Source organism: Grampus griseus, assembly GCF_964374135.1.
Source record: "Grampus griseus genome assembly, chromosome: 16".
Taxonomy (NCBI): domain Eukaryota; kingdom Metazoa; phylum Chordata; class Mammalia; order Artiodactyla; family Delphinidae; genus Grampus; species Grampus griseus.
Genome location: NC_139010.1, coordinates 4834915 through 4892679, shown reverse-complemented (window position 1 = coordinate 4892679; position 57765 = coordinate 4834915). Strand labels below are relative to the sequence as shown.

Below are 57765 nucleotides of genomic sequence, written 5' to 3'. Positions count from 1 at the left end.
TGTTCTGTATACTTATGAGCTTGGTGTGTTTTCTTTTGTTTGTCTTTTTCTTAATAGGGGTGTTATCAGGACCTAGGTGCTAACGCGCTTACAGCACGCAGATCTTCTTAGATGAAAGTTTCTATTAAACAGATGAGCTCAGCTTCAGAAAATTCCTTGACTTTGCCCCCAAATATATGACACACAGCAAGCTTGGCTTTTGTGTTTCTGACCCTGGTTTAGAGGAGGGTGCAGAGATTGCGCAATAGTGGGTTCCATCTAGCTCTTGGTTATTGATATAAAAACATAACTAATATTTCTGCAATGTAGTTTTCTCGACCTCTCTCTGGCCTCTGTTGTATGATGTTTTCAAAACAGCTTAATCAGACTCTCCATATTTCTGGGGTTTTAGCCTAACAGTTCTAGGGACTGAGGGAGGTCACTGAAGGGTGACAGCCTGTAGGCGCTGGACCAGCAGGGAGAGGGGCGGGGCTGGGGGCGGCTGTGTGGAGGTGGGCAGGGAAGCTCCCAGCGGATGGCTCGCCCGTAGGCGGGCATGCAGCCACCTGTGTAACCACGGTGGGCTCCGCGGAGCCACTCAGGTCAATGCCCACGGTGTGCCGGTGGGCATGGATGCTACGGTTACCACACTACAGCGAGAGGGGATGCAGTAAGGGTCAGTGACATGGCATTTAAACCAAACTTTCAAGAATAGGTAGAATTTGGACAGGTGGTCGTGAGGAAGAAAGACTTCCTAACCAAATGGACGGCTGGGCACAGAGCTAGGAACAAGGATGAAGGTGATCGCCAGAGAGAGTTTGGGCCTAAAGTGGTAGCAAAAAGAATGAAATTGGGTCATTTGCAGAGACGTGGATGGACCTAGAGTCCGTCATACACAGTGAACTAAGTGAGAAAGAGAAAAACAAATACCGTAAATTAACGCATTTATGTGGAATCTAGGAAAATGGTAGAGATTTAAAGGGCAGGAACAGAGACGCAGATTAGAGAAGGGACGTGTGGACACAGGGTTGGGGGGAAGGGGTGGGTGGGATGACTCGGGAGATTAGGTTTGACTTATATACACCACCATGTGTAAAACAGATAGCTAGTGGGAACCTGCTATATAGCACAGGAAGCTCAGCTCTGTGCTCTGTGATGACCCAGATGGGTGGGATGGGGGATGGGAGGGAGGTATAAGAAGGAGGGGATGTATGCATCCGTACAGCTGATTCACTTCGCTGTACAGCAGAAACTGACATAACAGTGTAAAGCAACTATATCACAATAAAAAAAAAAAGGGAGACACCCAACTGGAGGCGCTGTGAAAGAGGAGGCTGGCAGAGGCAACTTGGAGGGAGCGGCTTGGAGTTGGGAAGGCCGGCCACGCCAGGACGGATGACGGGACCTGGAGTATGGTGGGGACATTGGGGAAAGGATGAAGAGATACTTCGAAGACCATTATGAATGTGATACAACTTGTTTTTTGAGTCGACCTCTAGGATGAAGTTGTGAGCTGTATCACAACATGATGGGGGCCAAGTTGTTGGTGAGATTCCCTCCTCCACCCACCTCTCATCCGTTTGACAAGTACTTATTAAGGGCTCCCCTTGGGCATGGCCAGTGACTGTCATTTACTCAAAGGCGGGAGCTGCTCTCCTTTACTTCCTGTCTTGCAGGTTAGACGGGGTCAGGTTCACTGACAACAGCACATATATTTCATATTTTCAGTGTTCAGTAGCATCTCACTCTCTGTGACTCACAGTACTTGACAATTTTAATGTATCAAATGTTTAAACAACATCTTCACAAAAATTAAAATACAATCACAGAAACTTAACAGACAACCGTTTTCATTTTTCCATAGTCATTTTCATTCTCCAAAGCATCTTGGTATTTTGATAATATTTCAAGTTAAAAAGATTCAAGGACATAGATCAAATCCAAAAAGGGACCATAGAGTGAAAATACTATGGTCCCCGAAAGTCAGTCTTTTGAACTTCATAAAGTTTTAAGCGAGTGCCTGAGCTCTGGCTAACGATGAAAGAGGTAAGGAGCAAGCTGCCTAGTGTCTCCCGTGGAGCAGAGCTCCAGGGGCTTCTCCTGAACTCCCCCAGGGAGGCTGGACAACCATCTACAGAGCTCAAAGTGGTGACATCCACAAGCCAAGAGCCAGGAGCCCATTTGACAAACGTCAGGGCAGCTGACGTGAAGAGAAACACAGAAGGAAGAAAAACACATTCCGCATCTGGGAGCGTGTACAAGTTGAGCGCAGATTGTTTAGAGGAACAGAGAGAGAGGAATTCCCTTTACTTCTCAATCAGTAAATCATTGCCACATACTTTAAAAAAACTTATTTATTTATTTATTTATTATTTATTTTGGCTGCACCGGGTCTTAGTTGCGGCATGTGGACTTCTTAGTTGCAGCATGCAGACTCTTAGTTGCAGCATGCATGGGGGATCTAGTTCCCCGACCAGGGATCAAACCCGGGCCCCCTGCACTGGGAGCGTGGAGTCTTACCCACGGACTGCCAGGGAAGTCCCCATTGCCACACACTTTTGTCTCTCCTCTCCATCAGCCATTTTTTATCTCCTTCATCCTCTCTCTAACTACATCTATACATTCTCAGTAAGCCAAAGATTTTATAGGAATTTGAAGCCATTTCCACATTGTCTGGGTTCAGGCCGCTAGAAGGATACAAACAACAAACATTTATTTCTCATAGTTCTGGAAACGGGGGCCCAAGATCTAGGCGCCAGCAGACCCGGTTCTGCCTGCTTCCTGCTTTGCAGATGGCCTCATGGTGTCCTCACACGGTGGGGAACAGTGAGAGAGGCAAGCTCTCTTGTACCCTCTTATCAGGGTACTATCCCATCACGAGGGCTCCACCCTCAGGACCTAATCAGCCCCCAGAGACCCCACCTCCAAATACCATTCCATTGGGAATTAGGGCTTCAACATGTGAATTTGACCTACAGTCCATAACACACACGTACAATGCCAAAAATGTTGGCATTGTTCTTCCCAGGACACAAAAGTCTATCTGAGGGGGACTTCCCTGGTGGTCCAGTGGTTAAGAATCCGCCTCCCAATGCGGGGGACGTGGGTTTGATCTCTGGTTGGGGAACTAAGATCCCACATACTAAGGGGCAACTAAGTCTGCGTGCCGCAACTACTGAGCCCGTGTGCTCTGGAGCCCGCACGCCGCAACTAGAGAGAAGCCCTCGCGTCACAACTAAGACCTGACGTAGCCAAAAATAAATAAATAAATATTAAAATAAAAAGGTCTACCTGAGATCAGATTATAAAGGAGACAAACTGTCTCTTTTGTGCCTACCTACCTTCTCTTCGGTGTGGGTGGTCATGGGGACTTCATTTGGGCTAGGTCTTAAGGATGGAATTTCTATAGTTGGCGACAGTGGGGTGGGAATTTCAGGTGAAGGGGAAAAAGTGAACAATTGCTTCTGGACTTATTTATATTCTTACGAAGGACTAAAAATTGCAGAGGCTTTTCTAAATGGAAAATTTTGGACAGGGAGGGTCTTGTTGTTTTCAAGAGGTCTTTCAGCATTTTTCGCAGAGCAGTCAAGCCGGTTGTCTTTGCTATGTAAAGTATGGTGTTGACAGGGAAGGACCCAGTTTTGAGCCTCACGTGGATTATGCAGCCTTACCCAGAGGTGATTCTGCTCCTGTTGGCACAGGGAGTGCCTCACACCTGCCCGGACGTGGTGACAGACCGTGGTTGTGTCAGTGAAAACTCTCCCTACAATGGCAAAAATAACCCAAACCTTCAACATATTGAAAGCACATTCCCTGCCCGTAGTAGATTTGTAAAATCATCTCCTTGTCTTTTCTTTCTTGCTGCATCTCTTTTTTGTCTTGGTCAAGAACACTGCCCTCCAATCACACAGGGAAGTCGGTCTTCTAAATACACCAGGCCGACTCTCTTCCATCTCTTGTTCTTTCTGGGTGTGGGAGTGAAGAACAGAGAACAGTCCTCTTTCAGGGCAGCATCTGGAATAACCAGAACCAGATGCAGGAATGAATCATCCTCCTCAGGGAGCCTGCCTGCATCCAAGCTGAAAGCGTCAGTAAGGAAGGCTGGCTTTATCTACCAGCCGACTGCCTGCTTTGTCACCAACAGATTCCCTTCCCAAAACTGTCATGTTTGCCACAGTGCCTGGAATTTCACCATGAGCGTCAATAACCGGCTTGTAAAATGTCATAGCTGGTCACTCGGCTCTTAGAAGCAGGGCTAGAATGCGTGCCCTGTGGTTTCCCACGAGCTGGCAGTGTCTTCATGGGGGGAGTGGGCTCACAAATGGTTTGTTTGGGACAACAAATTCATTCAACAGACATTTGTACTAACTGGCTGAGGGAGGGCCTTTCGCACGTGTCACCCACCCCTCTCATTTGACGTGCTACCCTTGAAGGCTGGTATAGTTGTCTCTGTATCAAAAATGAAGGGATTGGGCTTCCCTGGTGGCGCCGTGGTTGGGAGTCCACCTGCCGATGCAGGGACACAGGTTCGTGCCCCGGTCCGGGAGGATCCCACATGCTGCGGAGCGGCTGGGCCTGTGAGCCATGGCCGCTGAGCCTGCGCGTCCGGAGCCTGTGCTCCACAACGGGAGAGGCCACGACAGTGAGAGGCCTGCGTACCGCAAAAAAAAAAAAAAAAAAAAAGTGAAGGGATTGAGGCTTCAACAGGTTTTGAGCACCTCTATGGTGGCCAGGTGCCTGACCATGGCACCCCACTTCAGGTGCACCCGACTTCATTGCCTCTGGGCTTTTCCCCAAAGCCACTGAATCTTGGCAGCCCCCAGGTCTCCCAGAGGTGCCTGCAGGGCAGCCTCCAACCCTGGGGGTGGCCTTGCTGTTTGCGTCTCTGTCAATAGGTTTAAGAAAGGTGCTGACCTGGGGAGAGGAGTTCCAGGCCAGCAACTGTTAGCTGAGACGTCAGGCATATAATGGAAATGTTCGTGATCGTCTCGGGTATTCAGTTATTATACTGAAAAAATGAGTGCTGTCTTTTACTAATGAGTAATTTGGAAGCTTTAATAAACTGTAGCCATAAACCCAGTTTATTATTAATAATCCAGTAATTAACCTTAGACACATTAATCTAATGTTAGAGATTTAACAAAAGGCAAAGGAACCTCTGTTTTGTGACTCTCCGTTCCATCACATGAGGGGCGACGGGGGATGATCTCAGGTGAATTTGCTTCCTTTCATGGCTCAGTATCTTTATCTGTAAAGATGGGATAATAATGTAAACCATGCAACGTTCGTTCCTTTCTTCATTCATAATTCATTCAGCAAATAGTCACTGAACCCTTAACTCTGAATCAGGCACATGCTTGTTCCCAAGAGTAAACAAGACAGATAAGGATCTCCCTACTGTGGAGTTTACATTCTGGTGGGGACTCAAGAACTCTTCTGAGAAAAACAGCTGAAATGACACTGGCCAAGAAACAGTTCCACAGTTCAAGACACCGAGACAGTTTAAACCTTAGTTAAAGCACTCTTTGCTATGTCTCCCTAGTTCTTAAGAAAAGCCTTCTAGGAACAAACACCAAATGCCTCAATAAAATGTTGATCAATAAAGGAATGCTCTTTGGAACAGTGCAAGGTTTCAAAGCGTTTCAGAGGGTCAGTGACCACATGCTTGTCTCTTCATTTTGTGAAGAGCCCACTGGCTAAACCAAATCCACAAAGGACAAGGCAGCCTGCCTCTATCCAAACTCTTGCCTAAGAAGATGCTTAGCGCTCGAATCATCCCACTAGTTCACCTTACTACATATTTGGGGTTGGGCTATCTTTATTCTCCTGAGAAGACGCTCGGGAGAATTAAATGGCTCTGACAGATGACTTTGCTGAAATTAGGAGATAAATGGGCAGACAGATAGATAGATAGATTCACTATCTATTCACTATCTATCTATCTGCCCATTTATCTCCTAATTTCAGCAAAGTCATCTGTCAGAGCCATTTAATTCTCCTGAGTGTCTTCTTTTAATTTGGAAGAAAATTTCTTTTAGTTACCCCTTATCACCAAGATCATGGATTTTACATACTTTGGCTGACGTCCCTGATTTATTTCATAATATATTTATATTATGGCTTCTCTAGTAATAAATTATATTTGATCTGAAACACTTAATCGGGTTGTGCTTTTCTGCAATCAACATTTATCGTTGCAATTGCTGTGAAAACCGCATGCAACCAAGTTTCTAACAGTACAGAACCCTTTCTATGTGACTTTCAAAGCAACCTTAAAGATGTTAATTAAATTTCAAGAATACATCTTTAAACATCACCCACCTTATTAAACAAGTCTTAGAGGTGAGAAAGTAGGATTCAGGTTGGTGTATTGAGCCTATATAAAATGGACTTATCTAGAGATAGAATAGTACCAAAAAACTCAACCTCCTGGCCTCATAAATAGACCTTCAAATACTGTGCAATCCAGGCTATTACTTCGTGGCTTTTCCCACTGCTTTTCAATATGGTATGCTGATAACACTGTTGAGAGCAATATGTTTTATTGCAGAGCTTGTCACATTCATGGCATTCTAAAAATATTTTCTAAGGAATTCTGCGCCAGAAGATAAGGCCATCTCACATTTAAAACAGAACCCTGCAAGTTATTTCTATGACTGTGTTCAGAATTATCCAAGTGCTTTATTGTTATTATTTGAGGCAACACTGGTTTATAACACTATACAAGTTTCAGAATTAGCCAAGAGTTACTTCAGAGGCAATGACCCTAAGTAACAGCTGAAATGCAGTTTTTTGTTTTAAATGTGGACATTTAATTCTCACCTGAGACCTGTTACAGTCAAATCAGCCAGAAAGTAAAGCAGATGAGGGCTCTGTATAATTTTAATCGTTGTGCTCTGGGGCACACTTCAAAATGGCCCGGCTGACCTGCCTACGAAAACTTTCTGCCGCTCTTCAGTTGGTTTGCAAACCTCAAGCCGCCTAGAGTTCTCGTGATTTTCGTGAGATTCCAACAGAAAGCAAAGGCCCCGCGGCCGGCTCGGGGAATGCGTCTTCACCTGCAAAAGCACAGCGAAGTGCAGGTGCACCAGCCCGCCGGCCCCAGATGCCTGCCGGCAGTTCCACACTCCCTTTTAGGGAAAGGCACTGTGAGCTACCCGGCACTTCATTTTACTCCTCTCTTTAGGAGGCACGGAACCTGATTTTCTTTCGCCACTCCCGACACCAGTCCAGTCTCCCCAGCTCGTACCTTCGGCGCCCTCGCTGCCCTGAACCCCCGACCCCCTTCCATCAGCTCACCGCGCCAGGACCCTAGCCCAGGTTTGGGACAGCTCAAAGAAAGCGAAAAAGATGGCTCGGCAGGGAAAGGGAATACAATAGGCATAAGGCGGCCGGTGGCTCGGACCAGAAATGCCGCACTTCGTAAGGAGAAAAAAGTTTCCTTTGTCAAACAAGTGACCACGTGGCGCTATGGCGGTCACCCCCAACAGTCCCGTCAGGCTGCCAGGCGCGGACCTGGGGATGCGCCAGCCACCTCCGGCGCTGGCCGAGGGGAACCCCGAAAAGCGGGGGCCCCGCTGTAAGCCCTGAGAGAGCGGATCCGGAGGACGCAAGGAGGCGCGAGACGGTGGCTCTGGGAGCTGCGCTGAGGGCGGGGCTCCCGGGGGGAGAGGGGCGAGGAGCGCAAGGTTCCCGGAAGCAGAGGGGCACAGGGGGCGGGACCCTCGGGGGCGGTGGCGCGGAGGGCGGGGTCCCCGGCGTTGGGCGGGCGCGGGGGGCGCGGCTTCAGGGACTGGGCGGGAGGCGGGGTCGCTGGGGCCTTGGGCGCCGGGCTCCGGGCCGCGGAAGGGCGCCGTTCGCGGGGCGGGGCGGGGCGGGGCGGGGCGGGGAGCGGCGGGCAGGCCGGGCATGGCGTCCATGGCGGCGGCGATCGCGGCGTCGCGCTCGGCCGTCATGAGCGGGAACCGGCCTCTGGACGACAGGGAGCGGAAGCGCTTCACCTACTTCTCGTCGCTGAGCCCCATGGCCAGGAAGATCATGCAGGACAAGGAGAAGATCCGGGAGAAGTACGGGCCCGAGTGGGCGCGGCTGCCGCCCGCGCAGCAGGACGAGATCATCGACCGGTGCCTGGTGGCGCCGAGCGCCCCGGCGCCCCGCGACTCCGGGGACCCCGAGGAGCTGGCGCGCTTCCCCGGCCTGCGCGGGCCCACGGGCCAGAAGGTGGTGCGCTTCGGGGACGAGGTAGGTGCGGAGCGGGCCGGGCTCCCCGCCCCCCGAGGCGTCCCCGGCCGGGCGGACCCCTGCCCGCTAGCAGCCGCCCCCGCCAGGCGCGCGGGCAGGGGCTGGAGAGGAGAAGGCGCAGGAACCGGGGTGGGTGGGGCGGGCGGCCCGGAGCCGGAGGTGTGGGGCTGGGGGGCTCCCCGGGGCAGTTCGTGGAGGACCGCCGAGAGAAGGAAGGAGGTCATTCCAGACCCCTCCATCTGGAGCTGCCCCGCCGGGCCGCAGGGGACCTGAGACTTGTCAGACCAAAGTGCCAACAACAAGAGATTTTAAGCCAGGCAGGCCTGGGTTCTGATCCATTCTGCCATTTAGCTCTCTGGCCGTGGGTGACCTAACCTTTAGAGCCTCAGTTCCCCCCGGGAATAATAATATCCCCCCTGGCCTGCCAGGGAAGGCAGTCGGCCTTTTATACGTAATAATATTACTATTTGTGGTGGGCTGTGTGCGGAGAGTGAAATTGTCCAGCAAGGTAACAAGAAGCAAGAGGTGCCTTCCAAGATCAGGAGGCAAAACCCGAAGCCCTAAGATGTTTCCGAGTGAGCCCGATGAGCTGCTTAGTTTTGGGAATGAGTACGGTGGCCTCCTTTTTCCAGTGAAAAACGAGGGATACATGCAAATGAGCTGTCGCAAGCCTTTGGGACATATAAGGGCATGCCTGGGCCTCTGACCTAGACACTCTGCTGGGCCTTCTAGAGGGCCGGACATTGTGGAGGAAGAAACACTGAAACTAGAAAAAACTCAGGGGTGACCCATACTAAGTCACAAAGGCCTGAGTGTTCTGTGCTTCTCCGAAAGTCGGCCTTTTCCTGGAAACGTGTTTAACTAAAACCTGTTTGGTGCCAAATCTGCGGCTCTTTGGCCTTTCAGACTCAACTTTTGTGGTGAGGGTCAAAGAAGTCCAAAGGAGCCTGCAGTATACAGGGAAATCTGCAGCCCTGAGAGCTCTGAGGCTGCAGGCAGGAGGGGCTGGGCTTGGAGAGGTTTTCCAAGGAAGTCGTAGACTGTGGAAGGAATTCTAGTTGAGGATGAGGTTTTAATCTGATTTTCCGGCGTGGGTGTGCTGAGACATTTATTAATACAAAATGTTTGTGGTCATAAACCCGCTTTCACATGGGGGAAGTGTGAGAGAGCAAAACTTTGCTTGCAACATTGCCTCATACTGACAGAATTAAAAGAAGAGTCTTCCATGGATTTTAAACTCTGAAGGCTTCGCCAGGAAAAAAACGAGGGTGTGGTAACGGAAGAGATGAGAATATAGGTTTAAAATGTAAGCCCAGAGCTGAAGCATTTTTAGTGTGAACATATGCATCTCTCTAAAGACATTCGCAGGGTTGGGGCTCAGATTTGGGTGATGGAAAAGCAGGCAGCCCCTCTTTGGAAAAGTCACGAAGAAATAAACTGTGAGAAGAAATACACCTGCAGGTACTTACAGATGTTGCAGGGTCCCTGTCATTTCCCCTTAGCTTGCTGTCCGGCTAAGAATATCCGCGTGCCCGTTCACCATCCAAAAGCCCGTGCCATATAAGGGTCCAGTGTGGCTGATAAGGAGAGATGTGGCCAAGTGAATTTTGTGCTCCGATTCCTTAACTGCGTGCCGGACTGAGCTGTTTGCGAATTTGTAAACGCAAAGCGATTTAACGGCCAACGGAACTTTTTGCTGTGGGACCTACATGTCCTTCCAGGAGCACGGGAGCCCTGATTTTCAGAATTGAACTCAGCTTTGCAAAACGGGTTGCAAGTATGTCCTGGAATGCCTCCGACCAACCTCTCAGCACGGATGGCTGAGGGACGGTGAGTTTGAGGACAGGTACGGAGGTACCTTGCTCAGAGCTTTTTTTGTTGTTGTTGTCTCCCCCTGCCCTCCTGCAGCGGCTGAGCGATTTCATCCCACTAGGGAGTTTAAAATGTGTTAGCTGGACTTGGCAAGAGGTTGGCACCAAAGTGGAGTTGGTGGTCTCGTGCCCAAGAGGAGGGTTGTACTTGGAGGAGGGTTGGCTCCTGGGCACAAGGGGCGATGATAAGGAGAGGGTGGCGGGTGACCTCTCGGTAGGCTGCTGGACAGAGTGGCCTGCATAGGTGGCCCCAGGTTTGTCCAGAAGGGCCCTGAACCAGACTGAGTCAGGCACTCTGTCCCTTCCTGTTTGATCTGTCCTCAGATGTAGCCCCTGGGGCCTCCACGGCCGATCTGGCAGCAGAGAATCCTCACCCTAGCTGTGCCACTGCCAGCATCCACCGTGGGCCCACTGAGGGGCGGGTGCTCAGGGGCGCCCAGCTCTTGCTTTACCAGCATCTGACCTTGGATGATAAGCAGGTGGGCCCCGTAGATACTTGGGAAAGACCAGCTGGGATACTGGGCGCTGAGGGCCTTTCCTAAGGCTGTAATAGAGAGCGCCTGGGCTTGGTTGTGAGTCTTGGCTTTGTTCTGGCTTCCGTCTACTAACCTGTTGGCTGTGGTGAACCCCTAACCTCTCTGAGCTCCTGCAACGGGAAGAACGTTTACAGGATGAGAGTAGAGACAGTGTCTAGGAAAGGCCTGTGGGATAAAACATGGTGGCTGCTGGTGAGAATATGAAGGTTGTTAGCTGTTGTCTCTCCACATCCACTTTTGAAAATCACTGTCGTGAAATCAATAAATTCCTCCTGTTGCTAAGCCTGGAGCTGGCCACACAGAGTCCCACGTGAGAAGGAGCTCTGTCCTGCTGAGCTCTAGGGATGGGCCTCGGGGCACATACTGAAAGCTGGGCTTGCTCTGTCCACACTGTGGCCATGATGTGCCCTGTTTCCTGATCAGGGGTCACACCCGCCTCAGATTGGGCCCCCCTTTCGGCTACCCCGAAGGACCAGGACGTCGCCTGTTCCTTTGAGTACTCTCCCTCATCGCTGGTAACATTGCTGTGTCCCACACAGCAGCATTTGACATCAGATCATGCCCACATGGCCTTCACATGGGACTGCCATCCAGTCATGGTTACGCGTTGAGGGAACAAACGAGTGGAAGCCTGCTTGGGCTCCGGGCTCAGCGCACATGCCCAAGTTGCCCAGCTGGGGCCACTCCGTGTAGGACAGGTGTGGCAGCGTGCCATCGCATGTTCGTTTTTCCCTTCGCTGTCTGTAAAGTGAGGAGACCAGCGTCCAGGCCCAGATCCACCCTTGCTTGGAGGGCGCGCCTGCCGAGGAGAGGGAGGCTGGCTGCCTTTGCGCGTTGAAGCCGTGAAGGTTCCTGTCGGTTTCTTGGTTCTTAGCACCTTGGCAGTCAATTGAGTGCCTATTTCCCAAAGCCCAGTGTATTAGACACTAGAGCCGCTCATGCTTTAGGGACGCTTAGTCTTCCCCTGATTTTCACCAGCTTTTTTAGAAATCCCTCCACGTGAACATATGATCTCAGTACAGCTTCAGTGCAAGGCTGCTGGCCCCTCCTGCCCCCTGGCCATCTCCCCAAGCCCCCTCCTGTGCAGAGAATCTAGAGCTGCTGCCGGTGGAACAGTTATCTCTCAGCAACGGAAGAGAAGCACCTGGCGTCCCCATACCTGGTTCTGGTCCTGCCGCAGCCCGGCTGCCCTCTTAGGGCGGGGTTCTCCCTCCACCGGGAGCAGCTGCCTGGACTTCTCTCGGGTTATAGGCCTTGCTTGGAACAGACATGGGCACAGGCTTGCCCTTTGGGTCAAGTACTTGGTCTGAACATTGAAGCATGGATGTTTCATGGAATGGATGAAAGCGAGTGGATGCTCTGAGCAGTCTGGCTTTCCCTGTGCTTCTCAATTACGGCGTTCTTCTTCCAGCAGTCAAAGTTCTGGGAATGGCTTGCTTTGGGAGATGAAAAGTTTTCATTTTAGAGGGATTTAGCCATCACCCCAGTCTGCTTCTGCCGCTTCCTGTTATCAAATAGCAAAAAAAAAACACACCAAAAACGAAGAAACAAAAACCCCGAAAGACGAAAACCCTGACTTTGCAGGCATGTGTCGCTCTCTGCCCCTTGCCCCCACTCCCAGACTCCTCCACTGATCTGAGCACATCAGTGAGAGTCACAGGCTTCCAAGCACTATGCCACATTCTTGGCTCCCGACAGGCCATAAGCAAGTGAACTCAGAAGTTTGGGCAGCCGGAGTATTGGCTTCTCAGGGACCTGCTTGCCTGTTTCACTTCTCTGTAAAGTAGGTGGGGCTGGGCAGGAGGGGGTTTCCACATGCCAGCCCCGGGGACCCTGACCTGGATTTCGCGTGCTGTAGAGCACAGGTTTGAAGCCCTGGAGTGAGGCAGTTCTGTCCCCTGTTCAGCAGCTTCGCGTGACCCGCAGCTCTCAGAAGGAGGTGTTCTCTAGCACCTGCCTCCCTCCCCCTCCTGCAGGAGCCTGGAGGCTTGCTCCCTGCTCTTTTACTCTCCCTGGCCTTCACCTCCTTTTCTGGGGCTGAGTCTTGGCCTCCCTGACCCCTGGATACCTTCTGCAGACCTCTGAAGGCCCCGTGGCTTTTCCCGTGCCCATTGCCCATCCGGCTTCTGCTCCCAGCTGGCTGACGAAGCACCTTTCCCTGACGCGCTCAGGAGGCTGGGGGTCAGTATGGAATCCCCCAGTGCAGCAGACCTCGCCGAGCCTCTGTCATCCAGTCCATGCCCTTGGGGCTGCCTGCCAAGGGCCACCTTGCCCTCGCTGCTTAGGGCCCAGGCTGGCCAGCTGTTTGTGTTTGCAAATAAACTAATTAAATGGGTATACAGCTTCTAAAGTAACGACCCTGTATGTTACTGTTAAAAGTTTCAGGCAATGCAGAAAGCAGCAGCATTATGAAGCAGAAATTGGTAGTGCCCTTCCAGAACTTTCCTCACTTATTCGGATACGTGTCTTCCTGATGCAGGACCTGTGACATGTGAGGTCACCTCTTCCCTGTTCACTTCAGCAGCTTGGCTTCTATTTTTCAGCCTTTGGCACAAAAAATGAGAAATTTGAGAGTTCCTTTCTCAGCGTTTGGACTTGTTTTTTAAGGAAGGCGGAATGTGTAATTATGATTCCCACCTTCTGTCTGGCAGATGCGTGCATTTTTTAGAAAAGGTGACAGGGTGGACCTGGCTTTTCGTGTCCCTGTGCCTGGCGTCTGTGCCCGGGCTCCAGGCAGGAGTTGAGAACACGGTCATCCTCAGCCATCCAGTTGAGATGGTCAGATGGCCCTCTGCCCAGAGTAGCACCTGGCCTGGGACTATGCATAGCTGGGGCTCCTCGGGTGGGGCAGCTGTATTGAACAGGTGGCCTTGGGAGCGGAGGCAGCAACACAGGCTCCCCCTGGCCCCTGTGGGTGTGTGGCCCAGTGGCTACCAGGGAACAGGTTTTGCAAAGAAACGACTGGCTCCTTGTCTTGCAGGGAGGGAGGGGGCAGAGCTGGGAAACCTGTTGGCAGGTCTGGAGTCATCTTATAATTGACAGGAGTTACTTTTACACTCTAAAATGAGAGATTTCCTTAGTGCCAGAGAAAGTACCCATTTCTCAGAAAAAGAAATCAAGGCCAGACCTGTCTGTTAAACTTCTGGCTCGTTCTTCTCTTCATTTCCTTAGACACGTCCCCCACCCATCCTCCCATCACTACCTTGGCATGTTTCTGCTGAAGTCTGAGGAGGCCTGAGTTTCTGTATTTGTATTCATGGTGGAACCTGCCCAGGAGTTAAATCATAACTGCTTTTCTGTTGTTGGAACTGCCCTTTTGTACTTCCGGTGATGGCAACCCTCTGATCTCAGCAGAATTAAATATACTGCAAGTCAAAGGGGAAAACATCGATTCCATAAACATATAAACAATAGTCCCTAAGAATAACCAGTTGGTAAAAAAAAAAAAAGAGCATATTCTTCTTCCTCACGTCTCCCTTTTTTAAAGTAGGGTTTATTTTTTAAAGCGGCTTTAGGTTCCCCAAAATTGAACAGGAAGTACAGAGGGTTCCCATATGCCCCTGCACCCGTGCACAGACTCCCCCAGGATCAACACCCGCACCAGAGACGTGCATTTGTGAACGACCAGTGAACCGACACTGACATATCATGACCACCCAGAGCCCAGAGTTTACACTTCACTTTTTTTTTTTTTTTTTTTTTTTTGCGGTACGCGGGCCTCTCCCTGTTATGGCCTCTCCCGTTGCGGAGCACAGGCTCCGGACGCGCAGGCTCAGCGGCCATGGCTCACGGGCCCAGCCGCTCCACGGCATGTGGGATCTTCCCGGACCAGGGCGCGAACCCGTGTCCCCTGCATCAGCAGGTGGACTCTCAACCACTGCACCACCAGGGAAGCCCTTCTTACTTTTTTTTTTGAATTTTATTTCCTTTTATTTTTTACACAGCAGGTTCTTATTAGTTATCTGTTACAAATCTGTTACAAATTAGCTATAAATTAGTGTATACATGTCAATCCCGATCTCCCAGTTCATCCTCCCCCTACCCCGCCCGCCCCCCCTCCTTTTCCTGCTTTGTGTCCATACGTTTGTTCTCTACATCTGTGTCTCTATTTCTGCCTTGCAAACCGGTTCATCTGTACCATTTTCCTAGATTCCACATATATGCGTTAATATACGATATTTGTTTTTCTCTTTCTGACTTACTTCACTCTGTATGACAGTCTCTAGGTCCATCCATGTCTCTACAAATGACCCAATTTTGTTCCTTTTTATGGCTGAGTAATATTTCATTGTATGTATGTACCACATCTTCTTTATCCATTTGTCTGTCGATGGACATTTAGGTTGCTTCCATGACCTGGCTATTGTAAATAGTGCTGCAGTGAACACTGGGGTGCATGTGTCTTTTTGAGTTATGGCTTTCTCTGGGTATATGCCCAGTACATTTCTTACTTTTAAGCCAAGATGCCACTGTCTATCAACCAGAAACTCCCCTCATTTATGGAGGACAGTGACAGTATATGGTTCCAGTGAGCACTGTTTCTGAATCACTCAAGAAAAATCAGATATATTTCTGGGGAGCTTAATGGCTGGGATTCTAACTTTTAGAGACTCAGCCCTCTAGGTGGCAGGAGAAATTTAACAAACAGTGCACCATATTCTGACTACCACCTAAGAGTGTTTATTGTTTATGGTTACATACTAAGGGCATGATTAGAAACGCTGTTGCAGTAGTTTTATGTAATCTTTGAACTCTGGGAAGAATGAAATGAAAGCGGCCTTTAAACGTGATTTGCGGGGCCCTTGCTGTGTATTAGGAGACCGTTTGTGTGCCTTGGTTGACTATACTGCTACGCAGAACGTGATTCTGCCTGCTCCAAAGTTGGGTGGGTGAGAGCCAGCCCAGAAATCCTTGGGCTCCTCGTGACGGAAGCTGAACCCTGGTTGGTTTGGTAGAAGTCCTTATTTGGGGATGATGAGAGCCACCTGGCAGTATTCATTGAGGCCACCTTGGCAGGTGGGGTGGCCTGGGAAGACAGAGGTGGGTCCCTGAGCCTGGGAGGTCGGCAAGTGCAGCCTGTGTGGCCAAGTGTCCCCAGTGTGAAGAGGCAGTCAGGTGTCCTGTGGAGGACTGAAGTAGGTAAGCTGCCCAAGGGGAATGGCTGCCTTAGAATTACCTAGGGAGTTGCTGGTTTTCTAAAACTAAGTCGGGTGGGACCCACAGATTCTGCCTATTAAAACAGCACTCTAGATGATTCTTTTTTTTTTAATGTGGGAGTCTTGTCCTTCTAAATGAACTTGTTAATTCATTTGGTGGAATCTTTTTTTTAATTAATTAATTTATTTTTGGCTGCGTTGGGTCTTCGTTGCTGCACACAGGCTTTCTCTGGTTGCAGCGAGCGGGGGCTACTCTTCGTTGTGGTGCACGGGCTTCTCCCTGTGGTGGCTTCCTCTTGTTGCAGAGCACGGGCTCTAGGCATGCGTGCCTCAGTAGTTGTGGCACACGGACTCAGTAGTTGTGGCTCGCGGGCTCTAGAGCACAGGCTCAGTAGTTGTGGCGCACGGGCTTAGTTGCTCCGCAGCATGTGGGATCTTCCCGGACCAGGGCTCGAACCCGCGTCTCCTGCATTGGCAGGCGGCTTCTTAACCACTGCGCCACCCGGGAAGTCCCTAGGTGATTCTGATTTACAGCCAGACCTAGAACCTCTAGGCTAGAGATGCTCTTCAGAGAGTCTTGAGTCTGGTGCCTGTGAATGGCGCCAGCGTGGACCCAAGACCAGTAAGGACCCAGGAGCTGGTCATCCCCTCTGGCTACCTGGGACAGGTATGCCAGAGAGAGGGCATCTGCAGGAAGGTGCAGTTTGTCCAGGTTGCAGAATGGTCCCTAGCCTGTCCCTCAGAGAGGCCCAGAGTGGAAGCGAGACTTTCAGAGCGCTGCAGGGGTCTCAGAAGTGGTTCTTTTGACTGTTGCAGGAAAGGTGCCGCTCCCCGTCTGCGGGCTGCTAGTGGCCTGGCTTTGTGTAGGGGGAGCTCAGAGCTGCTCTGTGACGCCCGTGCTCCTTGCCCCACTTGCTCAGGCTGACCTATGGCCGCACTAAGGGACACCCGCTGTGGACAGTGCCACTTACGGGTGCTGTCCACCTCACACGCTTGAGACACGATGAAATTCACCGGCCCCAAAATTGGAAAGAAATTTATAAAAGAATAAATGTCCCATTAGTCTCCAACTTCATGAAGAGGAAAGGCTAATATTTATAACATTTCACGTTTGAAATGAATTCTAAGTCCAGAATTTTTCATTTTAGAATAATTTTGGAACAGTCCTGACTTTTACAGAGGAATCAACCAATTATAGATGAGTTACTTGTCACCAAATAATTTCTAAAGCAAAATTACCAAAATCCTTAAAAAATTTAAGAGTAGCAGTTACATTTAGTGTAGAATGTAGTGAATTTCAGCGTGTCTGATATTGGTTGCAGCTTGTGGTGTGTTCGGGAATGTTTAACATCTGGCTCCAGGGCAGTGAGGGGAGCAGCCCTGATGTGGAGCACGTGCTGGTAGCCATGGAGATGCTCCCCCAGGGGCTGTCTAAGCCCCCAGGTAGCTCACTGCATCAGAGCCGGTCAGGGAGGTGCGGTGACCCCGTTGTGTGGTGTTATAGATGCACTTTCCATCTTGCAGGGGCAACAGATGTAAGTAACCTCAAGAGCACAGATAATAGCAAGAGGGACTAAAGTCATTAGGAAACGATGTTTTTAGCATTTGTTACCTTTGTCAGGTTTTTTGGGGGGGGGGAGGGGACACTTTTTTGAAGAATGGATTTTAATTTTTGGAGCAGTCTTAGGTTCCCAGCAAAAGTGAGTAGAAAGTACAGATTTCTGAACTACCGCCTACTGTCACACATGTGCACCCTCTGCTACTGCCAACACACGCCCACCAGAGTGGAAGATTTGTTACAATGGAGGAACCCACACAGCATTGTTGCCCAACATCCATAGTTTCCTCTGGGGTTTACTCTTGCTGTGGTACATTCTGTGGGTTTTGAGAAAAGCATCCATCATTACCGTGTGGTACAGAGTATCTCACTGTCCTGAAAATCCTCTGTGCTCTGCCTACTCAGCCCTTCTTCTGTTCAACCCTGGTAGCCACTGATCTTTTTATTGTCTCCATAGTTTTGCCTGTTCCAGGATGTCATATAGTTGGAATCATATAATATATATAGCCTTTTCAGATTCTTTTATTGTGGTACAATATTCAGAACATAAAATTGACCGTGCTAACCACTTTTAGGTGTACAGTCAGTACGTTCACCGTGTTGTACAGCCACCACCACTCTCCACTTCTACAACTTTGCAATCCTGATGCCGTTTTGCATGCAACTGCCTGGAAAGCCTGTGCTTGCCCCCAACGCTCTTCGTGGCTGGAGTGTGCAGCCAGTGGCTGACATCAGAGCTTCAATCACATTTTTGTTTGGCATGTTTATTTTTGTTAAGTGCTTTATTATTATTTTTTTTATGAGCTCAGAATTGCAGAAATCTAAGGAATTTGCCCCTTGACTCCGTTTCTTGCTGGAGCAAACAAAAGATTATTGACTCGACACCAAGTTGGGGAGAAGTCACAGTGCACCCCTCTGTCTGCAGCCCCCTTGGAATTGCAGCCTGTCGGCGCTGCAGCCACTGGAGCCTGCTGGCTCACCAAGCCCCAGGCTACATCTTTCTTCCTCAGTCTTGCACTCATTCATCTTCCAAAGCCAAAAACCTTCTTAGTGTGTTCTTTGCAGATTTCAAAGGGACTCAAGCTGCATAATTAACACTCAGAGGATCGATCATATCCCATGAGAAAGGGCGTCCGGCTCCGGTGTGTCCTGCTTTTGGTCAGTGGTCCTGTCCCCTTCTCTGCCTCTGCCCGCCCAGTGAATCTCCACACGCCTCCTCTGTCCCCTGAGGTGGCCACTGGGCTTGTCCCCACCCCACCCCCCCGCCACCTCCCCATAGAGGGAGCACATTTACCAGTTGGTTTCCCTTTGCCCTTTTCCACAGGTCCAAATCTAGAACAAAGGGAACATACATTCCATCAGCCTCCTTTATTTTTCCCATGTGAAAACAAAGTCCTTCTTGTTTTATTGCTTCTAAGAGGAACTTAGAGGGTCCTGAGATCACAGAATTTTAAGGACTTTCAGGTCATTGAGCTCAACTGCGCTCTTCTCCCACGCCCTGACCACACACACACAGACCTGGATGCAGGAGCCCCTCAGCCGAGACTCGTTAACTCACATTTCTGCTTTTGGAGGGACGCAGTTTGTAAGTTGAGGAGTACGCTTGGACTTAACTGAGGTTCCCAATGGGAGCGTAGTGGCCCACGTTCCCTCTCATTTTTACAGTTTTGCCTGACAGCCAGGAGTGAATAGGAGACATAGCTTAGAGGCCAAGGCTGGGGATGGAGTTGGTACTGAAGGAAGTGGACCCTCTGCAGAACTCCAGGAGGGGGAGGGGAGCCAGGTAACCTAGCTCTGGGGCTAGGGAGTGCCTCTGGGCGCGAAGACATCATGTACCTGGGGTGCTTTATGCAAGGACAGTCTCAGTTCAAAATATTTTATGCCATTTTCAGTCTGTATCGCCCAGGATGTCCCAGTTTTTGGTTCAGAAAATAAGATTCCTCAGCAGAAGCTGGGCACACGTGAGACATTTGCTAGTATAGGAATACAGCTGGAGAGTTGGAGGGGTGGCCTAGGAAAGGCGATCTTACAAACCTTTGTTCGGGTCAGTGGATCCAAGGTCAGACTCTCAGTGACTGTTCGAAGGGCTCCTCTCCTGTTCCGCTTGTGAGGGTCGGAAGGATTTCAGAGTTTTCACTATAATTAGGCAGCTGCATTCAGTTGGCATTTTCTTCACTGACAGGCTGGTCACTGCCTTTCAGATCTCTGGTAGGCACTTAGGGGGATGGCGGGGGGCGATGCTCAGACAGTTACAGGTGTTGATTGGCAGATAATCACCCGGCCTCCTTTTCCTCTGTTACCTCATTTTATCCTCACAACAGCCCCGCAGGGGCAGCGCAGTTCTCCTTTCACAGATGAGGAAACTGAGGCTAAAAAGGCTAAGTCATCTTCCCCTGGCCGTGTGGCTAGGCGCTGGCAGGGCCGAGACCTGAGCCCGGAAGCCCTGTTTCCTTCCCCTCGGCCTCCCTGTCATCGAGTCCGTCCTGGGGCTCCCAGGCATTCATCGAATGTCCGTTTGGCAGGGGACGGGCGTACCTGGCAGCCGCGGCCAGCAGGGTGAGGGGGGAGCCAGACCAAGAAGGTCAGCACATTCTCTGCAGAGCGCGACAACTTCAGGCTTGTTTTGAGCCGGGACTTGGGATTCTTCTGGCTGAAGTTTGGTTCCCCCATGGCCTCGGGTGGTGGCTGTCTGCGCGGGGTCCCTTTGGGTCTGGATTTCAGATTTATTCTTGAATTTTTATTTCAGGACATAACTTGGCAAGATGAGCACTCTGCCCCTTTCTCCTGGGAAACGAGGGTAAGTTGGGTTAAATTTAGATTTGTTTGTCTTCTTAAAAAGAGTGGCGTCCTTAGGTATTTTCCGTTCAGCCCTTGGTGGGCTCAGACGGCCGCGGGCTGCGGGTGATGCGCCCCCTGCCGGTGGGAGAGGAGAGGTGGAGGGGCGGGGCCTGCGCCGCGTTGGGCTTGGTGATGGATGGAAGCGTGGCGGTCGGCGCGCTGGGCACGGTCGGCGCCCCTGTCCTGGGAAAAGCAGGGGCAGCCCCTCGGGGGGCTTTCTCGGCTCACACTTCTGCCCACCAGCACTCAGTGCCTTGTTGGGGGCTCCATAAGGCAAAGCTTTGAGGGAAGCTTTTCTTGGCGGGGGGACGGGGTGGTTAAGAGCTGCTTTTATTAAAGTGAAATGCGAAGGGCAGCCGAGACGGGAAGGTGGGTGGATGTGGAGACAAGGCTGCAGATGCATCAGAACTGCCTGCAAGAGTCACCTCAAAGGCAGAGTCCTGAGGGAAGAAGGGAGGAGGGGAAGAGTGCCCTTGGTACCCTTTGAAACTGGAATAGCCGGTGGATACAGATGTGCAACCCAGCCTGGGTGCCTGATGCTGGTCCCCAGTCATTCGTTTATTGCTGTTAGTGTTATTGTTGCCAAAGTTGCTTAAAAGTATCAAGCTTAACGGGGTTTATCCATTTCCCCATTCTCCCTAGTTGTCCCGGTACAAGTGCATTAATAAGTAGCGCAAAATGACCAAAAGGCAGGTGTCTCAAACCCAAGGAAGAGAAGGAAAAAGACCAGGATTCTCTGACTTCTAGAACATTCTCTGCTGTGTGTTGGAGGGTCCTTTCCCTAATGGGGGTGGCCAGGACGGCTGTGTACCTGCAATAGGGCTTAGGCTTGAGGCTGGATCAGGGCTTTCAAGCCGTGACACTTGAAGGGGCTTGTTTCTTGTTTTTCCACTTGTCCCTACAGTTGCTCATCCTGGTAGAAACGGCGTCCAGGGGGCTGTAGGGAGGGTGGGTCAGAGCGGGATGCGGCAGTGGGGGGGGGCTCTGCAAGCCACCTGAGAGGCCCTCAGGGGTCTGTGTCTTAAAATGAAGGATTTGATGAGGACTCAGATGGATGAGGGCAGCCGGCGGCGTTGCCCACAGGCGGCGCAGTTGGTTAGCTGATTGCCCCAAGTGACGCGAGCCGCCCTAGGATGAGGAAGCCTGTGAAAGTTGAGGGGACCCTTACGTGAGAGTTGAGAGGTGGCTTTTGCGAATACGTGGCATTAATGCAGATGGCCGTGCTCCTCCCGCAAGCACAGACTCCTGCCTTGGGGGGTCCAGAACGTCAGGTCCTAAACATCCTAAAAATAAAGATGCAAATGCCTGCATCCTGCGTGCGTGATTTTTTTTTTATTTCCGTGGCAGATTAATAACCTAGGTCTGCGCAGAGGGCAGGGCGAGCAACAACGTTGTGCCTGGAATTGGAGTCTCCTTCAGGATCTGGACACTGGTTAAGGGGTGGCTGAACCAGCGAGGATGGCTGGGAGGCAGCCAGAGAGGGTGAGGGGCAGCCTGGGATTGTAGCTTCCGAGCTCCGAGACCCACCCATAAATCCCTTGTCCAGTGACAGGGCAAAGGGAGTTGGAGGTGGCTAGAAGGGACCTCGCCACAGTGACGTTCAGGCAGGGCCGTCAATATTCCTTTTATATGGGTTCCCCAGATGGGTAACTGACAAGCACTACAGTTAAGTCCCCTACGTAGGAACCTTCAGGTTACAAACTCAAAGATGGGAACCATCCACGTCAGGCGTGAGGGAAACTGCAGCTTCCTCCGTCTCCTATTGCTGGCGCTCCTTTAGCTCTACCGTCTCCCACCTCCTCTCCCTCCTCCAGTCAGTACCTCTTCTTGCCTGTTCACTCGATGCCAGCCCCTGGACGCCAGCTGTTGTCCTGGACTACTGTCCTTTTCAAGGGACTGTACTGTAAGACTAAACATGTTCTATTTTTTGTTTGTTTGTTATGTGTTATTTGTGCGAAAGGTATTTTAAACCTGTTACAGTACAGCACTAGATAGCCCATGTGTTAGTTGGGTACCTACATACAACTCGTTCGTATGTAGGGGCCTTACTGTAATCCTAGGCAGATGGGCAGTCTGCAGGGGGGAGTGGACAGCCTCGGGGACAGTGGCCCGGAAGGCAGCACAGTTGTTACTGGACTGGGCCCTGTGTTTGATGATGTCTCAGTGATGAAGACAGAGAAGTCGAATTAGTTAAAATGCCCCGAGCCCCAAGTCCATCGTGCCCCCCACGAGGATATCTTCTCTCGTAAGAATTTACCTTGTTAAATGTTCCTGAGTCAGCCGTTTGTGGGACGGGATGTTTCATCTGTTATTACCTTGATGCAGATGACATTCTGGGGCAAGGACGGGGCAGCACCTGGGGCGGCTGCTGAGAATGAGGCTCATTGTGGGAACAGGTGCCGGGAAAAGGTCTCCAGAACAAGGTGTGCTGACCCAGTCCAGCACGGGTCACACTCGTGCTGGTGTTAACTGTCCACAGACACCATCCAGGTCCCTTAGGAACCTGCATAAATTGAGAAGGCTTGATAAAGTTAAGTCAATATGTGTTGCTCATTTTAATTAACTTGTTTGGTTTTTTTTTTTAGTAAAAGGTAGTCTTTGTGGCTCAGTTCTCAGTTTCATTTTTTTTTCCGTTGTAGTATAGTTACTTTACAGTGTTGTGTTAGTTTCTGCTGTACAATGAAGTGAACCAGCTGTTTGTATACCTGTATCCCCTCCCTCTTGGACCTCCCTCCCACCGCGCCCCTCCCCCCATCCCACCCATCTAGGTCATCACAGAGCACGAGCTGAGCTTCCCGTGCTATACAGCAGGTTCCCACTAGCTATGTGTTTTACACAGGGTGGTGTATTTACGTCAAACCTAATCTCCCAATTCATTTCTCGTTCCCTTTCAATGAGAGAACCAGCTTATTTCATGAACAGGTGGGCTGTGTCCTCACCTTTTGATTTGAGCTCTCAAAATCACACTTACGTGATTTAAAGTCAGAACTTTGTAGGGGCAAAACAGAGAGCGTTCCAGAGAGCAAAGGGCCTTACCCCTGCTCTGTCATCAAGAGTCAGAGTTCCACCACCCGCCTCTCCCCAGCTGAAGTGCGAGTGCCCACCTCTCTGCATTGTCACGCCCTTCCTTAGGACTGAAAGACAGATGAGAACTTTGGAGAGCTGCATGCAGGAGCTGGGTTAGCCAGGGCAGGGTGGCCCTGACCTCCAGCTGCAAGGCTGGAGACTCTGTCATTTGATGACTCTGATGCATGGCAGGCACCTCACTCCTTCGCGGCTTGAAGCAGCCATTTCTTTGCTCTTGATTCTGGGGGTCAGTGGTCTGGGCAGGGCTCGGCCGGGCTGTTCTTCTGTGGGCCTCGCCGGGGACCGCTCATGTGTCATCTGACGGCCGATGGGAGCTGGTTGCTCTAGGGTACCTTCTCTTCTGTGTCCGGTTGGGGCCACATGTGTCCAGCGAGCTACGTGTTGGTGGAAGAGTTCCCTCGGGTGAGGGTGGAAGCCGACAGGGCCTTCTGAGGCTGAGGCTTGGGAACCAAAGTATCCCCTCTGCTTTGTTCTAATGGTCAAATCGAGGCACAGTCCAGCTCGAATTTGGGGTGTGAGAACATGGATCGCAGCTGCTGATGGACAGTTGCAGAGAATTTGTGCCATTTCAAATCAAAGACTCCACGCTCTGGCAGCCCCGACAGCGGGTCGTTTCATTTGATTGTCTATCATCCACTGACGTTTTTTTTTGAATTTTAAATTGTGGTAAAATACACATCCCATAAAATGTACCATCTTAGCCGTTTGTAAGTGTGCAGTTCGGTGGCCTTAAGTGCATTCACACTGTTGTGCAGCTGTCGCCACCATCCATCTCCAGAACTTTATCATCTTCCCAAACTGCAACTCTGTTCCTTTTAAGCCGAAAGCCCCCTTTCCCCCTCCCCCAGCCCCTGGCAACCACCCTTCTACTTCCTGTCTCTATGACATCATTCACTGATTTTTTTCAAAAATCCGGCGGACGTTGATTGTCCTTCTACTCTGGGACAGACGTTATGGTTAAGGCTCAAAGGTGAGTAAACACTTGCTCTCCGCAAAGATCCCAGCGTGGGGATGACGGTGCCTGGGGCAGAACTCACAAGGGGGCCACTTTAGCCACACGATCCTTCCTCCAGTCATGTTCCTTCGTTCACATGACGCATATTTACATATACGTTGGTAGATACGGTCTCATGCCTTCTGCAGCTATTCACTTCAGCAGACTTTTTTTTTTTTTTTGGCCGTGCTGCGCGGCATGTGGGATCTTAGTTCCCCGACCAGGGATTGAACCCGCGCCCCCTGCACTGGAAGTGCGGAATCTTAACCGCTGGACCACCAGGGAGGTCCCCACTTCTGTAGACATTTAAGGATGGCCAACTAAGTGCCTAGCTCTTTCTCAGCTCTGACTTCTCAGCCACCAGTCGATCAGCTGAGGCCAGACCCCGGGTGATGACTGTTGAGCACAGAGCCGAGAATCTCAGGGATTTGGGATTTCTTCCCAGTTTTTGCACCTCTGTCTGGGCTCCTTCCTTTGGGCCAGCCCGTGGCCGAGGACCCCTGCAGAGACCTGCAGAGACCTGCAGAGCGTGGACGAGCTGGTGCTGTCTGTCCCTGAAAGGCGGCTCTGACCAGGAGAGGCCTCGATGCCGGGCAAGCACTGCCCGTTTCCTCAGATCCTGCTCGGTCTTCCAGCCTGCCCTCCCCTCCTGGGTCGCCTCCTGCCAAGGCCGGGCCAGGCCTGATGCCTCTGTCGCTCCGGAAAGGAGGCTCCGAGGCAGAAGTGCCCGTCCTGGTCGGGTGAGGTGCCCTTGGTCATCATCTTTCCCCTCATCCGTCAGTTTGGCAGGTGTGCTGGGGACCAGGGCACCTGCAGGGCCCCACGGCGGAGTCCTTTCTCCTGTCCTGAGGTTCCACGGGGAAAACACTCAGCACTTGGAATGCTCCAGAGAGGGGAATCGGGAGGAGAGGATGCTTCGCGCTGCCGCCCCTCTGGGCTGGGGGGTTTACAGGAGACCCCTGCAGAGGCAGGTCAGGCCCTAGCGCCGGGTGGCTGGACTCTGGGGACGCCACGCCCACCGTGCTCGCCTCCCCCCAGGCGGTATGGATTTTCCCTTTCTGTCTACCCGAGTCCTTCACCCGAGGTTCGGCTGCCTCTTTGGGGATCGTAAGTCAGCTGGGTGGGGATCAGCTCCTTGATCTCCGAGGGTCAACACAGACCACTCCTGGAGTAGGAGGCCTCTCAGCCGCTCCTCAGGAGGAGAAGTAAGCCTGGGAGCCAGAGCGTCTCCGCGGGCTGGGGTCCACACCAGGGATCTGCAGGCACGTCAAATTCTCTCACCCAGGAGGTCAGCGTCGCTGCCCCCGCCGCGGGCCGGATGCCGGGGCTCAGAGGTGGCGGTAACGGGCAGGCGGGTTGAATCGAAGAAGAGGGATTGGAGCTTGGGTCTGTCTGTGGCTAACAGGCATCTCTGGCCCACGCGGAACAGAAGGGTGTTCCGTCGGGATGTCCGTACGTGGAGCGTTCCCTGGGTTCCCAGGTACGGCTCTGCCTGGCTGTCACCCCTCACCGCCAGCCCAGAGTTTCTGAGAAACGCAGGGCCGTGGAGCCCCGCCGTGCTCCCATCACAGCATCGCTCCTGCTTGGGGACCCTCACGGAGACCCCCGTCTCTGCCCAGCAGTGAAGCCTCCCTCCCCCTCCCCCTGCCCCTCCCCCGTGCCGTCTCTAGCTCACCTTCCTGAGATCCAGAGCAGGCCTGTGGCCCCCTGCTCTGGACCTTTCCTGGCTCTTGTAGGTGCAGTGGCCTGTCAGCTCCTCAGCCCAGGGCCCGGCCTGCTGCTGTGGCCCCAAGGGTCCTTCCCGCCGGTCTCTTCTCCAGCCCCACAGCCCTGCCCCGTGGCACCGACCTCACCTGCCTCGGTGCCTTGCCCAGCCCCCGGCCCCAGCCCCCTGTGCAGGTCCCACCTGCCCCCAGACCCGGAGCAGATTCCGTGCCTGTGTTTCTCCCAGTTACTGTGACAGCCGGGCAGCTCCCACAGGACCCGATCTGTGCTGAGCACCTTGGGGGCGTTTCCTCAGCTAATCCCCACAGTGCGCGCTTTGACAGGTGAGGAAACGGGCCCAGAGTGAGGGGGTGTGAGCTCGATGTCCCAGCCCAGCGCGTGCGCTTCACCCCTTGCCGCAGCGTCTGCAGCTGTCCCCCTTCTGTGTCCCTCTGAGAAGCTCTGCGCTAGGCGGACACACGTTAATGTCACCGGTGGTGCTCTTTGTTGGTGCGTCTTGTCCCTGCGAGACGACAGGCACCTGGCGGGCAGAGGCTCCTGTCCTTCCCTCGTGGCCTTATGACCGCAGACTCCTGCACACCCACTGTCTGGTGGGTGTCTGGTGGGTTTTCCCCAGGCTCGTTGCCATGGGGCCCAACAGCTGGGCCCTATCCATCGTCTGCCCGGCTCCCTGGTGAAAATACAGGAGCGTCCTCTAGTCCCTGGGGCCTCGCGGTTAGGGGCGGGTGGTCCCCAGACCCTGTGCCCCCTGCCCCGCTGGCCTGGAGGGCCTGACACCCCCAGTCTCAGTGGCTAGGCCGTGCTGTCTCTTCCCCACCGGCTTGTCATCTACTAATTTTTAGATTCTAAGAGTTTTTCGTATCTTCCCCTCTTCTTATTCCTTTTCCTCCTTCGGCGGGGGAGGTGGAGGAGGGTAAATGTTAAATGGTTTGTGAATTTATTAGGATCTGCTCCAGTAAAGCTATTGTATCTTCTGACAATGTTTCTGCAGCCTTCATCTCAGCAGTTCAGACCCGCCAGAGGCCGCCAAGCCAAACAGTTAGTTTTGGTCGCCTGCACCCTCCTTTACTGAAATATCACACATTCCTCTCCAGTGAGTGGGACGTAAAAATAGACACTGGGCTCAGTTTAGGGCTTTCTGTTTTTAGAACGGACGTGGCCAGCTAAGACCCAGTTTCCCACATGGGGAGGCTGACACCCAGGCCCAGCTCAGTGTGTAGCCCTGGGGCTCCAGCCGGGGCGCCTGGGACGTAGAGGGTAGCGCCGTCAGCATCGCTGTGAGGAGGGGAGAGGGCTTCCTGAGTGCCCCTCACTGTTCCGTCTCAGCCATCTCGTGTAGGACCGCGGGCTTGAGTCCCCCTCCGGCTTGCTGTGCGAGCTGGGGCTGCTCTTCACCTGGTGCAGCCTCCTGGACAGCCTCCTGTCACTGGGCCCCGCTCGGCGCAGGGCACCGGGTTCCCGAGAGCTTTGTCCACACCTGGAAAAACGGACTTTTTCCAGAAATCAGAAGATTGCACGGGAACTTCCTGACTTGCTAGCGTTCATCACAGGCTCCAGACGCAGCCCCCTGCTGGGCTGTCAGGTCTCGAGGCAGGGCTGGCCTCCCCTGGTCACTGATCGGCTCCAGTGTCAGAGGGCCCCCTTGCATAGCCTCAGGGCGACGCTCCAGTGTCAGAGGGCCCCCTTGCATAGCCTCAGGGCGACGGGGGAAGGTGAGGTCAGAGACCCCGTGGGAAGCACAGGCTCTGTGGGGGGGTCCAGGGGCAACACGGTGGCTGCAGTACATCCCTGTGGGGAGTGGCTCAGCTCAGATTCCACGCCAGACACCGGGCCAGGATGGGGCTTCAGAGTCGCGCTTACTTCCGGACGCAGACACGGCCCGCGTGTCCCAGCCACGGGCACCACGCCCCCGGTGACCAGAGGAAGGCGGGGAGGGGCCAGCGCCCGGAGGGGATCCAGTGGGAGTACTGCTGACCCCTCAGGAAACTTAGATGCCTCTGACCAAGCAGAACAGGAGCAGAGCCCAGTAGCCTCCGTTTACTGAGCACTTACTACGTGCCGGGCCTCGTTCTAAAACAACAGCCCAGGGAGTAAGAATACTTCGATTTTACTAGAGAAGAAAAGAGTCCAGGCTCAGGCTGGGTCGTTGGTGGGTTTGCCCTTTACCGAGAGGAGCTGGCTCGGGGAAGAAGGTAGCTGTGGCTTCGGGCCAGTGAGCAGGAGACGCCTCTGAAGGGGACCTGGGGCTTAGGGCACCTCCCGGGAGAAAGCACGGGAGGGAGCAGAGGCGCCAGGCTGAGCCCTGGTCTGGGAGGTAAGGGGGCGGCCCAGGGAGGGTGGAGTCACCGAGCAAAAAGCAATGAAAACTCTCCTAAAGCACAGAGGGAGCTGCAGTGCAGGTGCCACTTCTGTGTGACCTGGACAACAGTGCATCTTTGAAAATGACCAGGAGCCCCTCTTCACCATGTCCTGGTCCAGTTTTGCTGGCGTTCTGGGGTCTTGGAGCCAAGTAAGATGAACTCTGGTCAGGAAAAAGGACCCTTTGCCCCTCTTCTTCTTTCTTTGCCCGCCCTTTCCCAACAGGCATGCGTTTTAAACACAAACCACAAACCTTTGCCCTTTGGGGCGAGGAGTGGGAAAGAAAGAGACCCTCACCAGTGCAGCTGATCAAGGAGGACTGTTTCTTAAAAGGGGGTTGTAGTCGTATTTTATTTGCAGAATGGAAATCAACACATGCCTGGGCAAAAAGGCTCAGCAGCTGACACACTAGAACGTTTTTTCTTCTGTAAGTTCTTGTTTTCCCCATTTTCACCCCGGGGCGCCCCAAACCAAGTAGCCATCCCCGTCAGCCTGGCCCTCTCTTCTACCAAGACGTCACCCCCCCGAGGGGCTCTCACGAGGGCTCCGGTAGCCCAAGGAGCCCTGAAAGCCTCCGTGTTCTGTTGCAGGTTGTCACTCAGCCAGCTAAGTGCTGCGCGGTGCCCTGATCGAGGGCCTGAAGCAGTCCTGGAACCACTGTGGCTGACTTCTCTCCCCAGCATCCCTGGCTCGGCCCAGTGCGGTCCTGTGCCTAGACTCATGTTCAGCCCAGCTTTCCGGGAGCTTCTCCCCACTGGAGAGATGGCTGATCCTAAAAGAGCCTAGTGTTTGACGAACCACTCGAAGTGTTTTCTTTACCCCGCAATTTCCAGATCAATCTCAACTCTGTTCTCTCAGGCTCAGTCCGCACTTCCAAGCTATTTGTAGCACTTCGCTTATTTAAAGAACTCGTCATCTCTGTGCCCACATTCTCCCTGTATTCGATTGTGGAGTTTGGAAATCTGCAGCGTATTGAGAATGACTCACTCAGAAACAGCCCTTTAAAAATCAGATTGGGCCACTGACACACAGAAGTCCTGCCACGCACGGGGATCGCTGGTGTTCACATGGACGTCGTCCCTGGCGGCCACTGGCTTTTCAGGTGTGGTGTGACGCCCAGCACAGCTGCAGGCCTCGGAATCACTTGCTCCAGATTGAAATCCCAGCTGCTCTTAATGGACTAGTGACCTCGGACAATTCACTCATTTGCTCCAGACCTCCATTTTCTCCGTTGTAGAATAAAAACTTTTTAGGAGAAAAGCCCAACAACAAAGAAAACTGTGCCTGGTGCACTGGATGTGCTCAGAGTCTGCATTTGTTCTGAGCTCCAGCACCTGAGCTTTGATTTTTTTTTTTTTAATGTCTAGATTAAAAAAAAATTTTTTTATTGAAGTACAGTTGATTTACAATGTTGTGCCACTCTCTGCTGTACAGCAGAGACTCAGTTATACACATACATACATTCTTTCTTTATATTCTTTTCCATTATGGCTTATCACAGCGTATTCAATATAGTTCCCTGTGCTGTGATCTTGTTGTTTATCCATCCTGTATGTAATAGTTTACATCTGCTAACCCCAAACTCCCAGTCTATCCCTCTCCCTCCCCACTGGCAACCACAAGTCTGTTCTCTATGTCTGTGAGTCTGTTTCTGTCTTGTAGATAGGTTCACCTGTGCCACATTTTAGATTCCACATATAAGTGATATCATATGATATTTGTCTTCCTCTTTCTGACTTACTTCAATTAGTATAATAATCCCTAGTTGCATCCTTGTTGCTGCAAATGGCATTTTTTCATTCTTTTTTATGACTGAGTAGTATTCCATTGTTTATATGTACCACATCTTTATCCATTCATCTGTCGATGGACATTTAGGTTGTTTCCTAAACATGTTTCCATGTCTTGGCTATTGTGAACAGTGCTGCTGTGAACATAGGGGTGCATGTTTCTTTTTGAATTATAGTTTTGTCCGGGTATATTCCCAGGAGTGGGATTGCTGGGTCATATGGCAATTCTACTTTTAGTTTTCTGAGGAACCTCCATACTGGTTTGTGTAGTGGCTGGACCAACTTACATTCTCACCAACAGTGTAGGAGGGTTCCCTTTTCTCCACATCGTCTCCAGCATTTGTTATTTGTAGACTTTTTAGTGATGACCATTCTGACCGGTGTGAGGTGGTGCCACTCTGTAGTTCTGATTTGCATTTCTCTAATAATTAGTGATGTTGAGCATCTTTTCATGTGCCTACTGGCCACCTATGTGTCTTCTCTGGAGAAATGTTTGTTAAGGTCTCCTGCCCATTGTTGGATCGGGTTATCTGTTGTTGAGCTGTATGAGTTGTTTGTATATTTTGGAGATTAAGCCCTTGTTGGTTGCATCATTTGCAAATATTTTCTCCCATTCTGTAGGTTGCCTTTTCGGGGTTTTTTTATGGTTTTCTTTGCTGCACAAAAGCTTGTAAGTTTGACTAGGTCCCATTTGTTTACTTTTGTTTTTATTTCTGTTGCCTTGGGAGACCAACCTAAGGAAACATTGGTACGATTTATGTCAGAGAATGTTTTGCCTGTGTTCTCTTCTAGGAATTTTATGGTGTCTTGTCTTATGTTTAAGTCTTTAAGCCATTTTGAGTTTATTTTTGTGTATGGTGTGAGGGTGTGTTCGAACGTCATTGATTTACATGCGGCTGTCCAACTTTCCCAACACCACTTGCTGAAGAGACTGTCTTTTTCCCATTTTATATTCTTGCCTCCTTTGTTGAAGATCAATTGACTGTAGGTGTGTGGGTTTATTTCTGGGTTCTTTATTCTGTTCCATTTATCCGTATGCCTGTTTTTGTAGTGATACCACACAGTTTTGATTACTGTAGCTTTGTAGTATTGTCTGAAGTCTAGGAGAGTTATGCCTCCTGCTTTGTTTTTTATTTTTTCCTCAGGATTGCTCTAGCAATTCTGGATCTTTTATGGTTCCATATACATTTTTGGGTTATTTGTTCTAGTTCTGTGAAAAATGTCATGGGTAATTTGATAGGGATCTCATTGAATCTGTAAATTGCTTTGGGTAGTATTGCCATTTTAGCAGTGTTCATTCTTCCAGTCCAAGAGCATGGGATATATTTCCATTTCTTCGAATCCTCTTTTATTTCCTTTATTAATGTTTTATAGTTCTCAGTGTATAAATCACCTCCTTGGTCGGGTTTATTCCTAGGTTTTTTTTTCTTTTTGGTGTAATTTTAAAAAGCTTTTTTTTTGTTTGTTTGGTTTTTTTTACATTCCCTTTCTGACATTTCACTGTTAGTGTAAAGGAATGCAACTGATTTCTGAACGTTAATCTTGTATCCTGCTACTTTGCTGCATTCATTTATTAGATCTAGTAGTTTTTGTGTGGAGTCCTTAGGGTTTTCTATATAGTATCATGTCATCTGCATATAGTAACAGTTTTACTTCTTTCCTTTCAACTTGGATACCTTTTATTTCTTTTTCTTGTCTGATTGCTGTGGCTAGGACTTCCAATTCTATGTTAAAGAGAAGTGGAGAGAGTGGACATCCTTGTCTTGTTCCAGATTTTAGTGGGAAGGCTTTCGGCTTTTCACTGTTGAGTATTGTATTGGCTGTGGGTTTGTCATAAATGGCTTTTATTATGTTGAGATATGTTCCCTCTATTCCCACTTTGGTAAGAGTTTTTAATCATGAATGAATGTTGAATTTTGTCAAATGCTTTTTCTGCATCTATTGAGATGATCATGTGGTTTTGGACTTTTCTTTTGTTAATGTGGTGTGCGTTGATTTATTTGCGTATGTTGAACCATCCTTGTGAACCTGGGATGAATCCCACTCGGTTGTGGTGTGTGATCTTTTTTATGTGTTGTTGGATTTGGTTTGCTAATATTTTGTTGAGAATTTTTGCATCTATATTCATGAAATATATTGTCCTGTAATTTTCTTTTTTAGTGGTGTCTTTGTCTGGTTTTGGTATCCGGGTGATGGTGGCTTCATAGAATGTCTTTGAGAGTGTTCCCTCCTCTTCAATCTTTTGGAAGAGTTTGAGAAGAATCAGTATAAATTCTTCTTTGTATGTTTGGTAGAATTCACCTGTGAAGCCATCTGGTCCTGGACTTTTGTTTGTAGGAATTTTTTTTATTACAGATTCTACTTCACTTCTAGTGATCAGTCTGTTCAAATTATCTATTTCTTCTTGATTCAATTTTGGTGGTCTGTAAGTTTCTAGAAAGTTGTCCATTTCTTCTAGGTTGTCAAATTTGTTGGCATGTAATTGTTCATAGAATTCTCTTATGGTTTTTTTGTATTTCTACAGTAACAGTTGAGATTTCTCCTTTTTCATTTCTTATTTTATTTGGGTTCTTTCTCTTTTCTTCTTGGTGAGCCTGGCTAGAGGTTTGTCAATTTTGTTTACCCTTTCAAAGAACCAGCTCTTGGTTTTGTTAATTTTTTCTATGTTTTTTTTAACTTCTGTTTTTTTTTTTTTCGGTACGCGGGCCTCTCACTGTTGTGGCCCCTCCCGTTGCGGAGCACAGGCTCCGGACACGCAGGCTCAGCGGCCATGGCTCACGGGCGCAGCCGCTCCGCGGCATGTGGGATCTTCCCGGACCGGGGCACAAACCTGTGTCTCCTGCATCGGCAGGCGGACTCTCAACCACTGCGCCACCAGGGAAGCCCCTAACCTGTGTTTTATTTATTTCCTCCCTGATATTTATTATTTCCTTCCTTCTGCTGACTTTAGGATTTTGTTCTTCTTTTTCTAATCCTTTTAGGTGATAGGTTAGTTTGTTTACTTGAGATTTGTCTTGTTTTCTGATGAAGGCCCAGTCCCCTCCCCAGGGTCTGACCCCCGAAGCCTGAGCCTCAGCACCCAGCCCCCATCCGCTCCAGCAGTGGAGCAGACAAGCGCCTCAGGCTGGGGAGTGCCGGTCTGCACAGACCCTCTGTGCAGGTCTCTCTCCGCTTTGCCCTCTGCACACCTGTTGCTGTGCTACGCTATGAGGCTCTGAATGGGCTTTGATGTTTTCTCGTGGGTTCTATTTCTTATAACCCTGAGCTTCAAGGCAGCCTGTGCTTGTGTTTGGAGCTGGAGTTCCTTGTGGCCTCACCATCTTGAAGAGAGACCTGTGGCCATCAGAATCTGGGCTTTTAGGAGAAGTCTCAGCCAGAGAGAAGTGAAGGCGTATGCATTAAAGTAATAGAGAACCATGTTAGCACAGTTGTAAATTATACCCAGTGACAACACGGAAGCAGTGGCTGCAGTTGCTGCTCTGCTCTGATACATAGCTGGCAGCGTTAGAAATCAGGGCAGCCCCTGGCAAACAAATTTGGTATGCACCCAAAACCACAATAAAAGAAAGGTTTAAACCTGTTGTAGTTCGGTACTTCACTTCCGGAAATCTGTCTGAAGAAATCAACTCCAAATGGGGGAGAGCTGTATCCATGAAGATGTTCTGGAAGCCTCAGTTATAACAACAGAAATTAAAAGCAGCAAACTGATAAAAGAAAATGGGAAAGTAGATGGTGGGACAGCCACTCAATGAAGTATCTTGTGCCCATTCAAACTAATGATTACAAAGACAACATAACACCATTGATGACGCTTCTGGTTAAGTGAAGAAACGATACCCAAAATTATATGCATAACAGAACTGCAGCGTCATAAAATACGTATCTGAGAAAGATTACACGAAACTACACAAACTAATAGAGATTATGGGAAGAGGGAAAGGTTATGAATGATTTTTTTCTAATTCCTCACATTTTAGTATGTAGTTTTAATACTTTTATTTTTAAAAGAAGAAGAGGAAGGGACTGTATGAGGGAGCAGAAGTGGAGAGGAAGAGAAGAATGTTCCAGTTTAATTTGAGAGATGCCTGAGGCAGCAGACTGCTCACTCTGCAGGGCTTGGGGACGCCACCCTCCAGGGTGCTCCACTGTAAGGAGGCGTTAGGTTTCCACTCAGTGGTTTGTTGGTCAGAACAGCTCAGCCCTACCACTTTTAGAGGTCACAGTGGTTAGCAGCATCAGATCAAGGAAAGTGTTTCTGGGGCACTTGGATGTGGGGTGTGGACCCTGCCCTGCCCTCAGGGGTTCCCCACCTAACAGGGCCAGGACCAGCTGAGAGCAGCAGGATAGCACCGACGAGATCACGGGAGAGGAAGACTGTCTTGTCAGCTCGGGCAGCTGTGACAGATACCGCAGACTGGGGGCATCCAGTAACAGACGTCTGCTTCTCACAGTTCTGGGGCTGGGAGTCCGAGGTCACGGTGCCAGCAGGGTTGGTCCTGGGGAGACCCTCTTCCTGACTTGCAGACAGCCGCCTTCTCACTGTGTCCTTACATGGTGCAGAGAGAGAGCATCTCTCGGGGCACTAATCCTGTCCTGGGGGCTCCACCCTCATGACCTCACCTAAACCTCCTAAAGGCCCTGCCTCCAAATACTAACTTCGGGAGTTAGACCTTCAACATGTGAATCTGGGGCACACAAACATGCAGTGTGTAGCGGGCGTGCAGGCGGAGTGTGGGATGGAGGCGTGGGAGGGGGATCACGTCTTTGCAGCCGCGCACAGGCCCGCCCTTGACTTTCTTGCTTTAGTCCAGGGAAGCAGGGTCTGGCTGCTGGTTTTTCCTTCACCCTTGCTGGCTGCCATCGGTCAGGAAGGCAGAGGCCCGTGAGGTGGGGACTTGGTTCTGGGTTTTGACCCTCACTGCAGTGCTGTCGTGCTGACTGTGCACCCTTCCTTGTCACCCCCTGGGGGGCAGTCACCCTCCTCAGGAAGGGGCGGGAGTCCCTCCTGAAGAGGCGGGTGGGTGATCTGCCCACCAAGCAGAGGCCTTAGTCGTCAGTCAGATTCAGGAGTCCGAGCTGTTCGTAGCCTCCAGTGTGACAGGATGTGACAGCTTGTGCCGCGTTTCAGGGCTGTGATGGCGGACAGGCAGTGCCAGCGAATGGACAGCAGGCGGCGCTGTTGCCACTGGGGGGGACGTGTGGGCCGGCACACCTGTCCCGTTGACCGCATGTGTCGCTCTCTTCTTTCCCTCCCTCCCCGCATCCCGCTAGAGTCAGATGGAGTTCAGCGTGTCCTTCTTGTCCATCCAAGAGCCGACCTGCAGCACTTCCACCGAGCCCAGGCCGCTGTCCAAAGCCCCTCAGGGCTCGCAGGCCCTCCGACCCTCCCAGGGCAGCAAGTCCTCCAGCCTGGATGCTCTGGGTCCCGCCGCCCGGAAGGAAGAGGAAGCGTCCTTCTGGAAGATCAATGCAGAGCGGTCCCGCGGGGAGGGCCCTGAGGCCGAGTTCCAGTCGCTGACCCCCAGCCAGATCAAGTCTATGGAGAAAGGGGAAAAGGTCTTGCCTGTCTGTTACCGGCAGGAGCCCGCCCCGAAGGCCAGGGAGGCCAAGGTGGAAAAGTCCAGCAGCCTGCGCCAGGAGCAGGGGGTCCTGCCCAGCGTCAGCGTGGAGCGAGAGAGACCCCAGTCCGCCCAGACCTGCAGCAGCCCGCTGAGCGAAGCCGCCGCCTCCGAGCCCGTGGGGGACACGGAGGGTGCTCTGTTCTCGGAACCCGTGCCTGTACAGGTGGGTGCCTTGCTTCCGGCCAGGGGCTCCTTCCTCCCGAGTGGCCAGGGCCACCTCACGTGGGTGGGCGGACCACAGATGCCCCCATTTTCTCCTTCCTCTGCCATCCCTCGGAGGACTTCTGGGTTCAGGTCTGCTGGGTTGTCGCTCAGCTTGGCGACCAACACACAGGCAGGAGACGTGTTCTGTGAAGCCGTCTGGTGCCGTGACCCGTTTGCCTGTTCCGTGGTTGTGTCCCAGATGCCCACCGCCCTTCCCCAGTTGTGTGAGGGCAGGTACGGAAGGGACGCAGGGGGCAGTGAGCAGAGGACTCGAGGGGGAAGGCGGCAGCGTGGGTGGGATTTGGATGCCCGCTCCACGCAGGGGCCTGGGAGGCTGGGCTGCAGTGTCGGTGAGGAAGGGACCCGCAGATGTCCCAAGGGACATGGGGGAAGTGGCTGGGACCCCAAGCCTCTGCCAGGAGAGCAGCCGTGCTTGTTTGGGGACCACGGGAGACTTGCCTCAGGAATGATGGGCCACTTCTCATTTCCACGCAAAACAGGGTTAGGTGTCCAGGGAGGAGTCCTTAAGAAAGGACTTCTTTCTGGGAACAGAGGAAAAGGAAGAGAAAGATGTGAGAGGTTCACTGGCTGCAGTGCCGTGTGTCGTGAAGAAAGAGCCCTACAAGAGAATAGGCAGCATGGGTGGCTTCTCCATGTTTTCCCAGTTTTGTGGAGCGCCAACTGTTGTCTTTATCAGCTGTTCTGCATTGCTTGAGAAAACTCAGCAAAGAGAAGAGAAAATGAATAAATAAATAAATAAATAAATAGGTAGGTGTATTTCAGAGGGAGGCTGTGTTTTGTTTTGTTTTTAATAAATTTATTTATTTTATTTATTTTTGGCTGCATTGGGTCTTCGTTGCAGCACACAGGCTTTCTCTAGTTGCGGCGAGTGGGGGCTACTCTTCGTTGCAGTGCGCGGGCTTCTCATTGCGGTGGCTTCTCTTGTTGTGGAGCACGGGCTCTAGGCTTGAGGGCTTCAGTAGCTGTGGCTCGCGGGCTCTAGAGGGCAGGCTCTGTAGTTGTGGCGCACGGGCTTCTCATTGCGGTGGCTTCTCTTGTTGCGGAGCACGGGCTCTAGGTGCGCAGGCTTCAGTAGTTGCAGCATGCGGACTCAGTAGTTGTGGCTCGTGGGCTCTAGAGCGCAGGCTCAGTAGTTGTGGCTCGTGGGCTCTAGAGCGCAGGCCCAGTAGTTGCGGTGCATGGGCTTAGTTGCTCCGTGGCATGTGGGATCCTCCCGGACCAGAGATCAAACCCGTGTCCCCTGCAGTGGCAGGCGGGTTCTTAACCACTGAGCCAGCAGGGCAGCCCCTGGTTGTGGGTTTTGTTGTTGAGCTGTGGTCATCCTCTGGGTGTTTCCTGGATTGGGGTTCCAGGCATGTCCACGCCTCTCTAAGCAGATGACCTAGTCAGTTGTCCTCCCGAAGAAGGGGAGCCCTGGAACGGGAGGCCCTCTGCCTTCCATCGTCCAGCCTGTCCCTCCTTTCAGGGCCTCCCGCCACCTTAGGCCGGCACTTTGGGCCCCTCCCTTGCTGCTCTGGTGCCCGGCTCTATCTCCGCCCTAATCTTCCTGCCCGGTGTTCTCTCTCCGACACTCCGCAGTGGGGTCTACTTCCTCCGAAGGAAGCATCTATATAAGCTACGTGAGGGTCTTCATTGTAACAAGACGCAGGAAAGCGTGTGTGTGGGGTTGGGGGCTGTGAGTAGGACAGAGCACCTGAAACCCTTTGAAAGAACAGATTTATGAGTGCACAGCACAGCGTGCAGTGCGGCTGCACGTAAGACACTGGTAGGAAACCAGAAAAAGGAACGTGTGCCTGAACGCCTTTGGCTTTTCGGGCTCTGGCTCAACCCGAGAGGCGGCAGAACTGGGCCTGAGACGTGCTTCAGAGGGAGCCGTTCAGCTCTGCGGCCTCCGCGTCAGCATCTTCTGTTTGCCGGTGTGTGGAGAGCACAGGGTCAAGGCTCCCTCGCTCGGGAAGACTGCGGCCACCAGGGAAACACGCACTCATGTTAGACCCGGGAGACGGGCCTCTCACCTCAGGCGGCTGGCGGAAGCCTGTGCAAATGTGTCTGAATTAGCGGCCTGTGCTCACAGACGGCCCTTTAAACCAACCCCATGTCTGTGAGTGGGCAATCTGTGACCTGAAGAGTGGCCCTGGGTTAGGGAAGATCACTCCAGAACCTTCCGCATCATCTGAAAAGAATAAACTTTACATCCTTTCTCCGTATTTTTCACTCCCTTAACTTGGTAATTTATTTTATTTTGTTTCGTCTGTCAGTGTGTATGTGTGTTTCATGTTAGGCTCATATGAAACTTGTAACTTGTTCTCTCACTCCACAGTGACTAAATTTTAACGTGCCCATCATTCAACAATAGAAAAGCTCCGTTCTTCTCCTTTTCTCTGTGGGTAGTTCCGCAGGCTGCCCTCGGACACGCCTGGGGACGGGGCGGGGTGCGTGTTGGATCCTGGTGGAGTGTGGCTTGCACTGAGCTTTATTTAATTTTCTGGTTCCCAGCACTGAGGCAAATTGAGGTCAGGGAGCCTCTGAGACGGGAGCAGGCTATTTCATTTGGGTCATTTTAAATGAGGTGCTGTTTTTAGCTTATGCTAACTTAGTCTCATGCCTTATTTTGGTGTTTTTGTCCCTTCTACAGGTCAGCTCAAGTAATGTCATCTTGAAGACAGGATTTGATTTTCTGGACAATTGGTAAAATGTGTTAGACAAAACAAACCAAGAATCCCAAAATGTTTTCCGAAGCGGTGTGGCGAAGGAGAAGGGCAGCGTCCCCCTGTGTCTTTTGATAGTTTCTGTGCGCTCTTTTCTTAACCGTTTGGAAACTGGTAAATTTTGCCTTGTCCAGCTTTCCAGATTTTTCCCGTTTTGGTAAGAACAGATACCTGTGCTATTTTCAACGATTTGATTAACAGAAGTTTTACATTTGGAATTTTTAAAAACTCTTAGGAATTCGGTGAACCTTGTAAATAAACGTTCTGTTCTAGCTCCACCCAATTTTCCCCCTCCTCAGAGAAAGATGTTTCTCAACCCTGTCACAAAAATCATAAAGTGATTTCCATCTCCTCTCCTGTATCCCCTCCCTTTTAGAAATGCACGGGGCTCCTTTCAGTGGGTGGCTGTCCTCAGCAATAACGGTGCTGGGTGCTGGCTGTGCCCATGGGGAGACCTGCCCCACGTGGTGGGAGTCCTCGACGCCATGCTCCGGCTGTCCAGGCTTCCCTTGCTGAAGCCACACTTCTGCATCACGTGCCACCCTTCATTCTCACGTCATTTCCAGGAAACAGGTTGTTGGCATGTGATGGAGGTTGTCTTTAGGCTGCCGTGGTACTTATTCAAACTATCATCATTGTTTATTAACGAGTTGCATGTTTAGAAGTTTTGTATTAACTTTACATTATTTTGTACCTAGATGTAGCAGTTGTAGGGCTACCACTTTTCTTGGGTTTGTACCAGTTTCCCTTTGGAAGTTCTTTGCTACTTCTGGGGCCTGTTGGGTGTTTCCTGTCCTGGGCACCTGTGGGTGTTGCTGGCAGACCAGGCCCTTCTGATTAGTTGTGTTAGAACCTTCCAGCGTGAAGCTGTTAGGGGCACTGGATGTCCTTCAACCCAAGGACTGGTCAAGCTGCGTCACAGTGGACACTCCCTCAACCCTGACCGCCAGCAGAAGCGGAGTCGAGTTTCTGCATGGCCCGAGCGGCGCCCCCTGGAGACCTTCGTGGTCATGGCAACAGCATCTCCTGGAGGTGGACTCGGCTGCCCGCTTGACCTGTGTTCCCTGCTGCTGGGGAGGGGCGTTAGGGCAGCTCCGAGGCTGCCCGGGAGGACCGGGCGGGGAGCCGCTACCCCACGGCCCCGGGTGGTGCGAGCCTGCAGTCGTGCCCGAGCGTGGTCTCCACGTTGCCTCTCACTGTGTTCTCCTCACCTGACGCCTTAATCCCTGCGAGTCCTGCCAGTGAGCACCTAGTTTCAGTATCAAAGTGTGTCTTTTTACGATGCCTTTCTGTTCCATAGGACCTTCTGAAATGGTTTTTAGAATATTTTATCTGGCTCCAAGGTGAAGCACGTGGCGACTTGTGTTTTCCAGAAAGTTTCTGCCAAAGCTGTGGCCTCGCCAACTTTTGGTTTGGTTTCTGCCAATTGCATCCTGTCCCTGAACTGCATTTGGCCCCTTGGGGTCTTGCATCTGACCTTCCTCCTTTGGTGACCGACGGTATCGTGGTGAATACATGTCCCTTCTGTACTGTTTAAGTATAGTTGAAACACTCAAGAGAAAAAAAGATTCCTAGCACGGCAATGAGGGGAAAACGAAATCCCAGCCGGGTGCCAGCCCTGCAGGTCAGCTGCTGAGCCTCGGAGCTGGGCCCGACACCTGCCCTCGCTTCCAGCTTTGAGGGCAGTGACCTTAGAACCCATGCTTGCCAGCAGGGTCCTCGTAAGAAAAAAAGATGTCTAGAAGGGAGTTTGCATTCCTTGGCGTTGGCGTAGCAGGGAAGAAAGATCTGCATCCCGGGACAGTTAGCCCGAGCTGAGGTGTCTGTTCTTTCGGGAGGTGACTCTGATTTCTTTCCCACTTTCTCATAAGACCCAGTATTCCCTTCAGGTTCTCCTGGGAAAGGAGGGGCACGGGGACTTTTGAGAGCTTCCCCCTTCTTTAACACCATCTGGGGTCCAGTACCCAAGAGTATTCAGTTATCCGTAACAGTGTTTAAAGTTCCGTAGAGGTACAGCCTCCTGAGATTAAATGTAAACCCACAACTTGGGAAGTCCTAGAGGGAGTTCTGAAGTCGTGTTGCTTTGCTTTGCTTTCGGAAGCGCAGAAGCGTGAGAGGGAGAGGTGAAGGCCTGGAGGACACGAGCTCATGGGTCTCCATCCCGCCCGACCCCGCAGATTCTCCTCTTAAGCCCGGGCAGCCTATGCAAAGACGATTCCTTCCACTGCCCTCCTGGGAATCTATGTTTAGTGTGTCCAAGTAAAGGAAAAATTAAACTTATACGTTTTGCCCCCTTTTTGCCATGTATCAAGAGGGCGTTTCTAAAACCAGAAGTTTCTAGTTATCATTTTAAAAACACACACTTTTCCGTTGAAGCCTAATGTGGTTTTGCATCCCCTCCCTCTGGCCACCCTGTTGTCTGCCCCTGGGGTTCAGCTCAAGGATTCAGTGTCTTGCTTTTGGTGACCGTCATTGGAAAATCTCCACCAGGAGGCTAGAGACCAGTCTCAGTTCTTTCACCTGCGACCCCCCCCCCGCCCCCGCCCCTGCTGCCCCTGCCCTCTGGGCTTGGGAGTGCCACCCGCTCTGGGGACAGCAGGGTGTGGCACCCAGCCGCACCCGCCCCGTGGGTGTCACAGCAGCCTCCCTTTCTTTGATATATGTTTTCAAAAATGGAAACTTCTTACTGACTACTCATAACTTGGTTGTATTTTATATTAACAGCCTTTAATAAAGCCATTTAAAGTTTGCTCGACGTGTCTATTTGGGACCTCTGCTGGGGTCAGCAAGCCTGCTAGGATGATTGCTGTTGAACACAGAGGAGGAGAAAAGGACTCGTACTGGTGAAAGCCAGCTTGAAACCCCTTCAAAGCCCACTTTGCACAGTCCTGCCTTTGGCCCCCTGCACGCTGGTGGGAAGCAGTGGCCGAGGTGTACAGGCCCCCAGCAGACGAGGTGGGCTTTACCCCGGAGAGCTCTCATACAGCCTTCCGGTGACATGGAAAGCACGGCGTGTCTTTTCAGGGCCAGCTGGTTGCATCAGGTGACTGACTCAGAAGAGCAGGTGCAATCTCCCCGAATGCTTTCACCTCCAATGTGGTTGAACCTGATTTTTCTTGGAAGACATGCAGATTTAAGCATGGCCCGTCAATCTATTCTGTTCATTAAGGTGTCGGTGGTAAGTTACCAGCTGTAGATTGATGAGAATTTTTAGATGTCAATTTTTAAAACTAATATCCCCTCAAGAAAATGGGGATTCAGGCTGTCAGACTTCTCCTGAGTTATCGTGCACAGTGGGGCCTTGCTGCCTTGGGGACCATAGATTTCTGGGTGAGCAAGTGATTGTACTTGCTGCCTCTTTGGGCTAGGGTGATTTCAGGAATCAACTTCAGCAAGTCTACAAAGACGTCTTTAATGAAAACTATAAAAAAAGAAAATAGAAGATGTAGAAGAAAAGCTGAATAATCCTAGGTGGGATAACTTAATATTATAAAAATGTTCATTCTCCTCAAATCATTTTATAAAGTTAGTGCAACCTCAACAAAAATGGCAGTTGGATATTTTGGTAAATTTGATAAATTTACACTAAATTTTAGGTGGAAAAATAATAGTTCACTGAAGAATGAGGGGGGCCTCGCCTGTCAGTTATGAAAACACGTTTATGGGTATTGGGGCAGGACTAGATTATTAGATCAATGCAGAGCTTGGGGACAAACTCACACATATAAGGAGACTTAGTTTACAATCAAAGTGGCCTCACAGATTGGCAGGGGAAAGGCGGATTCACTGTAGGAGATATAAAAGTGGTTTCCTACACAATTCCACATAGAAGGTTGGGCTCCATATGGATTCAAGACCAAGTTATAAAAGGTAAATGTGTAAAGCTAATAGAGGGAAAAATCTTGTGACCTAGGGGCAGGAAGGACTTCTTTAATAAAAGTTCCGAAGGACAAACCATACAGCAAAATACTGATGACTCTCATAGATGAAAATTTAGGATTTCTGTCAGTGAAGAGCACTGTGGATAGAGTTAATTAGTGGAAAGGATGGGAGAAGATACTTGCTATGTCAACTCCAATAAAGGACAAATATCAAGAATACAGAGGGCACTCCTGCAAATCAACAAAAAGAGGCCAGCAACCTTAACAGAATTAACATTACAGAAAATCCTTAAAAACTGTCAAGCATATGAGAAGGTGCTTAAAATAATTGGTAATCAGAGAAAAAATTAGCTGGATAATGCCAAGTGTTGCAGAAAGGAGATAGAGCACTGGTTTTCAACTGGGGATGATTTTGCCCCTCTTGGGGACCTTTGGTAGTGTTGGGAGACATTTTTTTTTTTTTGTCACCACAACTGAGGGAGAGTATGCCGTTTCATCTAGGGGCTGGAGGCCAGAGATCCTCCCAAACATCCTACAGTGCACAGGACAGCCCCAGAACAAAGATAATCTGGTCCAAAATGTCAGTAGTGCTGAGGTTGAGAAACCCTGGGATAGAGGAGCTGTACAGCCATGTGTCAGGAGTAATCTGGTGCTATTTTGCTAAACTAAGTGTTCGTATGTCCTGGGACCCTGCAGTTCCCCTCCAGGACATGTCTTATGGAAATTCTCACACAGGTACTTAAGGGACTATGTACAGGGCTGTTCACGGCAGCACTGTTTGTGGGAGTTGGAGGCTAAGTAGCTGCTATCAGTGGGAAGATGTTTTGGTGAAATATGATGGACCCACACCATGGATCATTACTGAAAGCAGCAAATTGGATGTGCACATGGCAACGTGGGTGGATCTGAACAACTAAACTACTGAGCAAAAGCAAGAACAATGGGATACAGAATAATCCCTTTTGCATAAGTTAGAAACATGCACACAAAATAAGACATTTAACAGTGGGATGACTGCCTGTGGGAGGAACAGAGGTGGAAATAAGGGTAGCAGGGAAGAAATATAACAGAGAGCTCTAGAGTGGACCGGTGGTGGTCATGTTTCAGTAGATGCCTTTTGGCAAACAAGTTTGCCATCTTTTGTCATCTAGATCTGTTACTGATCTCTCACATCAGACAGGATGTGAGACACTCTTGCTTAACTGGTGTGTTAGGTCGGAGGCGGCCCTTGGCCAGCACTGGTTAGATCTTTTGTGGCTTGGCTCTGTTTGCTTTTAATTTGTGTGACTCTGCAGTTGCACATCAGCCAACACCTCTAAACCCTGAATCAATCCAGGCACTTCTCTAATAGCTGGTGGGGCAACTAAGCAGATTGGGAGGAGAGTGGGGGTGGGAATTAGTGACACCTGATGCCCTGTGCCTTAGGGAGCAGAGATGACACAGGCTGTGTGAGACTGGACAGGGCCCTCTGCGGAGGAGAAGATGATTTCATCAGTTGGCCAGTGCCTTTACCGCAGCAACCTGAAGTTTACCCCAACTAAGAATCTGCAGTAAAATTATACCCAGTAATATGTGCAAGGATCTTTAAAAATTATTCTAAATCTTCTAACTACACTACAGAAAGTGTAGAAAACATAGTCTACTGCTTTAACACAATACTGGCATCTTGAAGCATTTACTGCCGATCTTTTATTGTGAAAGTGTCCAAGTCCAAGCATGGAAAGCATGTGTCACAGGGACAGCCCAGACTGGAAATGAGGTCCAGATGCAAGTCTGGCAACCACATGGGCCCTGGTCATTCTCTTTGTGCCGTGTGCTCCATTGCTCTCCCTCCCTCCCCTCATCTTGTCTCCCTCCACGGATTCATGTCAACATCTAGCTCCAGGATTGCAATAATATATTTTTTTCTTCATAGTTCTTACTGTGTTGCAGCCTGGTGCTGGGCACTGGGAATTTCATAGTGTATAATACAGACAGAGTTGCGACCCTCACGCAGCTTACGTTCTAGTAGACTATGCATATGGACTATGCATATGGCCACACAATTTCATAGTTGGAGATTGTTAAAAGTAAACAAGGGGCTTCCCTGGTGGCGCAGTGGTTGAGAGCCCGCCTGCTGATGCAGGGGACGTGGGTTCGTGCCCCGGTCCGGGAAGATCCCACGTGCCGTGGAGCGGCTGGGCCTGTGAGCCATGGCCACTGAGCCTGTGCGTCCGGAGCCTGTGCTCCGCAACGGGAGAGACCACAACAGTGAGAGGCCCGCGTACCACAAAAAAAAAAAGTAAACAAGATTTTTTCTTTTGGCAATGATAGAGTAATCAGGACTAGACTCAACCCTCTTGTTATAAACAGCTAGAAAACTGGAGAAAATATATGTAACAGCAGCTTGTATAGCCTTTGGACAACAGTCAACGCAAGACTCTGATCTCGAGAGAAGGGAAACAAGTGAAGTGAAAGTCTTATAATCTTGGTTTTCTGACTTGAGGCATTTTTTAGACTGTGTTGCAAGGATTCTCACTGAGCTGAGGAGAATGAGTTCAGGGATGAAAAAGATAGTTGGAATTTGTAGGGGGGAATTGTGTAGAGAAAGAGCTCCAGATAAGTGCCTAGGATTCCCCTTGAGTATGTTGGAGACTATTTCTAGACTGCAGCACAGGGAGGGGAAAATCCATACAGAGCCTGGCAGTCTTCCTGAGGTGAAGAGAATGAATTTGGAGTTGGAGAGGCAAAGGGGACTAGAATTAAAAGGGCAGAGTTCCAGAAAGGAACTCTGCATAGGAACTCCTTAAGTCTTTGGCCCAAAACAAATCTGTACATGTGTTGGGTGAACGCTTAATGTGCTGGGCAAGAACAACTTCCAAGGAAGAATAACCTCCAGTTATCAGGGAGCTGTAAGATAAGCAATTCTTAAAGTTCACACAAGGCCAGGAATCAGCCAAGTTCTCTCCAGTAAGGGCGCAGACCATGTTGAATGTGTGGCATCTCATCAGAGATTGTAGAAGGGCATGCACTAGAAGTGAGGTTAAATTAGTCTAAAAACAGAGGGTACTCGAGGTCTTCCCTAAAATAGTTTTAAAACAAGACATGAAAAGATCAAACCAATTCACAAATAACTTTGCTGCCTGCCAGAATATGTCCAACGTGCTTTACAGGAATATTATAAAATCCAGCATTAAACATAAAAATCACAATGTACAGCAACGAATCAAAAATCACTAGACATACAAATGAGCAGAGAAATGTGACTTCAACAGGAGAAAATAGACCAACCTAGATATGACAGAATAGATAGAATTGGCAGATAGGAATTTTAAAACAGCTACTATAAATATGGTCCATATGCTCAAGGATGTAAAGGAAAATGTGAAGAAGAGAGGGAACTTACAGAGATAAAACAATATCTTAAATGAAAAGTTCATCAAAGTAGATTAAAATTAAATGACACACTGCAGAGATAAGTGAATGTGAAGCTAGCACTAGACTCTATCCAAAGTGAAGCAAAATGATTAGGGAAAAAAATGAACAGAGCCTCAGTGTCATGTGGGAAAATACTAACTGATCCAGTAATCAAAATCCCAAAGGGCAAAAAGAGAGGGAGGGATGGAAAAAACTATTTGAAGAAATAATGGCCAAATTTCCCCCAATTCAATAAAAACTATGGATGCACAGATACAAGAATTTAATGAATCCCAAGTAGGACAAGCGTACACAAAGAGACACCCCAAACCATGCTGCAAATGGCTGAAAATCAGTAATAAAGAGAAAAACTACAAAACAGTCAGAGAAAAAGACATCTTAAGTACAAACAGGGGAATAGAAAGAATTACTACAGAATTATCATCCCAAAATATGCAAGCTTGAAGTAAATGGAACCACATCTTTTAAAGTGCTAAAAAGAAAAACAGGACTATCAAGCTAGAAGTTAATATACAACAATAACAAAAATCCTTCAGAACCAAAGGCAAAATTAAAACATACACACACACACAGAGACACATAGATAACAGCCACAGAATACACAATTTTTTCAAGTGTACGTGAAAAATTCACTAAGATACAATGTGTGTTGGGCCATACAATAAGTCCCAGTAAAATGAGAAGAATTGAAATGATCCAGAATATGATCTCTCATACCAGCATTGGTGGTATAGTGGTGAGGACAGCTGCCTTCCAGACTATGACCTCTGACTGTAAAGTAATTAAATCAGAGATTAATAACTGGAAGATACATGGAAGATCCTAATGTATTTAAATATTACATTTGAAAATAACCCGTTGATCAAAAAAGTCATCACAAAAAAATTAGAAAATATTTTGAACTGAAAGTACAGCATATCAAAATTCGTGATAGGCAACTAAAGCAGTGTTTAGAGGGAAATTTATAGCTTTAAATGCTTATATTAGAAAAGAAGAAAATTGGTCTGAAAAACCAATTATCTAAACTTCCACCATAAGAAACTAGAAGAACAAATTAAGCGGAAGGAAGGAAATAATAAAGAGTGGAAATTAATTAAACAGAAAATGGGCCAAAAATAGTAAAATAGATGATTTTTTTAAAAGTTAGAACTTTGAAAAGATCAATAAAATTGCTAAATTTCTAGCTAGGCTAATGAAAAACAAAGATATATCATTTACATGCACACACAAAAGAGACAAATTACTAATATCAGGAATGAAATAGGGACATAACTACAGATACTTCAGATGTTAACATGATAATAAAATATTATTATAAACAATTTTTTTCCAAATAGTATAAGTTAGATGGAATGGACCGCTTCACTGAAAGTTACAACCTATTAAAAGTGATTCAAAGGAAATAGAAACCCTGAATTTCCCTACAAAGAAATTTATCTTTATTTGAAATCTTACTCCCAAAAATCTCTAGGTTCAGATGATTTCACTGGTGAGTTCTACTAAAATACGTAATAATACCAATCTTCCACAAACTTTTTAAAATAGAGAAAGGAAGAACTCAACCCATCTCATGTTATGAGGTCAACATTACCCTGGCACCAAAATCACACAGAGACATTACAAAACAATAAAGAAAAGAAAGCAAAAACCTGTAGATCAATATTCATATCATGAACACAGATGCAAACATATCTAACAAAATATTGGGAAAACAAACCCGGTAGTATTTTTTTTTTTTTTTTTTTTTTTTTTTTTTTTGCAGTACGCGGGCCTCTCACTGTTGTGGCCTCTCCCGTTGCGGAGCACAGGCTCCGGACACGCAGGCTCAGTGGCCATGGCTCACGGGCCCAGCCGCTCCACGGCACGTGGGATCTTCCCGGACCGGGGCACGAACCCGTGTCTCCTGCATCGGCAGGCGGACTCTCAACCACTGCGCCACCAGGGAAGCCCTCCAGTAGTATTTTAAAATAATAATGTATCATGACCAAGTGGGGTTTATACCAGGAATTCAAGGTATGGTAGTCAATTTGACTAGGCTATAGATACTACCCAGTGATATAATCAAACACTAAGTATGCTGTGAAGTATTTTATAGATGCGGTTAACATCTACAATCAGTTGACTTTATAGGAGATTCCCTTGATAATATTTGTGGGCCTCATCCAATCACTTGAAAGGCCTTAAGAGCAAAAACTGAGGTTTCACAGAGAAGAAGTTCAAGTCCTGCCTGAGTCTGCCCTTCAGATTTTGGACTCGCCAGGCCCCACAATCATGTGAGCCAAGTCCTTAAAATAAGTCATTCACATATATATATGTTCCCTATTGGTTCTGTTTCTCTGGAGAACACTGACTGATGCACAAAATTTGTTTAGCATTTGAAATTCAGTTAATGTAATTTACCATATTAGCAGAATTAAGGAGAAAAGCTAATTGATAGTCTCAGTAGATGCAGGAAAAGTATTAGGCAAAATCCAACACCCAATCATGTTAAAAATTCTCAGCAGGCTTGAAGTAGGCAGGGACTTCCTCAACCTGGTAAGGGGCATCTTTGAAAATTCTACATCTAATGTCATATTTAATGGCAAAAGACTGAATCCTTTTCCTTTCAGATTAGGAATAAGCAAGGATCTCCTCCCTCACCATTTCTACTCAGCATTGAGTTGGCAGTCCTAGACAGCTTAATAAAGCAAGAGATAGAAATTAATGTCATAAAATTTTAAAAAAAGCTCTTTATTTGCAGTTGACATGATTATACACATATGATATACATGTGGATGCCTAAAGAATCCATAGAAATAATATGCAAATTTAGAAATGTTACAGAACAGAAGGTTAATATAAAAAGATCAATTGTATTTCTATATATTAGCAGTAATATGGAAAATTTTAAAATTTAATGGCATTTACAAGATTATCAAAAACCATGACATTATAACACAATATGTGTACTACATATTCTAAAAACTATAAAACATTGCTGAAATTTAAAAACAGCTAAATACATGGAGAATACGTGATGCTCATGCTTTGGAAGACTCAATATTGTTAAGATATTAATTCTTTCCAAATTGATCTATAGATTCAATGCCAACCAAATAAAATCTTAACAGTTTTTTTTTGTAGAAATCAACAAGTTAATTCTAAAATGTATATGGAAATTCAAATGACCTAAAATAGGCAAAACAGTTTTGAGAAGAAGAACAAAGTTGAAGGACTTAGCCTGATTTGAAGACTTATTATAAAGCCAGAGTCGTCAAGGTACTGTGGTATTGACATAAGGACAATTATGGAAAGGAAAATCCCCAAACAGCCCCAGACATAGAGAGTTGAATTTTTTTTGACAAATATGCCAAAATAATTCAATGAGGAAGGAATAGACTTTTCAACAAATTGTTCTGGAAGAATATCCATTTGGAGAAAAAATTGATTTTTTTTTTTTTTTTTTTTTTTTTTTTTTTGCGGTATGCGGGCCTCTCACTGTTGTGGCCTCTCCCTTTGCGGAGCACAGGCTCTGGACGCGCAGGCCCAGTGGCCATGGCTCACGGGCCCAGCCGCTCCGCGGCACGTGGGATCTTCCCGGACCAGGGCACGAACCCATGTCCCCTGCATCGGCAGGCAGACTCTCAACCACTGCGCCACCAGGGAAGCCCGAAAAAATTGATTTTGACCCTTACCTCACGCCATATACAAAAATTAACTTCAAATGGATCAGAAACAGAAACAGAAAAATTAAAAGTTTAAAATATCTAGAAGAAAATAGTAATTGCATGTATTAGAAGGATTCTGGGAGAACCCACCACTGTATCACAGGGAGAGCTGAACAAGTTGGCCTGGGCACAGTGCGGAACCAGCGATCCCTGTCGGCCTCTGCCATGAGGACCCCTCTAGGATACGAGAGGAGGTACACAGCACCACCTAGGAAGGAGTCTTGCCAGAAAGAAAACAAGATTAAATCTGAATGCAGACAAGCCTCTACAGTTATCCTCCATTAACAGGAAAAACGAGATGGTAGAGAAACAAGATTGATGGGTCCACAAAAAAGCACATTGACTAATCTAGAATGTAGGGCATTCTAGAGGCATGTGTTTCCGTCCTCGGAAAAGCAGATGCCAAGATCATGGCGTCTGAGACGTGCAAGAGATGTATTGGGGGAAACAGCTGTGAGGATAAATGACGGGGAGTTGGTGGAGGAGGCTGGGAGAGCCATCGGCCTGCAATGCAGCTCTAACCTCTGCAGAGGAAAGAGGGAAGCAGAGGAGGTTGGGTTGGAAAAGTCTTAGCCTGTGGTTAAGGCTGCAGTGGTCTGCGTGGTCATCCTCTAGGAGGTGGCAAAAACTGACTGAGCTCCAAGCACCTTCCAGCTTGTGTGTCTCTGCTCCAGTTAGCAAATTCTAGGGAGAGAGAGAGAAGAGAGGAGAGGAGAGGGAAAGAAAACGATCCAGCTTTGGCCAGCTGTCTACAATCACCCCTGAATCCACATGGCCAGGGGACAGAAAGACATGCCCTGTTTCATAACCTCAGGGGCTATTACTCTGGTCCTTGCAGCTCCTCAATTGGTCTGTCGCTTCAGCAGGATAGTGAGGACAGGTCACTCTAGCCACTGTATGGGGAATGGCTGGTGTAGGGCTGGAGCTGTTGAGTGTGAGACCATTTAGGAAACAATTACAGGTACTTTGCAGTTTAACACTTCCTTGAATGTTTTCCAATCCCCTCACTCACCTTGAACTGCAGTGCTTGTTGGGATGGGTTATTTTACTTAGCTCACAGGGGGTAATTTTCTTTACATCCACTTGCAGTCATGCTTCCCTAGAGACCTCCACGGGGCTTGCCCTTACGCAGCCTCTGCCCCCAGTACTTTCCCCAAGAGACCAAAAGGGAACATGAAAAAGGAAGCTGATTCTAGAGCCCATAATAGCAGCTGAATTTTTTGTAACTTCTCAAAAGCTGGTCCCAGCTGAATGGACCTTGTAAACTGAAAGAAAAGCCTTGGAAGTTAAAGTGGTAGTGTCAGGCAGGAGTGGGCCCCAGGCACCAAACTGGTCTGGTTTGGATCCACTTGAAGGCATGGTGACGGATGAGGTGGCCTATCGAGACCCTTCCTCCTTATATTTCAGTTAAATTGAATGTTGAATAGGCTGGTTTACTAAGCCAGATATTCTGAAGGAGCTGATTTTAACCAGCTTTCTTGTATAGCCAATTTGATGGTGGGACTCTTATTTTGAAGTGGCTATTTGGACATAGCTGCATAAAAATGTATGACAATGAAAACCACAGTTTATTGTTGAGAAGAACGTGCACGGTTCCTTGTTCATACCCCATTCAGGGACCATGCCCGTCTCTCATCGCGTTCCCAATCCTCGCCCCTGGAGTGGGCATCTGCGTGGGGCAAGGCTTGTGAATTGACTGAGGATGTGTATAGGTTTTCCATTGATGCTATAAAAAATTACTACACACTTGGTGCTTTAAATTCATTATCTTACACTTTGTAGGTTAGAAGTCTAAGGCACAGGTCTCACTGAGCTAACATCAAACTGTCAGCAGCAAAAGTGAATATAACATAATACAAATAGTGAATAAAACAAAAAAAGCAACAACTCACAGATCTAGAGAACAAACCAGTGTTTACCAGTGGGAAGAGGGATTTGGAGGAGCAGGATAGGGGTCGGGGATTAAGAGATACAAACTCTTACGTATAAAATAAACTACAAGGATATATTGCACAACAGGGGCAATATAGCCGATATTTTATAATAACTATCAATGGAGGACAACCTTTCACAATTATGAATCACTATATTTTACACCTGTAACTTATATACTACTGTACAACTATATTTCAATTAAAAATTAAAATAAATTAAAAAAAATCAAACCCAAAGAAACCTTGCCCAGCTGATAATGCCTTGTGGAGTATTACCCAGTGACTATTTGCACTGTGTTCTTCACTTAGTGATGATAAATAGATAGGCACACAGCTGCCCTACCTTCAGAGGTCCTTGGCCATCTGTAGAGCACTTGCCTTCATTCTCTCTCCATCACTGAGATGACTGATGGTGGTCCCCTGGGCTGTAGGGGAACGAGGAACCCTGGGATGACGATAAAGCCTCCTGCCAGGGTTGCTGGAGGCTGGCGAGAACTCTGGGGGTGGGAACTAAAGAGAGCCCTTCCCGTGATGCCCCGCATCCATCCTCCATGCCAAGACAGTAGGTCCGGAGGGTGTGCCCTGCCCCAGAGCTGGGACATGGGAGAGACACGAAGGAGTGTAAATGCATCACCGCTGCTCCTGGGAGTGTCGCTGGGGAGTTAGAGCGAGCGACAGTTGTCACTGCAATTTACCAACGGCCAGGACTTTAGGGAGGGCAACGGATCAGAGAGCAGGGGTGTGGAGCAAGCAGGGTTTCGCCTTCTGTGCTACTTCTGACCTGACCCCTCTCAGAAGGAACAGCCGTGGGGGGGGCAAGATGTCATTTTCCCTGTGGCAGTGGGGTGGTCTCCTCATTTGTGGTCGAGACAGCAAGAGCTCTCTGGTACGTTTGAATTAATATAATAAAAGTTATCATTGATTAAACACTTAACATATGCCAGCCAACTGGTATACTGGGTGTTTTATTTTTGTGTCATTTAATCCTTACCATACTACAAGTGAAGATAGTATTATTATTAATCCCATTTTACAGACCATGAAACTGAGGTGGTAAGTAACTTCTCCGAGGTGACTCAACCAGTAAGTGACCACACTGGGATTCAAGCCCCCATTCACCTGAGTTCCAAGCACATGCGTGATTATTTCGCAGAGGTCGTACTATCCTTCAAACTCAACAAAGCAGTGGTTTCCTGAAAGGGAAATCTATTTACTCTGAAACATCTTTATGCTTCCTCTTGTATAACATCAAATTCACTGAGCTGTGATTCCCAAAACCTTTGTGTCCTTTCTTTCCTTAGAGCACAAAAGCTACAAAGAGCCCATTTTCCTGAGCCACACACTGGCCCTTCTTTTCATATGCTTATTTGGTGTAGAGTGAAAAATTAGTTTGGCCAGTTTAACACCCAGTTTTACATGAATAATGTTCTTGATTTTTTTTTTTTTTTTTAATAACAGCTGCTGTTCCCTTGTCCTCTAGTGGCCCTTGGTGTCTTGCGCTGCCATTCCCATTTGGGGTGAATCTCTGAGTGCCCACAACGGAGATACGCTGTGGCGTTGCCTGTCGCTGGGAGAGGGGACCTGTGTCTAAAGAACGCCATCTCTGGGAGGGGAAAACAGCATCTCCTCTCAGGGACAAAGCAGCCCAGCATAGGAGGAAAAGTCACCTTCAAAACATACAGCAGGGGAATTCCTGGTGGTGCAAGGGTTAAGAATCTGCCTGCCAATGCAGGGGACACAGGTTGGAGCCCTGGTCTGGGAAGATCCCACATGCCACGGAGCAACAACTACTGAGTACATGTGCCACAACTACTGAAGCCTTAGCGCCTAGAGCCCGTGCTCCCCAACAAGAGAAGCCACCGCAGTGAGAAGCCTGAGCACCACAACGAAGAGTAGCCCGTGCTCACCGCAACTAGAGAAAGCCCTCTCACAGCAACGAAGACCCAATGCAGCCAAATAAATAAATAAATAAATTTATTGGGGGGAAAAAAAAAAGTACAGTAGGGGACTTCCCTGGTGGCCCAGTGCATAAGACTCTGCTCTCCCATTGCAGGGGCCCTGGGTTCGATCCTGGTCGGGGAACTAGATCCCTCATGCATGCCGCCACTAAAGATCCCGCATGCCTCCACTAAAGATCCCGGCGCATCCAAAATAATAAATAGATAGATAAATAAATAAATAAATTTTTTAAAAAGTACAGCAGCAGGAGTAGCTTGCTTGGCCGTCTGTTTTTGTTTTTTGCGTTACGCGGGCCTCTCACTGCTGTGGCCTCTCCCGTTGCGGAGCACAGGCTCCGGACGCGCAGGCTCAGCGGCCATGGCTCACGGGCGCAGCGGCTCCGCGGCATGTGGGATCCTCCCGGACGGGGTCACGAACCCGTGTCCCCTGCATCGGCAGGTGGACTCTCAACCACTGCACCACCAGGGAAGCCCCTGGCCGTCTCTTTTCCTGGCTTTCAGACTTTGTCTGGTACTTCCCCTCTCTGAGCTTCATTACCCTTCTCTCCAAATTAGCATCAGCATGGTATAACATCTTTGAAATTTCTGGCACAAAATAGTCACTCAGTAAATGTTAGATGAATCCACACTCCTTCATAGCATAGTGTTAGGCTGTAGATGCATTTAAATTATGTCCCTCATAAATTTTATCTATCCATATGAGACATTTTAGAATAATATTTTAAGGGAACTTCCCTGGTGGTCTAGTGGTCCACCTTACAATGCAGGGGATGGGGGTTCGATCTCTGGTCGGGGAACTAAGAACCCACATGCTACGGGGCAACTAAGCCCACATGCCACAACTACTGAGCTCGCGTGCCTCAACTAGAGCCCGTGTGCTGCAAACTACAGAGCCCATGCACCCTGGAGCCTGTGCGCCACAACTAGAGAAGAGAAAACGCTCACGCCACAACTAGGGAGAAGCCCCTGTGCCACAATGAAGAGCCCACATGCAGCTACTAAGACCCGACGCAGCCAAAAATAAATAAAATATATAAATAAATAAATAATAAATTAAAAAAATATATTTTAAAATTGTATAGTGCTTCAGATACTACAGAGCAAATGTATTTATTTGAAAGCCTGGATGACACAGCCTATGAAGCATGTGTTTTTTCAGAGTCAAAAATCTTAATGTCCTATAGGGAGCCATGTCCTGACCTGCGTTTGGACTCTAATTGTGAGGGCTGTCTGGGGCTGACACAGTGGTCTAGTGGGAAATCTATGGGACAGGTCAATGTCAGGGCCCACCTCCACTTTCGAGTTCTGTGACTGAAACAGGTAACTTTCCCTCTCTAAGCCTCAGTTTCCTCTCTGCAAAATGAGCCCAATCATCACACTTTACAGAGTTGGGAGGCCCCATAAGTGCAGGTTTGCAAAGTCCTGGACCCTCAGTGGTGGTCATCAGCACTACATCCCAAGCCCTCAAGCTGATGGAGGAGAGGTTGGAGAGTTATGTGGTCCTGCCCCTAAGTCACCACCACGCTGGGGTGGGGTGGGGGGCTGGGATCCACTGGCATTTTTCAATCTGTGATAATTGAATTCTTTTTTTTTAAAATTAATATTTATTGGAGTATAGTTGACTTACAATGTTGTGTTCATTTCAGGTGTACAGCAAAGTGATTCAGTTATACATGTACATATATCCACTCTTTTTAGATTCTTTTCCCATATAGGCCATTACAGGGTATTGAGCAGAGTTCCCTGTGCTATATAGTATGTTCTTATTAGTTAATTTATTTTATGTATAGTAGCGTGTATATGTCAATCCCAATCTCCCAATTTATCCCTTCCCCCTTTTCCCCCTTGGTAACCATAAGTTGGTTTTCTACATCTGTGACTCTATTTCTGTTTTGTAAATAAGTTCACCTGTACCATTTTTTAAAATTCCACATATAAGAGATATCATATGATACTTGTCCTTTTGTCTGACTTACTTCACTCAGTATGACAATCTCTAGGTCCATCCATGTCGCTGCAAATAGCATCATTTCGTTCTTTTTTATGGCTGAGTAATATTCCATTGTATATATGTACCACATCTTCTTTATCCATTCATCTGTCAATGGACATTTAAGTTCCTTACATGTCCTGGCTATTGTAAATAGTGCTGAAATGAATATTGCGGTGCATGGGTCTTTTCAAATTATGGTTTTCTCTGGATATATGCCCAGGAGTGGGATTGCTGGATCATATGGTAGCTCTATTTTTAGTTTTTTAAGGAACCCTCCATACTGTTCTCCATACTGGCTGTACCAATTTACATTCCTGCCAACAGTTTAGGAGGGTTCTCTTTTCTCCACACCCTCTTCAGCATTTATTATTTCTAGATTTTTTGATGATGACCATTCTGACAGGTGTGAGGTGATACCTCATTGTAGTTTTGATTTGCATTTCTCTAATAATTAGTGATGTTGAACACTTTTTCACATGCTTTTGGACATCTGTATGTCTTCTTTGGAGAAATGTCTATTTAGATCTTCCACCCATTTTTTGATTGGGTTGCTCATTTTTTTTTTATATTGAGATGCATGAACTGTTTGTACATTTTGGAGAGTAATCCTTGGTCAGTCTCTTTGTTTGCAAATATGTCTCCCATTCTGTTGGTTGTCTTTTTGTTTTGTTTATGGTTCCCTTTGCTGTGCAACAGCTTTTAAATTTAATTAGGTCCCATTTGTTCCTTTTTGTTTTTATTTTCATTACTCTAGGAGGTGGATCAAAAAAGATCTTGCTGCAATTAATGTCAAAGAGTGTTCTCCTTATGTTTTCCTGTAAGAGTTTTATAGTATCCGGTCTTACACTTAGGTCTTTAATCCATTTTGAGTTTATTTTTGTGTATGGTGTTAGAGAATGTTCTAATTTCATTCTTTTATATGTAGCTGCCCAGTTTTCCCAGCACCACGTATTGAAGAGAGTGTCTTTTCTCCATGGTATATTCTTGCCTCCTTTGTCATAGATTAGGTGACCATAGGTGCATGGGTTTATCTCTGGACTTTCTATCCTGTTCCATTGATCTATATTTCTGGTTTTGTGTCAGCACCATACTGTTTTGATTACTGTAGCTTTGTAGTATAGTTTGAAGTCAGGGATTCTGATTCCTCCAGCTCCGTTTTTCATTCTCAAGATTGCTTCGTCTATTTGGGGTCTTTTGTTTTTCCACACAAATTGTAAAATTTTTTATTCTAGTTCTGTGAAAAATGCCATTGGTAATTTGATAAGGATTGCATTGAATCTGTAGATTACTTTGGGTAGTATAGTCATTTTGATACTACTGATTCTTCCAATCCAAGAACATGATATATCTCTCCATCTGTTTTTGTCATCTTTGATTTCTTTCATCAGTATCTTACAGTTTTTGGAGTACAGGTCTTAAAACGTTGAGGGCCTGCTTTGGGGGACACCTTGGAGAAGTTTGGTGGCTGGTCTGCCCCCTTCATCTGGAGAGCTCTAATTTGATCTCTTTTCTATGATGAGGTTTACATCAGATCTTTGTTGTGAAAAATTTTCTGGTGGAAAAATCAAGGTTGGAGTCCACTGGGTAGTGTCAGTGCTGGGTTGTTTTGGTTTCTCACCCTCTCTGAGCCTAAGGAGTCCTGCAAGTCCTCTGAGCTGGGTTTATTAAACTCATAGCTGCCCCAGATTAGAAAGGTCTACAGGAGCTCCTTGTACCACTGTTGGATAACGCTGAGCTGTCCTATAGAGCAGTCCTGGCCACGTGTGGCTACTGACCCCTTGAAATGCAACAAGTGCTAATTGAGATGTGCTGGAAATGCAAGATACAACACTGGATTTGAAAGACTTAGTATGAAAGAGGAAGGTAAAATATTTCATTGATAATCTTGCTATATTGATTACAGGTCGAAATAATATTTTAGATATACAGGGTTAAATAAAATATATTAAAATCCCTTTCTTCATACATTTTTAGATGTAGTTACCAGAAGATTTAAAAAATTCCTAAGAGTTACAAATAACCAACAGGCACGTGCTCAGCATCACTCATCATCAGGGAAATGTAAATGAAAACCACCAGGAGATACACCTCACACCTCAGATTAGCTCTCATCAAAAAGATAAGAAGTAGGGCTTCCCTGGTGGCGCAGTGGTTAGGAGTCCGCCTGCCGATGCAGGGGACACGGGTT

At 48.7% G+C, this 57765-nt stretch overlaps 1 protein-coding gene across 2 annotated transcripts; it reads left to right on the top strand.

Moving 5' to 3' along the window:
• The first annotated feature begins 7871 nt into the window (after nucleotides 1-7871).
• Nucleotides 7872-41430, top strand: LOC309834995 (uncharacterized protein C1orf198 homolog). Of its 2 annotated transcripts, XM_082674245.1 has the most exons (4): nucleotides 7872-8220; nucleotides 20088-20138; nucleotides 35405-35917; nucleotides 38615-41430. In XM_082674245.1, exons 1-4 carry the CDS (start codon nucleotides 7888-7890, stop codon nucleotides 38669-38671), a joined length of 954 nt encoding a protein of 317 aa, XP_082530371.1. In that variant the 5' UTR covers nucleotides 7872-7887; the 3' UTR covers nucleotides 38672-41430. The 2 variants fall into 2 exon arrangements, with proteins under 2 accessions (XP_082530371.1, XP_082530372.1); XM_082674246.1 differs by lacking the exon at nucleotides 20088-20138.
• The last annotated feature ends 16335 nt before the right edge of the window (nucleotides 41431-57765 follow it).

Coding starts and splice junctions, on each gene's coding strand:
- LOC309834995 (XM_082674245.1), top strand. CDS start 7,888: ATGGCGTCCATGGCGGCGGCGATCGCGGCGTCGCGCTCGGCCGTCATG. Junction 20,139..35,404: donor CTTTCTCCTGGGAAACGAGG/GTAAGTTGGGTT, acceptor GCATCCCGCTAG/AGTCAGATGGAGTTCAGCGT. Junction 35,918..38,614: donor CGGAACCCGTGCCTGTACAG/GTGGGTGCCTTG, acceptor TCCCTTCTACAG/GTCAGCTCAAGTAATGTCAT.